At 41.4% G+C, this 72,089-nt stretch overlaps 1 long non-coding RNA gene across 1 annotated transcript; it reads left to right on the top strand.

The window, feature by feature from the left end:
• Window positions 1-32,299: 32,299 nt before the first annotated feature.
• Window positions 32,300-39,715, top strand: LOC138762764 (uncharacterized). Its single transcript, XR_011357126.1, has 3 exons — window positions 32,300-33,132; window positions 37,241-37,480; window positions 38,994-39,715. It is a non-coding gene; the product is annotated as an uncharacterized lncRNA (long non-coding RNA).
• Window positions 39,716-72,089: the final 32,374 nt, after the last annotated feature.

Raw genomic sequence — 72,089 nt, 5'->3', positions numbered from 1 at the left:
AGCCAGGCTGGCTGTAGCTGCAGTAACTCTGAGTGAGCTTCGGGAGGCCGGCGCAGGCTTATATCCCGGAGGGTGATTGACATCCGACCGGGTGGGGGTTGATCCCTTCAGGCTGACTGATTGACAGCCGGCCAGATGTTGTCCTGTCGCCTTACATGCCTGCAGGTACAGAGGTTGCCCCCTGCAGTAGGTCGGCGGTACACTCCTGCAGGTACAGGTGTGGCCCTCTGCTGTAGGCCAGTGGTGTACCACCACAAAAGCTATGGCAAAAGATGAGAGAAGTATGTGTAAGGGAACATTTTGGTCCAGTGATCATAGGTAACACACAGCAAATGAGGTACCTGAGGAGTGTACAAAATGCAAGAAGAAACTCTCAAGAAAGAAATCAGAAAGGCTAGAAGGAGACAATGTGAAGGAAAATCCTAAGGGTTTCTACAAGTATATTAAGAGAAAAGGATAGTAAGGGACAAAATTAGTCCCATTGAAGATCACAGTGGCCATCTATTTATGGAGACAAAAGAGATGGGGCAAATTTTAAATGTTTTTTTTGCATTAATATTTACTCAGGAAACTGGTACAGAGGCAAAATAAGTTAGAAGAACAAGCAGTGAGGTCATAAAACCGATACAGATTGAAGAGGAGGAGGTGCTTGCTATCTTATAGCAAATGAGGGTGGATAAATCCCCTGAATCTGACAAGATATTCTCTCAGACATTGTAATAATGCCATGGGCTTTGGCAGAAATATTTAAAATGTCCTTAACCATGGATGTGGTGATGGAGGATTGGAGTAGCTTATGTTGTTCCATTGTTTAACAAAGGCTCCAAAAGTAACCCTGCTCTTATAGACTGGGGTTCCTGACATCAGTAGAAGGTAAATAATTGGAAGGTGCTGGAAGAGATCAATATACTGTACAAGTATTTAAATAGCCAAGGACTGATTAGGGAGAGTCAACATGGCTTTGTGTGTGGTTGGTTGTGCTTAAACATTCGAGGAGGTTACCAGGAAAGTTGATCAAGGAAAGGCCATGGATGTTAGCTATAGGGACTTTAGTAAAGCCTTTGACAAGATACCCCGAATCATGGGTCCTCTACCGGCATCACCTACGGCTCCTAGAACGCTTCCACCAGCGTTGTCTCCGCTCCATCCTCAACATCCATTGGAGCGCTTTCATCCCTAACGTCGAAGTACTCGAGATGGCAGAGGTCGACAGCATCGAGTCCATGCTGCTGAAGATCCAGCTGTGCTGGATGGGTCACGTCTCCAGAATGGAGGACCATCGCCTTCCCAAGATCGTGTTATATGGCGAGATCTCCACTGGCCACCGTGACAGAGGTGCACCAAAGAAGAGGTACAAGGACTGCCTAAAGAAATCTCTTGGTGCCTGCCACATTGACCACCGCCAGTGGGCTGATATCACCTCAAACCGTGCATCTTGGCGCCTCACAGTTTGGCGGGCAGCAACCTCCTTTGAAGAAGACCGCAGAGCCCACCTCACTGACAAAAGGCAAAGGAGGAAAAACCCAACACCCAACCCCAACCAACCAATTTTCCCCTGCAGCCGCTGCAACCGTGTCTGCCTGTCCCGCATCGGACTTGTCAGCCACAAACGAGCCTGCAGCTGACGTGGACTTTTACCCCCTCCATAAATCTTCGTCCGCGAAGCCAAGCCAAAGAAAGAATATGGGAGGTTATTCAAGAAGAATCAGATGCTCGGTATTTTTGATGAGGGAGTGAACTGGATTTGACTTTGGTTAGATGGGAGAAGCCAGAGAGTGATGGTGGATAATTGCTTCTCATACTGGAGGCCTGTGACTAGAGGTACACCTCAGGGATTGGTGCTGAGACCATTGTTGTTTGTCATCTACATCAATTATCTGAATGATAATGTGGTAAATTGGATCAGCAAATTCACAGATGTCTCTAAGATTGATGATGTAGATAGGGAGGAAGGTTATTAAAGCTTGCAGAAGGATCTGGATCAGCTGGAAAAATGGGCTGTAAAATGGCAGATGAAATTTAAAGCAAACCAGTGTGAGGTGTTCCAATTTGGAAGGACAAACCAAAGTAGGGCAAGCATGTAAATGATAGGACACTGAGGAGTGTGGTAGAACAGAGGGATGTGGGAATACAGATACAAAGTTCCATGAAAGTGGCATCACAGGTAGATAGGGTTGAACACAAAGCTTTTGGTATTTATGTTCATAAATCAAAGTATTGAGTACAGGTGTTGAGATGCTATACTAAAATTATATAAGACATTGGTGAAGCAAAATTTGGTGTGTTATGTGCAGTTTTGGTCACCTAAATAGGATCTAACTCAAGATATCAATAAGCTTGAAAGAATGAAGAGAAGATTTACTAGGATGTTGCCCGGACTTCAGGAGCTGAATTACAGGGAAAGGTTAAACAGGTTAGGACTTGTTTTTTACCTGGAGGATAGAAGAATGAGGGGAGATTTAATAGAGTTATTTAAAATTATGAGGGCCTGAGACAAAGTAAATGTAGGTGGGCTTTTTTCTACTGAGGGTAGGTGAGATACAAACCAGAGGACATGGGTAAGAAAGAAAGGGGAAAAGTTTAGGGGGAACATGAGGGGGAACTTCACACACAGAGAGTAGTGGAAGTGTAGATTGGGCTGCCAGCTGAAGTGGTGAATGTGGGCTCAATTTTAACATTTAAGAATTTGGACAGGAACATGGGTGGGAGGGGTATGGAGGACAATGGACTGGGTGGAACTAGGCAGAATAACAGTTCAGCACAGACTAGTAGGGCCTCTGGGGCTGTTTTTTGCTGTAATATTCTATTGTTCTATGGCAACAGTTACTAAGAAGCCTACATAGCTTTGGCAGAATATTCCAAATCAATATGAATTCAACTACATCAGTCAACTTTCTGAACAGTTACTTTGTTATTCCACCATATATCCTAAAATAGTTCAAGATTTCACCGAGAAAGGAAATTGTGGGAATCTGGGAACACTTTAAGGCATTGAGCAGTGACAAAAAATAAATGAGTTGAAGCGGCTTGGAGTCCAATCAAATTATCAATTGTTTCTCAAGGGAGCAAAACTTGATCATTGTTTCCAGCACCAATTCATTAACTTTGACAGTGTTATAAATGGTTTAACATAGTTCGTAAGTGTTTCAGTTATTGAGGTACCAATGAACTTTTGATTCTGAAAAACCAATCTGAACAATGAATAACAATTTGCATAAATGGCCTGTTCAGAACTAACAGTAATTTTACTAGCCATGTATTCAGGAGCTTTTCAAAATAGTGTGATCTGGCATGGTTAAGTATAAATAGAAACAATATTTAAAAAAATAATTTGAAGTAAGATACAATAATATTTCATTGATCTTTCAAAGCAACATCACAATCACTGGTAAAAACAGATAATGTTTAACACAGTCATTCGTTCCTTTAAGAACAAGTCTAAGTATTTGGAGTACATTTCAAGCACTAATGTGACTGAAGTGTATGATATTAAAATGAACCATCAAAGAGTATAGTAAGGTACTAGTAGCAATTACCAGCACTGACCCAACTCATGAAATGCCTTAATAAGTTTCAAATAATCTCAGCCCTATTTTAAATTTGGGTGGCATAGTTGGCCTAGTGGGTTTAAAGCACCGGTGATCAGGACTGGACCTGGGTTTGAATCCTGCGCTGCCTGTATGTTCTCCCCGTGTTTGCGTGGGTTTTCTTCGGGGGCTCCAGTTTCCTCCCATCGTTCAAAAATGTACTGGAGTGTAGATTAATTGGGTGTAAAATGGGCAGCACAGACTCATAAGGCCATATTGGACTGTTACAGGTGCTGTATGTCTAATTTAATTTCAAAGAACACGTTGTGTGAATAGGCATGAAGTACTGGCCTATGAAATAATGTATAATTCTTGTCACAACTTTCCATTTATCTTGCTATTTTCATTGAAGTAATTATAGATAGAGCTGTGAAGTGCTAGATTGATAATTTGTAAGTTCAAATGAGCTCTCAGATCTCAGACCAAATTTGGAGTACTGTGTACAGTTTTGGATGCCAAGCAAGAAGGATATCTATCTTGAAGAAATGCAGAGAACCAGATCACCAGGATATTGCCAGGACTGGAGGGCTTGAATTGTCGAGAATGGATGGATAGGCTGGGTCCTTATTCCCTGCAATATAGGAGACTAAGTGGTGATTTTGTAGAGGAGCATGGCTGAAGTAAATGCTCATTGTCAATTTACGGAGGAAGATGATCAGAAAACTAGAGACCAGAGATTTAAGGTGAGAGGGGAAGTATTTAAGAGGTACCTGAGGGACAACCTTTTCACTCAGAGGGCTGACTATAAATTGAATGAGCTGCCAGAGGAATTTATGGAACCAGGTGCAATTACGATGCTCAATATGCATTTGGATAGATATATGGATTGGAAAAATTGAGAATGATATGGATCAAGTGCAGGCAGATGGGACCAACCCAGAATTCCAGCTTAATCGGCATTGATGGATGAGGTAAAAGAACCTGTTCTGTGATTTCTATCTCTATTTGCAGAGAAGACTAGTCTTTGAAATGGCTTATGCTTATGGGAATAAATGAACTGAATTGGAAATGTGACAGATGTATTTGTGTAGAAATTGAGTTATTAAAAACATCAAAATCAACTAGCCATAAGTCAGAATGAAGCCTTTGTCTGCGCGTTCCCATGTCCATAATCTTGATAGCAATTCCTTCATAAGAAATTATGGGTCTTAACTTTAATGACCCCTTCCTGAGTCTGTTGCCCTTTAGAAAGACAAAATGTTCTATAAATACTCAGCAGGTGTCAGACCTGCTTCAAAAGAACACTTAATAACATACTTGTAAAGAGCAACTAATAGCATGTTTTGTTGGGATTTGACGTAACCTGCTGAGTATTTCCAACATTTTCAATATATTCTAGATTTCAAGTATTTATCGTAATTTCCTATTTTTGACTTATGAGTTGCTGTATCGAGTTTATTGAAAGAAGGAATAAAAATCTTTCACAGACTTCACTTCAGACATAACATGCTTATGCAGGCCAAGTTTGGAATAGTGAAAAAAAGGCAACTGCTTCCCTCAGTGCTTCCAGCTTTTGGTTGTGGTTGACTGCATTGGTATGCTCTTCTGTGTCCCATCTCCATGGTATCCATTATTCCATCGTTACCCTATTCATAAAACAAGATGACCTCAGCTACTTATGGTAAATAGACCTTGAATTTTGTATTCTAGTGCTACCTCCTGCATCATTACCTGACTTCTACCATGACTGTTTCCTCATTGCCCTTCCCCACAAGGCTTGTGTCTGAATATATAATTTATAGAACCTTCAATAGATTTGAAATAAAAGAAAAAAGGAATTTAAACTCTCAAGTTCAGATGTTCACTTTGTTTTCATACAATTACTTTTATTGGCATTTTTAGGTACTGTGATTATCCCACTCTTTTGGAATGTGAGAAACAAAGTTTTGTGATCAAATGGGACTAATACTAATTATACATTAATGTTTTTGAATGTCGTGCCAAACCATAGAATGTTATACAGGTCGGCCCAACATCAAGGACTGAAATGCACATACTGTGCTGTAGTATTCTATGATATGGTTATACAGCAATTTCTTCTTCTGGCTATCCATCCCATGGGATGATGATGATGGTTCCTTGCAGTCAGTTTGTGGGGTTTGATATGAGGATAGCCCACTCCTTAGAAAGGAACAGCATGTGTGTGAATGGATTTAGGTGAGTAGAGTTTGCACAGGTCCAGACCCACCCCCTCAGCATCCCCTCCCGGATCCAGTGGCATGGCGTGGTCCAAGACGGCTAGGGAAAGTTCTGTTACAGTGAATGGCCAGACCAAGCTTCACAGCAAAGGATGCCCTTTCTGCATTTCATGGCACGTGTTTGCTAGATGATCATTATCCCTGCAAGAGCATTCATCCACCCTTTAACAGGTCTTGTTTTTAATCCTACAGGGGGGGGCTAGCCACCCTCCTCACCAGGCACTGTTATAAAAACAGTATAATGTTATAGAACTTTATTCTGATTACAGTTATATTTTCCCTCATTTCAGATAGCACAAAATTTTTATGCCAGGGTTTAAAACAAACGTAAAAGAGCATGAGAACTCCATAAATTACACTTCCAGATTCAAATTCAAGTTCATTATCTTCCTAGTGTGCAAGTAGCTTCTCAAATAACCTGTGAACATCATCAACTATTAGCTATTAGCCTTCAGTGGAAATACAACTGCATTTCAGTGGCAAAGTAGATTTCATTTTTCACCATATATTATTCTTGGCCATCTAATACATTAACTTCTCTCATTGTAAGTGAAATGATTTGAATAACAATAATGTGCCTGAGAAGAACAACCTCTGTCTCAATGAGGACAGGACAAAGGAGATGATTGTGGACTTTCAGAAGGATGAAGGTCAATCATTCTTCAATAAAAATCAATCATTCCATCATGGAGAGATTGGTGGGCACAAATTTCCTTGGTGTGCATATAAAGGATGTCCTATCCAGGACCCACATTAGGAACACGCAGCAGAGCAGGAGGGCAAAACTACTTGCCTCCATCTTGGCAACTTTTTACCGGAGCATAATTGAGAGTGTTCTGCCTTGTGTGTTATGGTAGTTACAAAGCATTAAACTGGAGGTCAATACATAGGATAATTAAAACAGCCATGAAGATTATTGGGGACTCCCTTTCCTCTATTAATGACATGTATAGGGGATGTTGCTTTAAGTGGTTATAGAAGTTTTTCCAAACAGGACTCAGTTTCTTTGACCCATTATCATCAAGAAGGAGTTGCAGAAGCATTAAAGTCAGGACTGGGAAATAGCTCTTCCTGCAGGCTGTGAGATTGACAATCAAGGTCTATTTGCCATAAGTATCCTGTAACCGAGTAAATCATCCCAAAACATTTATTTATATTCATATTAAATTATATATTTATGTATAAGTGTGATTATTATGTACTGTGTTTTGTATCTATTATGTGCATGCATTGTGATCTGGAAAAATGGTGTTTCATCAGGTTCTGTCAGCCAGATAATAATAAACTTGAATTTGAGACAACCATCAACATGGGGAATGAAACTTGGGACTGTGCCTGAATTGCAATGTAGGATTGAGTTCATTGGTATGCTGGCCAGATGAGTTGGTCAGAGGGGCTACCTGAACTATCCGTTTCCTTCCTCGTTTCCTTCTCCTCTGTTTCCTTCTGTCCCCCAAAGCTTGCCATGTTGCTATTTGATGCATGGCTGGTGACAAAGGATGAATCCTGAAGATGGCGAGATTCTTTTATTGTTTACCAAACTACCATGAAGTTTGAAACCCAGATTGTGTCTTCAACAGGGCTCCCTCACAGGGGTCTAGGCACTGAAGTTCATGGTTCAGTATGGCATTGATTTTCTTTATGACATTTTTATGTAGTTTCAAGCCCTCTATTGAATGCCTCCTGCCTTTACGTGATGACTTCGGCACTGGAGTCTTGAGCAATATTGTCAGTGTAGAGCAGCCATTTGCTCTCAGGCATGAGATCATTCCTAAGCAGATGAAGCCAAGCCCGTGTCATACTTTGACAACATTAAATAACTCAAAATGTACCAAACCTTTAGAGATTAATCACAATATAAATTAGAAATCAACCAGCACCTGACCTGGATGATTCCTTCTAATTCCACATGTGTTAGATCTAATCTGTTGCTGCTCTGATCAGTTGTGTGAAGTGAATGCAGAAATAGCTGATGAAATTATGCAGTACAGTACTGGTGTCAAATCTGTATTAGACACTAACTGCCCAATTTTCCAGATCCATGTCCTTTGGCAGGTATAAGGTACACATACACTAGCTACCTTACAATTTACAAAACAAGTACACATTTCCTCTTCTGACAGACACCATGAAGTAAGTAAAGCACATAATTACATGCCCACACAACACTTTGCCTCATGCCTAGAATATCCTTCACACCCACTGTTTCCAAGGCAGGTGATCAATCCTGGTTCACACAAGTAGGTAGCATCAGTTGAAATTAGAGGTGAAGTTTGCAAAGACAGCTAGAACAGATTCACAGAATTGTTCTGGGATAAGGACTTTCACATGCAAGAATACACTAGAGAAGCAGGGATTATTTGCTGAATCTTGGAAGGTTGAGAGATATAAATGAGTGTGAAGGTCATGGCATGGTTTGTGTGATTTGCTCCCATTTATAGCCGATCAAATGCATAGATATAAACTGGGTAAAATATGCAAGGGTTTGTGAGGAAAAATATTTCAAAATAAATTGATTGTGATTTGGAGCTGCTCCCCTAAAAGGATAATTGAACAAGAATCAATTAGAAAATAAAAGAAGGAAAGAGTGGAGGAATAGGGCCAAATAGAATGTTTATGATTCTTTGGATCAAGGTGCCTATATTATGAAGTACCATTGCAGAATATCATTCATGCTAAATATGAAAGTGAAGATGCTTCAGACAGTTATCTTTAGCTAATGAATTGGCTGAAAAGGCTGCATTATTGGACATTGTCATGAATATCAATGGACATTTAAGCAATTGATATAAGGAAGGTGAGGCAGATATCCCATTAAAATCTCAGCAGACTGAAAAGGGAGGAATGGGACAGACTATGCTCCAAGATCTGGCATAGTCTCAATGGGCCATGGCGATGATCTGTGTCATAGCATCTGAAGCATGTGACATCAATGTGAGTGCATTGGATAACACCAAAGCATTGGTATCTAGTTTGTAATGTACTCAAAAATTATATGAAGTACTTCCTGTGAATAATTATGCATAAATGTTTCTTAATTAATACTGTATATACTCGTGTAATAGTCGATCCCATATAATAGTCAACCCCCCCTTATGGCCCCCAAATGACATATTTTCCGTATATATCCTGTATAAAATTTAAAACCCCTTTCTTATTTTTGACCCTGACCACCCGTCCATGCAAGCATCCAATGCCTGAACACAAACCCTTGCCTTGGCCACCAATCCATCTGAACTCCCGATGCCTCAACTTCAGATCCTCCCTCCGGTTGCCCACCCATCTGAGCTCCTGATATCCTGACCGCCCACCCACCCGAGCTCCCAACATCCCAACCATAGACCCTCACACTGGCCGCATTTTCATCTGAGCTTTTGACACCTTGAACAATGCAGGTACTTAACAAGATCAAAAGTGCTATCCCTGTAAAAATTGACCCCCCCTCCCAAATTTGAACTGGAAAATTTGTCCACAAAACTCGACTATTACACAAGTTTATATGGTACATTAAAGCCTCTTGATGGTTTTCTTTATGTTGTACTTTAAAAGTAAGAGATTTTTGATCAATTTTTAAAAGTTGTTAATTATGTAATTAGTTTATACAACTATTATGGTACAAAGGAAAGACATTCAACCCAAAGACACATGAACCAGAAACAGAAATACGCTATTTTGTCCTTGTGCCTGTTCAATCAGTGAAATCATTGCTGATCTCACAGCCATTTTTCTTCACTGAATCAATATCCTATGAATCCCTGATCATCCAAATGTTTGTCAGTTGCATCTTGGGTAGATGCATGTTTGGCCTGGAAGTCAGCCTGAAGAAAACTGAGGTCCTCCATCAGCCAGCTCCCCACCATGACTACCAGCCCCCCCACATCTCCATCGGGCACACAAAACTCAAAACGGTCAACCAGTTTACCTATCTCGGCTGCACCATTTCATCAGATGCAAGGATCGACAATGAGATAGACAACAGACTCGCCAAGGCAAATAACGCCTTTGGAAGACTACACAAAAGAGTCTGGAAAAACAACCAACTGAAAAACCTCACAAAGATAAGCGTATACAGAGCCGTTGTCATACCCACATTCCTGTTCGGCTCCGAATCATGGGTCCTCTACCGGCATCACCTACGGCTCCTAGAACGCTTCCACCAGCGTTGTCTCCGCTCCATCCTCAACATCCACTGGAGCGCTTTCATCCCTAACGTCGAAGTACTCGAGATGGCAGAGGTCGACAGCATCGAGTCCACGCTGCTGAAGATCCAGCTGCGCTGGATGGGTCTCATCTCCAGAATGGAGGACCATCGCCTTCCCAAGATCGTGTTATATGGCGAGCTCTCCACTGGCCACCGTGACAGAGGTGCACCAAAGAAAAGGTACAAGGACTGCCTAAAGAAATCTCTTGGTGCCTGCCACATTGACCACCGCCAGTGGGCTGATATCGCCTCAAACCGTGCATCTTGGCGCCTCACAGTTTGGCGGGCAGCAACCTCCTTTGAAGAAGACCGCAGAGCCCACCTCACTGACAAAAGGCAAAGGAGGAAAAACCCGACACCCAACCCCAACCAACCAATTTTCCCCTGCAGCCGCTGCAACCGTGTCTGCCTGTCCCGCATCGGACTTGTCAGCCACAAACGAGCCTGCAGCTGACGTGGACTTTTACCCCCTCCATAAATCTTCGTCCGCGAAGCCAAGCCAAAGAAGAGCTCTGCATCCCTGTGGGAGAGAATTCCAAAAGTTCATCACCCCATGTGTGCAGAAGTTTCTGACATCTCTGTTCTGAATGGCCAACCTCTTAGTTTAAACCTGTGCCATCTCTCTGCAAGAACAATTTAAGGCTAAAGATATGTCCTAGTTCCCTGGACTTTCTCTAAGGCCTTGCAATGTTTTTCCTAATTTTTATCGCCTGTGATTGCCATTTGAAAAGTGTTTCTTTTTTAAATTCTGAATAATCAACTTTGTTAATTGGCATCACTTCACTTTTATTAGTGTCAATCTTGTACCCTGATATCTCTCCATATTCTTTCAGTTTCATATGTAGTTTTTTTATTGATTTATCTGATTCTGTTAAATATACTATGATGTCATCTGCAAATAGGATTTTATATTCTTTCTCTTTTATTTTTATTCCCCTTATCAACTTGGCTAGTGGTTCAACAACCAAAGTGAATAGTGAAGGGAATAATGGACATCCCTATCTTGTTGATCTGCTTATTTCAAAGTGATCTGATACATATTTATTTATTACTACCTTTGCTAATGGTCCATTATATAATGTTCTAATGCAATTAATAAATTTTTCCGGTAGTTTAAATTTCTGTAACACTTTAAACAAACAGTTCCACTCTTCCCTATCGAAGGCTTTCTCTGCATCTAGCATAACTGGTGGCATTTTATTTATTTGTGCTGCATGAATTAAATTAATAAGTTTACAAACATTATCAACTGCCCGTCTTTTAAAAAAAATCCAGTTTGGTCTTGCCTTACTAGTTTTGGTACACACTCATCCAGTCTATTTGCTAATAATTTTGCTATTAATTTATAATCTATATTCAATAATGATATCAGTCTGTATGAAGATGGCAATAGTGGGTCTTTTCCCTCTTTTGGGATTACTGTAATTATTGCTGTTTTACATGATTCTGGTAAGTTTTGGATTTCTTCTACTTGATTTATTATTTCTAGGTGGGGAGGGATTAATAGATCATTAAAAACTTTATAAAACTCTTTAGGGAATCCATCTTCACCTGGTGTTTTATTGTTTGGTAGTTTTATTAATATATCTTGTATTTCTTCAGTCTTAAAATGTTCTGTCAAGTTATTTTGTTCTATTTGTAGATGTGGTAGTGAAATATTAGATAAAAATTCATCAATTTTGTCATTTTTTTCCTTTATTTTCAGTTTGGTATAATTGTTTATAGAATCTTATAAAATTTTCATTAATCTCCAATGTATTATACGTGATCTGGTTATCATCTTTTCTTGTCGCTAGAATGGTTCTTTTAGCTTGTTCTGTTTTAATTTGCCAGGCCAATATTTTGTGTGTTTTCTCTCCCAGTTCATAATATTTTTGATTTGTTTTCATTATATTTTTCTCTACTTTATACATTTGTAATGCTTCATATTTTATTTTTTTCTCTGCCAGTTCTCTCTTTTTCTCTGTATCTTCTCTTTCCGCTATTTTCTTTTCTATGATTGTTATCTCTTATTCTAATTGTTATACTTCCCGATTATATTCCTTTTTAATTTTAGTTATTTATAGCTAATTATTTGTCCTCTAATAAAGACCTTCATTGCATCCCATAAAATGAATTTATTTTTTACTGATTCCATATTTATCTCAAAGTATATTTTAATTTGTTGTTCAATAAAGTCTTTGAAATCTTGTATTTTTAACAGTGTATGATTTAGTCTCCATCTATATGTCTTTGGTGGGGCATCCTCTAATTCAATTTTTAATAACAGCGGAGAGTGATCTGATAATAATCTTGCTTTATATTCCATTTTTTTAAACTCTTCTTTGGATCTGTGCTGGTAACAAAAACATGTCTAATCTTGAATAGGTCTTATGTCTATTTGAGTAGTGTGAATATTCTCTCTCTTTTTGGTGTTGCCTCCTCCATGTATCAATTAGTTTCATATCCTCCATTGCTTTTTTCTTTTTTAAGTAATGTCGGTAACCTCTTTCCTTTTAATCAGATTGTGTATTCCATTAATATTTACAATCATGAAATTTAATTTTCAATTTGCTCTCATCTCCTCAACTCTTCCATCTCTTTTTTTTATTAAAAAAATATATTTTTGCACATTTCAATACACAATGACATGGTTAAAAAACAAATTATCCTATAAACCCCTACTAAAATTAACACATAAAATATTCCTATCCAAAATAATGAAAGTCCCCCTGTATTGGTTTGTCTTTGGCTCCTTGCCAGACAACCACAATTCCCTTATCTATTTGGGTTGCGGTAATAACCGCAAGCACAGTTGATGATTCTTTTTGTTGTATATTCCTTTATCATACCTGGTATTTCATTGGTTATTTCATATCTGTGTCTTCAAGTTCTGGATCTTCCTGCCAATGAGAGCAATTTCCCTTTTTACTATTTTCGAGACTCATCATAATTTTGGAGATCTCTGTCAAATTGCCTCTGAACTTTCTCTTTTTTAAGAAAAAGATATCCCAGCTTTTTTTGTCTACCTCAGGGAATTAGATAAACCATTTTAACATCTGAAAGTGGTACCTCTTAACTACTTGATCTTTTTTGGCACACTCTCTATGGTATAACATTTTTCTATTGTAGTATCCGGCACATACAGCATTTGGTAGATGTTGGATAAGCGAGTTTTCGGTTGCTTGAGACTGCATGTTGCATGAATGGAGAACTAATGGTAAGTGTGCCAATTTTAAACTTCTGTAGTTTTTACATATTTATTTTTTGCAATTTTTTTTCCCAGTTGCTTGAGATTGCCAATTGCTTGAATTTTGGATAACAGGGATTTTTATTATACTTAACGCTGCTGAAGATCCAACTGCGCTGGGTAGGCCACATCTCCAGAATGGAGGACCATCGCCTTCCCAAGATCGTGTTATATGGTGAGCTCTCCACTGGCCACCGTGACAGAGGTGCACCAAAGAAGAGGTATAAGGACTGCCTAAAGAAATCTCTTGGTGCCTGCCACATTGACCACCGCCAGTGGGCTGATATCGCCTCAAACCGTGCATCTTGGCACCTCACAGTTCGGCAGGCAGCAACCTCCTTTGAAGAAGACCGCAGAGCCCACCTCACTGACAAAAGACAAAGGAGGAAAAAGCCAACACCCAACCCCAACCAATCAATTTTCCCTTGCAACCACTGCAACCGTGTTTGCCTGTCCCGCATCGGACTTGTCAGCCACAAACGAGCCTGCAGCTGACGTGGACTTTACCCCTCCATAAATCTTCGTCCACGAAGCCAAGCCAAAGAAAGAAGAAGAATGACCAAAGTTCGGTGCAATATTTCACCTGCCACCAAATAAATATTTTGTAAAAGTTCAGCATAATCTCCCTGGGTCATTGAATTAAGGGGTGCTTTCAGAGGAATAAACAAAATCATGAGAGGATTAAGTCAGAGTATTTTGCCAAAGTAAGGGAATTGGTAATCAGATGACCTAGATTTGAAACAAATGTGCTAACAGGCCTGTTATTGACTGCTTCACAATCCCACATAATTGCCCTCACTTCAATTTTTGCAAGAAGGGCCAAGATGCTGTCTCTCCCATTAACACTCCATGGTTGTCTGATATGATGGCATGTCTGACTTTGGGAAAAATTAATCTTAACTTTGTTTCTTTATGGGGTTCTTTTCTTAATTATTTTCAAAATTTATAAGATCAACTATCTTCTGGTTTTTCATCCCAAATTTTACTTTCCTTTTTTATTACTAGTAATGGACTGTTTGTGTTAAACCAGAAGCCTCAAAGGGAGATAATTAGTATTTTTATTTCTTTTTTCAGCGTAACATAGGTGTTTATACTATTTGTATTGTTATATAAGATTTGTTAATACATTATTTTATTGTCATGTACCAATGTAATATTTATTTGATAGAACCATTCAAAATATTGTTAAAGAAGATGACATAGATTTAAGGTGAATGGGAAGATTTAATAGGAACCTGAGGGATAACATTTTATACAGAGGATGCTGAGTGTAATGAATAGGTTTCCAGAGGAGGTGCTGGAGGTGCAGCTATTATTACAACCTTCTGGAAAAAAACTGGATGGATATACTGTCGATAGATTTAAAGGGATATGGGCCAAATGCAGACTGGTGGGATTAGTGTGGGTGGGACATTTTAATTTGGCTTGGGCAAGCTGTGCCAAAGCGCCTGTTTCTCCAATGACTAATAAAGTCCATAATCCTTCACCTTTCCCTATTTTAAATTGCTTTCTTGATATCCCTGTGGTGCACTATCGAACAGAACCAAACGCACATAATATAAAGTCTGTTCTATAGGCTTTATTCAACATAAACTTCCACAGGGCTGGCTGTGAGGATGCTGTGCAAACTGGTCTCAAGGGGCTGGATCTAGCTTATATCCTGGAGGGTGATTGGCAGCCGACCAGGTGGGGCTTGGTCCATTCAGGTCAGGTGATTGACAGCCAGCCAGGTGTTGCCTTGTCCTCCAGTGCTCTTCTGCAGGGACATAGGTTGCCCCCTGCAGTAGGCTAGTGGCGTATCACCACAATCCCATCACCTCCAATATTTGCATACATATACATTGTTCAGATTCACAATGGAATAATGACTTTAACATCATATTGCTTTCCTTTATTCTTCACTCCAAAGTGAATTGCTTCACCCTTATGTGCTTTAACTTTAAGATGCCGTGGTATGCTGATTTTTCCAACTGATTGTGAAGTTAATAAATCTCACTGTTCATAACAAATTTTATGTCAGCTGCAAATTTTGAAAAGCCGTCCTTTGTATCAACATCCAGATCACTAACATATCAAAAAGAGAAGTGACGCCTCATCAACCCTCCGGAAACACTGGAAGATCTTCCTCTTATCCAAAGAGCAACTTTCAGTTGTTTCCTCTTCTTTGGTCAATCTTAAGTTTCATACTTTTATTAACCCTTTAATTTCATGGGCTTCAGTTATGCCAATGAACCCTTTATTTATTAACCTATTTTATCAAAGTCCTTGTGCATAGCGTCAGCATTGCCTCATTCAGATATGTCTGCCCAACATCCCTTTACTCTGATTCATTTTCCCCATATTTATTTTGACATGTTTTAGTTCACACACAAACTAAAATTGAATTATTCTGAAAATTCCTATATAACATGCATTTTAATTCCAAATTTATGCTTTTTTTCTAAACTGAAGAAGTTTAACTGTGCTAATACATTCCCCATTACACATTTTATAAAAACCTTTCCATCCCTCTAAAATGCCAGGAAACCTTTCCAGTCATCGAAGCTGGTGATACCGAAATGGAACATGTCCTGAGGGCCTGGAAAATCTGATTCTAGTCCGAAAAGCTGGATATGCACTAAGCAAGGTTTTTCTGACTATTTTTGTTCTTCCTTCTGTTATTTATTTTTGGCGATGTGGAAGTATTATTTGACTTTAGCTTAGATGCGATTTTTTTTGTTACCACCTAATTTCTGATGTCCAAATGTTAAATCTTTTATTTCACCAAAGAACAATTATAGTTAAGCTTTAAATTCAAGTTTAATTTTATTTGTCACAAAATACCTAATGCATTGAGAAGGGTTCTTCTGTGTACAGACCATCAGGTTATCTCTAACAGCATGTAGGGAGCACAATTTATAGAGTATAGAATTACAAAGAAAAGAAAGATTATAATAGCACCAAGCAAAGGGGAACGTGATATCATTGTTATGGGGTTCATTCAGAACTCTGATGGTTGCAGGAGGGAACCTGTCCTTAACCATGTTGGTGCATGTTCTCACCCTCTTAAAACTTCTTCCCAATGGGAGAATGGAAAAAAGGGAGAGTCCAACAGGTGATAGTTCTTTCAGCATGCTGGCTACCTTTCCTAGGCATCAAGAGATTAGATGAAGTCCTTGAGGGGGAGGGAAATTTTAGTTATTTTCTGATCTATATTCACTGCTTTCTGTAGTTTATTTTTCCAATCATGAGCTGAGCAGATCCCATCCTTGACTGTTTCACAGGGAAGGGGGCCCCTAATAGTTCTAAGGTAGAGAATGGCTGATTAAGAGTCAAAAACAATTCATTTAAACCTTTCTACCCCCAAATCTTGGAACATAAATCAGTTGTTAATCACAAATAGATTAAACATTTGACTGATGGGTAGCTCCACATAATGTGTACTTTGATTTCCATAAGTATTAAATAATAACAACTCTTGACATTGCATTAATATATTTGGCAAGGTTGTGGGTGCCAGCAATATAATATCCTCTGTCCCTGATGTCAATTCTGTGTATCAGTAAGTGATTGTTTCATTTTGATTAAATTTCTAATTGAATATTGTTAAAGATGTGAATTTGCCAGAAAAATCATTTTTAACTCTGAACGAAGTTTGGGATGCAGCTGTAATGAGTGTATGTGCAACAAAAGAATCATGAAAGTAGAATAGGTTGAGAGGGAACACTTTGTACTTTACATATTTTAGATTATAAATAAAGTGGCTTGTGTTTTTGATTGGCAGTTGCCCCAGTTTTTTCCATATTTTTTACCAATTTAGTCAATTTTTATATCCAGACTTAGCTCATGTTGCCATTTGCTTTCCTCCACAGATAAAATGATCATCCCTATTGCTCCTGATGTTCAGCAATCACCTTCCCAATCACTGAGAAGGGTTACTGTACTCTATCATCTGCCTCTTTCTGGCTCAAAGTTCCAACTGTCAGTTATTTGCCATTTTCTGCTGTTATTAATATTTGAAAGGATTGGAGTTATTATCTATTAGATATATGCTGTTTGGAAATGGTGCCTTTTGACCCAGATAATACTAATGATCTCCTGAAACATGGGGAAGAATTATGAAACTAGTTAATGCTTCTTCACTTTGTGCACATCATTCTTTAATACAGTTTAAAATAGTTCATAGAGCTTATATGTCGAAAGATAAACTCGCTCGCATCTTTCCTAATACGAGTTCTACTTGTGATAGATGCAGTACTGATGTGGCTTCATTAATTCATATATTTTGGTGATGTCCCGAGTTAGAAAAAATTACAGCCTAACCCCTTTACTTCTTCTGGAATTGCAGATGGAGATTGTTTACCTTCTTCTGCATATCGAGTTATAGCTTTTTCTACACGATTAGCTGGAAGAGCCATTTTACTTAAATGGAAAGACTGATTATCCTACATTATTTCAATAGCTTTCTCATGTTATGTCTTTTTTTTAAATCTAGAAAAAAAATCAGAATACGTACTTTAGATACAACTACTAAATTTGAAGAAACATGAAAACCATTTATTGTTTACTTTCATGGGATATAACTGGTGTTATTCTACGAGTTAACTCTTCCTTTCCAGACGTAATAGAATTCTTGCCATTTTTGTTATCTGCAGGTGATGATCAGAGCTGTTTTAAACTTTTTGACAGATCCTTGGCAGGTCACTCAGTTTTTTTTTGTTGTTGTTTTTTTTTAATTATTTTTTTTCTTAGTAGATTAGTTGTTTTTTTATATATAATATTATAAATATTTCTTTATCTCTGTTTCCTTTGTTAGGAGAATTATTTCTAATACATTACATTTTCACTCTTTGGAATGTATATATGATACTTATACTATGTAGACTTGGACATATTTTAATTGTGTTATTTCTATTATGCTGTGTATTTTATGAAAGGTTAAAAAGATCGAAAAAGAAAGAATATACTTAAATGGTAACATCCCTTTAAATTTTACATGAACTTCAGTTGGCATTATTTGGTAACAATTTTGTGACCCAAGTAAAAAGACTTCCAAAATATCTGTTAAAATAAGGACAGTAAGATTAGGGATAGCCAGATGTAGGTAATTAAGGAAATAAAGGATGGCATCTAATTAAAAGCAAATTCATACAAATTAGCCAAGATACTGGGAAACTAGAAAATTGGGAAAATCTCAAAAAGCAACAACAAAAAGACAGAGAACAGCAATAAAGAAATGAAAGATAGATGATGAAAAGAAACAAAGGCCCCTTAGAAGATGAGAAGGGGGAAATAATAATGCATAATTCAGGAATGGCTGAGGGCCTTGAATAAATATTTGTGTAGTGAAAGACACAGGTAACTTGCCAAAAAATTATTTTAAGAAGGCAATAAGATGTGAAGACCTCAAAACTATCACTGCCACTAAAGAAGCAGTACTGGGAAAGCTAGTCGGGCCAAGGATACAGGTAGTCTCCGACTTACAACCATAATAGGGATTGAAAAATCAGTCATATCTTGGAAAGTCAGAATTGTGCCCAGATGCATGGAGTACCAAAGTCTTAAAGCAAACTTTTTAATTAAATCTTTTTTTCATTGTACATTTAACGATAACAACCTAAAGTTTCCTGAATTTGTCGATCAACCTTGGCAAATCTTTCAACATGCTGGTCCATGCTTACCTTGTGTTCAGTTGGCACATGCGCAAGAATGAAGCACCCTGACGATATTGAAATCGCAGCTTTAACTCTCGTGCATGTGACAACCAAACTCCAATACACGAACCCAGTGAGCACGTGCATTCACACAGGAAAAGAAAAAAAAAGATGGCTGCATCTAGCTGCAGGACCACGGAACACTAACTAACAAGGTAAGCAGGCACATTTTGGCTCTTACGTGCCCTGGAACCCTGTTATAGTTTGTGAAATACAACATAACCCACGTCAATTTTATAATATATATATATATATATATCAAAAATTTGGTTGTATATGCGGGTGGTCATAAGTCGCATAGGTTGAAAGTCATGGACTTTGGCTTGGCTTCGCGGACGAAGATTTATGGAGGGGGTAAAAGTCCACGTCAGCTGCAGGCTCGTTTGTGGCTAACAAGTCCAATGCGGGACAGGCAGACACGGTTGCAGCGGCTGCAGGGGAAAATTGGTTGGTTGGGGTTGGGTGTTGGGTTTTTCCTCCTTTGCCTTTTGTCAGTGAGGTGGGCTCTGTGGTCTTCTTCAAAGGAGGTTGCTGCCCGCCAAACTGTGAGGCGCCAAGATGCACGGTTTGAGGTGATATCAGCCCACTGGCGGTGGTCAATGTGGCAGGCACCAAGAGATTTCTTTAGGTGCACCTCTGTCACGGTGGCCAGTGGAGAGCTCGCCATATAACACGATCTTGGGAAGGCGATGGTCCTCCATTCTGGAGACGTGACCCACCCAGCGCAGCTGGATCTTCAGCAGCGTGGACTCGATGCTGTCGACCTCTGCCATTTCGAGTACTTCGACGTTAGGGATGAAAGCGCTCCAATGGATGTTGAGGATGGAGTGGAGACAACGCTGGTGGAAGCTTTCTAGGAGCCGTAGGTGATGCCGGTAGAGGACCCATGATTCGGAGCCGAACAGGAGTGTGGGTATGACAACGGCTCTGTATACGCTTATCTTTGTGAGGTTTTTCAGTTGGTTGTTTTTCCAGACTCTTTTGTGTAGTCTTCCAAAGGCGCTATTTGCCTTGGCGAGTCTGTTGTCTATCTCATTGTCGATCCTTGCATCTGATGAAATGGTGCAGCCGAGATAGGTAAACTGGTTGACCGTTTTGAGTTTTGTGTGCCCGATGGAGATGTGGGGGGGCTGGTAGTCATGGTGGGGAGCTGGCTGATGGAGGACCTCAGTTTTCTTCAGGCTGACTTCCAGGCCAAACATTTTGGCAGTTTCCGCAAAGCAGGACGTCAAGCGCTGAAGAGCTGGCTCTGAATGGGCAACTAAAGCGGCATCGTCTGCAAAGAGTAGTTCACGGACAAGTTTCTCTTGTGTCTTGGTGTGAGCTTGCAGGTGCCTCAGATTGAAGAGACTGCCATCCGTGCGGTACCGGATGTAAACAGCGTCTTCATTGTTGGGGTCTTTCATGGCTTGGTTCAGCATCATGCTGAAGAAGATTGAAAAGAGGGTTGGTGCGAGAACACAGCCTTGCTTCACGCCATTGTTAATGGAGAAGGGTTCAGAGAGCTCATTGCTGTATCTGACCCGACCTTGTTGGTTTTCGTGCAGTTGGATAATCATGTTGAGGAACTTTGGGGGACATCCGATGCACTCTAAATTATGTAACTTACACAGATACATTTGTGGTAATATGCCACAATTCTTTGAACTCTGAGCAGATCCCAGCAGATTGGAAGACAGCAAATGCAACTTGAGGCAAAAAGCAGGTAACTCTAGGCCAGTTACTACCTGTAGTTGGGTAAATATTTGAAGCTACTAAGGAAGAAATCATAAGGATCTGGATAGGAATTGTTCCCAGGCAGGCACAGGAAGGGCAAGTCATGTTTACCTAAGTTATTATAGTTGTTTGAGTGAAGTGGATGTTGGGGGATGTTGTATAGTTGATTTCCAGAAGGTGTTCAACTAGGTTCGGCACAAAAAAAAAGCTCTGAATAAGATAACAATGCACTGAATAGGGGGTAAAGTTGAGGCATGGATAGAGGATTGGTTAATCAACAGAGAACAGATTAATGGGTGTTTTTCAAGTTGGCAATTAGTGGTCATTGAAGTTCTGGATGGATCAGTGCTAAATCCATAACTGTTCATGATACACATAAACGTTTGAGGGGTGGGGACCAAGGGTAATGTACCTAAGTTTGCTGATGACTAAATTGAGTGGAAAACCAAATTGTGTGTGGGACACAGAGTCTTCAGAGAGATATAGATAGGTTAAGTGAGTGATCAAAGCTGGCAGATAGAGTAAATGTGAGGTAATCCACTTTGGAAGGAGAAATAGCAGATAGAACTAAATGGTGAAAAATTGTAGCATGCTGTTGTGCATAGTGACCTGGGAGTGCTTGTACATGAATCGCAAAAGGTTAGTTTGTAGGTGCAGCGGTCAATCAAGAAGGCAAATGGGATGTTGGTATACATTGCAAGAGGGATTGAATGACAGTGAGTTTATTATCATATGTATTATATAATGTATATGTGTACCAACATTCTTACTTGCTGCAGCTGAACATGTATTGTTTTGTAAAAAGTGCAAAAACAATTACAATAGTACACATCTGAATTGAAAACAAACAATAAATTTTTAAAAAGTAGATCGTAAATGTTTCCAATATTAGCAATAACGCAGAAAGTCCTTTTGTGGTTTTTGGAGCAGTCCCTCTTAGTGCAACAAGAAGTTCAAGAACCTGATTGCTGTTGGGAAAAAAAACTGTTCTTGAATCCAGAAGTGCCGGTCATCTGTATCTTCCTGTAGCCTCAGGAAGAGATTTTGACAAGGTTGATGGCTGCCTTCTTGAGGTGGTACCTCACATAGATGGGTGTGATGGGCTTAATATGTTTGTTTCCTTCTGAAACCTTTTGTGTTCTTGGGCAGTGGAATTCCCAAACCAGACTGTCATGCAATCTGCCAGTGGACTTTCCACGGTGCACCTGTAGATGTTTGATTAAGTATTCGACAGCATGCCAAATCTCCTCAGAAAGTGGAGCATTGGTATGTGTTCATCAGGGCTCCCAGAAGGATGGAAGGAAATATGGAATCCCAGGAACATGAAGTTTCAAATCCTCTCCACCTCCATCCCATCAATGGGGACAGGTCCATGATCCTTCGGTCTCTCCTTCCTAAAATCAACAATAGCTCCTTGGCCTTAGTGATATTGTGAGGAAGATTGTTCTTCTGGCACCACCAAACCAGGTTCTTGATCTTCATCCTGTATTCTGACTCATCATTTCCAGTAATTTGGCCAACAACAGTGGAGTCATCAATGAACTTGCAGATCGAGTTGGAGCTGAACTTGGATACACAATCATCAGTGAACAGGGAACAGAGTAGGGGATTAAGCATGCAGCTTTCAGGTACCCCTGTGTTGACGGTCAGCATGGAGGAATTTATGTTGCCGATTTGCACTGATTGGGCTCTATCAAAGAGGATGTCAAGGATCCAGAACAAATTTTTTAGCTTAGTCTTGTTTAGTTTATATGATGGTGTTGAACACCAAGCTCTAGTTAATGTAGGTGTTCCTATGATCTAGATGTTCTAATGCAGAATAGAGGGCCATTGAGATGACATCTGCTGTTGACTTATTGTTGTGGCGATAGGTGAACTGAAGTGGGTCCAAGTCCTTCCTGAGATAGGAGTTGATTAGCTCCATTATCAACCTCTCAAAGCATGCCATAAAATAATGTAATGAAAGAACCAGAAAGTCCTGCAGCATCTGTACGGAGTATTGTTGAGGCCTCATTTGTGCGCAACTCTGATCTCCATATTTGAGAAAGAATTTACTAGTTTCGGAGACAGTGCAGAGGAGGTTCATTGGATTGACACTGAAAATGAGGGATTTAGCTTATGAGAAGAGATTAATTATTTGGGACTAAACTCATTGGAGATCAGAAGGATGAGGGGGAATCTTATAGAAATTAGATAAGATTCAAGTAGGGAATTTATTTCCACTGGCAGTTTTGACTAAAATTCATAGCCTCAAGATTATAACATTTAAGACAGAGATAAGGAGGAAATGCTACTCCCAGAGAATAGTAAATCTGCAGAATTCTCAACTTAATGAAGCGGTAGAGGAAACCTCATTAAATGCATTTAAAACATGGATAGATAGAGTTTTGAATAGTAGGGGAATTAAGGGAAATGGGAACAGAAGAATAATTGGCCCTGAGTCTATGGACAGATCTTATTGAAAGGTAGCTCAGGCTCACCAGGTCTAGGTTCTCATAAATTCTTATGTTATCAATCCAGTGAAAAATTTACTATTTAGAGTGAATAATAAATGCTCTAATTCCCATTGACTTCATGTATGCAATGCTGTGGAAGATTTTTCAGTAGTTTTGTTGCACTCAAATATTTGTTCTGGAAATGCACATCTTTAGAGAAAAATGATTTTCCATTTGATATATGGAATTTTTTTTGTGTGTTAGCAAAAGCACAAATTAAAAATGTTGCCTCATACTAAAGGTGAAATCAAGATGCTGTAAATACTGAACATGTTTGGTAAAATCTGTGGTGACTGAAATAATAGAAAGTTCATCTGGTATTTAAATGGTCATTCCCATTACTATTCTAATTTGCACTCTTCATTTTAACCCTTTGTCCACTGATGATGCAAGACTGTATATCACATCATGAAACAATACTGGTGTCTTTAGTCTTGTGAGTTGGTTTTTCTGATCCGAGAACTATCCATGTGCTCATTGTACTTATATTTAGGGATCCGGTCTTTGGACGCTTTGACCTTCTGTACAGCTCTCAATACACAAAACTGGTTTTGGTAGCCATTGACATGGAGAACTCAGCATATGGCTACCATATGGAAAATAAACCATGTATGAGCTTGTACTATTTCTTTGGCTTGGCTTCGCGGACGAAGATTTATGGAGGGGGTAATATTTCAACAAGTTTCAATTATGTGCTTTTTGTCAGTCAAAGGTAACCTGTATCATCATCCATACACTCTACAGATGATTGTTGAATGTTTCATCACTGGTGAAGGGATGTGTTCTGATTCCCCTTGGGAAAGAGTTTAATCAACTATGGCAGTAATAGGTAGGCAGTATCATTAATCAGGAAACACACAAGGAAAAATATGGAAATAATGAAATCACTTACATTTTGCAAAGTAGGATGGAAATAAATTATGCATTGGGATTCAAAACTTGCCAGGTTATTTGAATGTTGCATAATTTGTGGCTCCATTTAAAATTTTGGATACAGAAAGCAGCCATTTTATGGAGGATGAAAACATCAACTGAGTAATGCCAGCTAAACTGGACCCTTAGATGTACATTTTTTTTTTGCTTAAGCAAGCTCATTTATTGAAACTCATTCAGATCAGTGGATATCTCAAATTGCTCATGAGAAAGTTGTGGTGAGGTACCTTCTTGAACTGCTGCTGTCCTTCTGGACCAGATATTCACACAGGGTTGTAGGTTAAGAAGTTATGGTGTTTAGACCCAGAAAGATGAAGGAATGACAATGTATAACTAAATTAGCAGAAACCTGCTGATGGTGATGCTTCTAAAGGGTTGCTGTTCTTGTTCTACTTGATTGGAGAGGCCAGTATTCCGTAGTCTTGCCAGGTAACTACAATGTATTTTGTGGAAGGTATAAATGCATTGAAGGGCACTGGTGATGGAAAGAGTGAATATATGATGCCCTGGGCACTGAAGACCTCCTCATCATATCGGAGGTTTGGATCTGTGCTTGTGTTCTTGATGGTTTGAACTGAACTGGAGCCTAGTGCGGCTGAAGAGGTTGTAGGGGTATTAGAGGCAAATCTACGAACACTCAGTGACTCTGGCAGACTCTCTTTTGCTTCTCATCATCTGACTGTAAGGGGCAGCGGCCAATGCTTATGACAAATCTTTGTTTGCTTATGGCAGACTAGAGACAGTTTTGTTTAATATTACATTTCTGTTTCATTTCATGATGTTAATTGGGATCAGACTTGATCTGATCTGATCTGAAATGAAGAGTTGAGCTTCATGAGTGTTTCAGGGGCTGCATTCATCCCAGCAAATAGGAAGTGTTCCCATCATCTCCTTGATTCTGTGTCTTGTGTCAGTGGAAAGCTTTTGGGGTGTTAGTAGATGAGTCATTGGTTTCAGGGTATCCAGTTTCCACAAGGTACCAAATTTCCTGGCTGTTGATGATATAAGTGACTCAGTGGTGGCTTGAAATGTCAAGGGTAGTAATTACACTAAAGGCCATTGCATTGCAGATTATGGTACCAATGTAACATCATTTTTGGCTGTAAATGATTGCACACACTTTAGAACCATAGAATATTACAACACAGAAACAGACCCTTCAACCTTTCTTGCCTGTACTGATCCATTTCTCTGCCAGGTCCCACTGACCTGCATCCAGCCCATAGCCCTTCATATCTCTCCCACCCATGTACCTGTCCAAATTCTTCTTAAATGTTAAAATTCAAACTGCATTCGCCACTTCAGCTAGCAGCTCATTCCACACTCCCACTACTATCTGTGTGAAGAAGTTTCCCCTTAGGCTTTCCTTAAACTTTTCTCTTTTCACCATTAACCCATGTCTTCTGGTTTGTATCTCACCTACCCTCATTGTAAAAAAGCCAACCTACATTTAGAGTGTCCATACCCCTCATAATTTAAAATACCCCTATCAAATCTCCCCTCGTTCTTCTACGCCACAGGGAAAAAAGTCCAAACCTCTTTAACCTTTCCCTACATCTCAGTTCCTGAAGTCTAGGCAACATCTTAATAAATCTTCTCCATACTTTTTCAATTTTATTGATATCTTTCCTGTAGTTAGGGACAAGAACTGCACAAAATATTCCAAATTTGGCCTCACCAATGTGTTACACATTTTTATCATAAAATTCCAACTCCTGTACTTTGATTCATGAAGGTCAATATGCCAAAAGCTCTCTTTCCAACCATATCTACCTTTGACTCCACTTTCAGGGAATTATGTACCTGTATTCCCAGATCCCTCTGTTCTACTGCATTGCTCAATCCCTACCTTATTCACTTTAAGATAGCAAGCACCTCCTGCTCTTTAATTTGTAAAGGTTTCATGACCTCATTGCTTGTTTTCCTTACTTTCTTAGTCTTTATGCCAGTCTCCTGAGTATATACTGATGCAAAAAACTCATTTAAGATCTCTCCCATTGCTTTTGGCGCTGATCTTCAAGGGGACTAATTTTGCCCCTTAATATCATTTTGTCTTTTTTAAAAAATATTTTATTTTTGTTTTTTTCACATAAATATACATAGAAAATCTCTCCTATATATAACTCATTTTTACAAAAAAAAACAAACACAAGAAAACAACTCTTCCCCCTACCCTCCCTTTCAAAGTATAAATCCACACACTGTCAGGGCTCACATTTATGTTAATCATCAAAAATTCTATATGGGGAAGTCACTTCCATTTATATTTTAGCAGCACTTATTTTTATCCTTTTTATTATTGTATTTATAATTATAGTTAGGCCCCTATAATGTTACAGTTAGGCTGTCATTATCTTACTAAATATGTCATATTTGTTCTTTAAGTTTTATGTAATTTTTTTCCATAGGCATGCAACTATTCATCTCAGCAGTCCATTGTGCTATATGTAGAGGGGAGTCAGATTTCCAAGTGATCGCTATATATCTTAACCACTGCTAAGGGTATTTTAACAAATGAAATTTGAAATTTATTTAGTTAATTACTTATTTCAATGAAGTTGCCCAAAGGTTGCAGGGGTGGGTCACCAGTGAAGGCCACCCCTGCTACCTTTGTTAATATTTCAGTAATATCCTGACAGAAAGATTTCACCTTCACACACGACCACGTAGCATGTAAAAACTTCCCTATTTCTGTCCCACATTTAAAACACATCTCCAATAATTCAGATTGTGATTTATGCAACTTTTGTGGTGTGAGATATAATTGGTGTTGAACAATATATTGCACTAATCCATATCTTGCATTTATTATTGATGTCATGCTATCCAATCACCAATCAGACCAACATCTTTCCATTATTGCAACACCTAGATCTGACTCCCATCTCTCTCTTTATCTCTGTTAACCTGATTTCGCACTTTCATTGTGAAGAACATAGAATAGCTTAGTTATAACTTTAGGTATATTCCCCAGCCAAATTGTTCATTCCATTTCACTGATTTCAAATGGGGCCAAACATGGCCCCATCTTTTCCTTAGGAATGAACTTAGCTAGAGAAAACAAAAGAAAGTCCCATTAGCTACTCTATATATATTTCCTAATTGTTCAAAAGACATAAGAGATCCGTCCACATAACAATCATCAATATTTTTTTTTACAAAACACATATAATGTCTCTGCTCGAACCTCAAAAGCATGTGATAAAAGCCTGCGGAATCTTTTGAGGAAGAAGAATGCTTCCCTTTTGTTCCAATTTTTATAAATACTCCTCTCTGGGTGCCATTCTTACCCTTAGCATGGAGACTCCACCCTTGCTATTACTTTCTCCAAGTTTTCTCTCTTTTCTGAGCTTTCCATGAATATTTTAATAAAATTTACATTTCAACAATAAATACAATACAGTTTTTTTTAAACAACTTTTACAGTCCCATTGTAAACATTCTTCACATTCTTCCTCTTTTCCTTTTCATAAACCTCGCAGAAAGTCTTTCACCTTATTCTTAGTTTTTAAAAATCATCGATTACCTTCTGCTACTTCGACCCTCAGAGTCATGGGGTATGTCATTGAATACTTTAAGTGTTTGGAACACAGTTGTCTTTTTATATCATCAAACTTTTTCCTTTGCTTAATCAAAGGACAACTAAAATCTTGGAAAAATAGGACTTTTCATGATCAATCTTGGACAGATCATTATTTTGCTTGAAGTATTCATATACTGCTCCCAGAATTGACTCCCATTCCTGATTACTCAAAAGTCTTACCAAGACTGGTTGTGGTTGCTGATCACTGGCTCTCTTGGTCACTTCCTTGTCTGAAAATAAAGTATCCTAATCTATACATTCTAGATCCTTTCTCATTTCCTTAAAATTGGCCTTTCTCCAATTTAGAATCTCAAACCGAGGCACACATGTATCATAATTAATTTGAAACTAATGACATTATGATCACTGGACCCAAAATGCTCCCCAATACATACCTCTCATGTCTTGTTCCCTAATAGGCGTTCCAGTATTGCACTCTCTCTAATTGGTACTTCTATTTATTGATTTAGAAAACTTTCCCGAACACATTTGACAAGCTCCAAGACATCTAGCCCTTTTTCAGTTTGGGAGTCCCAGTCAATATGTGGAAAATTGAAACTTTCTACTATCACAAACTTGTTTCCTACAGCTCACTGCTATTTCTCTACAGATTTGCTCCTCAAATTCTCTGACTATAGAGCAGTCTACAATACAATCTTTGATTGTGTCTTTTTTCTACTAACTCTACTATCACTAAGTCTGGAGATGTCATTTGCCTGTTGAATTGGCTACCATTCCTCTTGAGTGGGTGCGCCAGGTCTGCAGAGTAATGATTCAATCCCAATAACACTGGACAAAAAAGATTTTGCTTCTTGAGCATTTAGGGGTGTATTTTATGGATGTTGAGTTGCTGATCACAAAATATCACCTTATCACATACAATTTTTAAATATAACCTATTTTTGTGATTTCCTTTTGTGAAATATAAAGTGTTCACAATCACTACTCTGGAGACAAAGTCTTGGAGAACAGGTTCAGCTTTATTTTGAGTCTGCAGAGTTGGGTGTCCCTGGTCTGGAGACACACTGAAGGTTCAGAATCATCACTCTTTTGTACAGTCCTGTGCTCAACATCACCCCACCTTCATTTACCTTCTTCCAATCAGAATCCCAATACATTACAACATTCTCCTTCTCCCTTCCATCAATCCAAGTATCACTCAGTTCCTCCCTCTTCATACATCGCATGTTATGTTAATTAGTTCATTCCCTCCTTAGGGGCGTCTAAGTTAATATTCATGTCTCTATTAAACAAGCGCAGTATTAGCTATAGACTACCTTAGGTCACTGTACCTGCCTGAACCAGATCCTTGCATCCTTGGGGCTCTTGATAAGAAGAGGCCCACTAGTTAGTACTGTCTGTTTTCAATCTCTCATCTACATTCTTTGTATTTCACCACATTTCACAGAATGGTGCAAGTTTAATCACTTTCAATTTTTTCACAATTCCTCCTTTTTTTTCTCTTTACCATGTATTTCTGATTAAACTGCATTATTGTTCACCTTTTATTTCCTCAAATTGTTGTAACATGAGTTGAATTTGTCATTGTTCATCTGCCATGGGGTTTTTTAATACCATCTGCTTCGCTCCAGTAGCTGAGCAAATTAATCGAGTGATAATACATCGTAGGATGGCTAATCCAATAAATAAGCCCACTAAAATCATTAAACTATATATAGCAAGGTCCATTTGTTCTTCTTCAGGGAAGGAAAAGATAGGCAACTTCTTCAGCCCTTTTCTGAGAGGTATCAGAGTCGTCATGTGCACTGATCAGGCTCATCAGGCCAGTTCATCAGCCATCAGATTTCCTCGCGTTTCTGGTGAGTTCCCCTTCTGATGTCCTGGTACATGTACTATGGCAATTCTTTCTGGTTTGATTAATGCTTCTAAAGTATTTTCAATTAGTTGCTCATGAGCTCGTTCTTTTCCTCTTGCTGCTATCATCCCCCATTCTTTCCAAATTTTCCCAAATGTGCGTACCACTCCAAACGCATATTTTGAATCTGTATATATGATACCTTCCTGCCCTTCCAACAGTTCCAGGGCTCTCATTAGGGCATCCAACTCACAGGACTGAGTGGACCAGCTGCTGGGCAGACACCCAGTTTCCACCTTGGTTCCGGTAACTCCATCAACGATAAGTATATCCACTGTTTCTCTTTCCATTTATACAGCTTGACGATCCATCTATGAACCACCGTTGTCCTTCCAAGAGGGGCTCCTCTTCTAAGTCATATCAACTTTTTGTTTGTAGCTCGACCACCTCGCTACATTCATGCCCTGTGTCCTCTGGTTCTTTATCTTCTCCTGACGAGTACAGGAACCGTGAAGGGTTCAGACTTTTATCTGTACAAATAGTTAAGTCATCTTTTTCCATTAAGATTGCCTCATACTTTAAAATTCTTGAGTCTGTTAACCATCTGGCAGACTACTGAGTTAAAATGGTTCTGACAGTGTGGGGAGTGAATACAACCAGACTCCATCCAAAGGTAAATTTTCAGCTTTCTTCGACTAATACTGCCATGGCTGCTACTGCTTGAATGAATTCTGGCCGCCCTCATGATACTGGGTCCAACATTTTTGAGAAGAATGCCACAGGTTGCCTTTGGCCTCCTCTTTTCTGAGCTAGCACTCCCAAAGCTATCCCTATATCCACATTTACAAACAAGTGCAAAGGCTGATTAATATCAGGCAAAGCCAGGACCAGAGCATTAATCAAATCTTTCTTCAAGCGATTAAATTCCTGCTGTTCCTCTAGGTTCCACTCCACATTTTCTTTTTCACTTCCCAGTTTTTCATCTAAGAATCGGACGTTCTGTGCATATTTATCTATCCACAGTTGGCAATACGCGATTAATCTGAGGAACTTCCTTATCTCTTTCTGATTTTTAGGTATAGGCAGACCGATGATAAAATCAATTCGTTCAGGTCCGATTCTCTTTTTCCCTTGGCTAATCAAGTGTCCCAAATATTTAGCAACTCAATAGTGGATTCATGAACTTCATTTTCCTTTGTTCCTGAAATCAACAGATCGTCTGCATACTGTATTAACTGTGTTCCCGGAGTGCTTGGGTGTTCTTCTAATACTTGCTCTAAAACTTGTCCAAATAGATTGGGAGATTCTGTAAACCCTTGGGGGAGGACTGTCATCGATACTGCTGTTTTCTTCCCGAGTGAGGGTCCTCCCACTCGAATGCAAACAAGTCCCAACTATTCTCATCCAAGGGGAAACTCCAAAAAGCATCTTTCAAATCTACAACACTAAACCACTTGTGTTCCAGGGGAATTCGATTCAACATGTTACAGGGGTCTGGGACTACTGGATGTCGCGTCTGAACAATCTTATTTAATTCTCGTAGATCCTGGACCAAACGGAAAGTCCCATCCGTTTTCCTTACAGGGAGGACAGGGGTGTTATAAGGGGACATATAACTTTCTAGCATTCCATCTCACAGCAAATTTTCAATAACCGGCTGAAGGCCGCTTCGTCCTTCTACCGAAAGGGTTTCACCCGTACTGGCTGGAAGCACTCCTTTAGGGTTATTTTGAGTAAGGTTATTTGCAATCCTCCCCTGTTTCCCTCTTCGGCCCAGACACAGTCCCCAATGTCCTGGATATCCTCTTCCCTCAACGGGTACAATCTTACAATTATACGTCCTTCCACCGGAGCAGTACCGACTCCTAATCTAATTTGCAGATCTCATCCCATCAGATTCACCCCTTCTTGAGGAACCAGAATCAGGACTTCAATTGCCTCCCTGTCTTGATACTTCACACAGACCCCCTTGATCAGATACCTTTAATTGTGGACTAGTGAATCTAACGTCCTCCGGTATAACATTTAATGATGGTCTAGTGGCCTCTGTGTCCACCAGAAAAATGGCATCCTCTTTGTTGGATCCCACCTGGAAGAAACCCCTGATACCTTTAATCCTCCCCAAAAGTCATCAGAGGGATCGCATCCCTTTCCCTCTTTAATTTGGGACATTCCTATTTGAAATGTCCCACTTTCCCATAATAGTAACCCCCTGCCTGCTGGGGTTACCCAAAACTCAAGTACATCAACATAATAACAACCGGAACATTTCCATCGCTCAATTTCTCTATCAGAGGCATCCCTCTGGTGGTGTCTAATCTCCTGGATGGAAGGTATAAAGCTCATTGAGGAGGACTCATGTTGAACTAAATCTTTGGGGTCCCAATCTTGATAACTCTTTAGATACTTTATCTGCTGCCACATTAAGTTAAGAAATCACAACTTTGTCATGGGTATGTGCTCAACTTTAAATTGCAAACCAATTGGTATCTTATGTGGCCCCTTTAAGAATATTCCTGTCTGTCTTTGTTCTCTGCTCTGTAGTATCCTGCACAAACTGGCTACATTATCTCTTCTGGGCTTCCTGCCAATTTGCCTAGCTGGTATCTTATGTTTTTTTGCTGAGTTCTCTCTGTCCTCATTGAGAACAGCTTAATGTTTAAACTGTGCAAATGCAGACAAACTTGTTTTAACAAAAGCTTCTAGAATTTTCCACAGACTTTAAATGTTAACTTCTTTGTTACAGTGGCCGGATGATTTATCATGGTTCAGGATTCGAGCACTAACAGTATCCAAAAATACTTTGGGTATTGCTGGCTAGGAGTCTAGATACAGGCAGATGGTATGCTAGTGGTGGTTTTTAGGGGGTCCCCGAGGAGTACTCGGTGTCACTCATCTCTCCCTCTTCCATCAACCTTCCATTTGACTATGTAGTCTTTGTTTATCTTCCTGTGCAGGAGGCTTCTCCTGCCTACCCTTTGCTTTTTTTCCTTTCCTGATTTTTCTATGTGGACATTCCTTCTGGAGGACATCCATAGGTTTACTGTTACCCCCTTCTGCCATTTTTACAGCATTAGTTTGGCAACCTGCAAGCCTATCTCTTTTCTTTCTTGTGCTAACAGACACCACTTTCCAATAAGCTCTTTAATGAATTCATCATCCCAAATACCCCCCAACAGCCAACCTTCTCTCCCTAGTCTTTTATTTAATGTCTCAGAAACTTTTCAAATTATATTTTCAACCTTCAGATAGTTGTATCTACACAATTCCCCATTATACCTCAGGTTCCCAAAACCTGAGCTCCCCGAGCACACACATATACACAAACACACTAACGGTCCCTGACCGGACTAGTTCCCTGAACTCTTAACTGAGCTCCCTGAGCTCTTATTCAACCACTGTCCTGGACTGCCGAGTTCCCTGAAATTTCCCCGGAGACATTCCTTGGTCTCTGACCTGACCCCTTTACAGGTCTGTTTCTCTTTTTCTCATGTTTTTCCTGCCTGTCTGAGTTCTTCTGTCCTGCCTTCTCCAGCTCCGGGGCACAGGCTTTTACCCCTCCATCGAACTCTCTCACCTGTTGGTGTTCCTCGGGAAGGATATCACCAGCATCTTGGTGATTCTCCCCTCCCCTCTGACTGTCATACGGCGGGGGCAGGTGCTTCAAAGGATCCCAGGGAGGTATGTCTTCTTCCTCATTTTTTCACAGCAACCTTAAACAATTTGGTCACTCGGATCCAACACGCTGCATAATCTGACTCCTCCTGGTCTGGAGGGCTTCTTTCATTTACGAGTAAATTTAATTTCTGACATATCCAATCTTCGTCTGACCACAGTCAGGGCCACCTAACGGAAGATCCCAGAATCGGAGTCTGAGGTCATTTGTAATAACAAAACTTTATCATAATTTCCTTTGTCTTTCCCTGGGTCCTTCCCTGATCCCAGTTTCCTAACATCCACCCCAACAGACTATCAGGCGGAATGTCAATCCCGGGACCCCCACTGGAGTCCCTTCTTCTCGCGGGTTCTCTTATTACCCATATCGCTGTCAGATCACTCACTCCTGACAGAATCCCGGTCGCCCAAGTAGTACTTAATAGTCAATTTTTCTTACCCGGGTCTCGTGCATGAGAGTTCCCCTGACCGAACCACTCCTCCTACCGGAGTCCATTCATTCTGTTCCACTCCCTCTACTGGAGCTTCCCGAGGTCCTGTTCTCCAGAGTCTCCTGTCCGGATATCACTCGCTCAAACTGCTGACAGCAAGCAAGGAAATCAGAGACCACTGAATTCAGTGAGGTACACCTTCTCGTTCTTTGATAGTCAGTCGCCAAGCGGTGGGAGTTGAGAATCCCGGACAAGTCCGGGAAATATAAAGTGAAATATAAAGTGTTCACAATCATTACTCTGGAGACAAAGTCTTGGAGAACAGGTTCAGCTTTATTTTGAGTCTGCAGAGTTGGGTGTCCCTGGTCTGGAGACACACTGAAGGTTCAGAATCATCACTCTTTTGTACAGTCCTGTGCTCAACATCACCCCACCTTCATTTACCTTCTTCCAATCAGAATCCCAATACATTACAACATTCTCCTTCTCCCTTCCATCAATCCAGATATCACTCAGTTCCTCCCTCTTCATACATCGCATGTTATGTTAATTAGTTCATTCCCTCCTTAGGGGCGTCTAAGTTAATATTCATGTCTCTATTAAACAAGCGCAGTACTAGCTATAGACTACCTTAGGTCACTGTACCTGCCTGAACCAGATCCTTGCATCCTTGAGGCTCCTGATAAGAAGAGGCCTACTAGCTAGTATTGCCTGTTTTCAAACTCTCATCTACATTCTTTGCATTCCATCCCTTTTCACAGAATGGTGTGAGTTTAATCCCTTTCAACCATTTTTCACATTTTTATTTTAAGTCTTCTTCAAACCAGGATGGAAAAGGAGTAGCAGGGCAACTGGAATCCATCAATGCTGACCAACCACTCTTGGACACTGATACAAGAGGCATCAGATGCCAAGTATAAATGAAGTTCAGCAGCAAAACTCTTTTAGGTCAGTTGATCTAACTCAGTGTCAGCATCTCATGCAATTAAATATGTTAAATCAATAAAAGTTAACTTAATATTTCTCCAACTTCCTACATGACACAGAAAATCAGAAATGATTTTTGTGTTAATCTTAAAATGCCCAATATTTTTTTCAGGAAACAAACCTTTTGAAAAAAAAATTGTTGTCCAATGTATATTTAAATTTAGACGCACAACACAGTAATAGGCCCTTCCGGCCCATGAGCCCATGGTGCCCAATTACACCCAATTTACCAACAACCCCTGATACATTTTGAATGTAGGGAGAAAATTGAAGTCCCCGGGAAAATCTATGCAGACATGAGGAGAACGTACAAACTCCTTACTGATAGCATGGGATTCAAACAGTGTAACAGGTCATTGGTCAGAAATATTAATTTTGTTCGTTGCTGCGCAAATGTTGCCAGACTTGTTGCCTAATATGTTAAAATAATTTTTTTTGCATTTTATATTCAGCGTAAGAGTAATTTGTTTTTGATTTAATTGATTGGTTGTGGGATTCCTTTGCAGTAGCTGTAATTTGCTGCTTTCCCTGCTTAGAGGATTGCAATGTTAGAACATATAACAGTACAGCACAGGGATAGGCCCTTTGGCCCATGCTCTCTTTAGCTAAATTTGTTTTAATTTTGTCATTGTATATTCTTGTATGAGAGAACATGAAGTGTCTCCAATTGAGCAAAATGTATTTAAGTTTGATATATTCTATTTTCATACTGTTAAATGTGCTGAATTTTTAAAAGTTACAGTAGCTTCTTTCTGTAGTATCAGCAAATTTGGTTGGTGATAAAGGAAGTTCTTTTTAATATGCTAAAAGGTAGTGAAAACTTTAGGTTTATACTCTAATCACCCAAGTTCACCAAACACACAGAAAGGAAAAAGCAATCTCCACAGAATTATAAACTGCACAGATAAAATAAAAACAGTACTGTTGACCATATACGGTTAAGACCAAGTCAAAATATTTTTTTCGTTTGTCCAGCCATATTTCATAAGACAGTTGAGTCATTTATAATGTACATTTTCCCATGAATCCAGATAGACTTGTCAAACATCTCCAGCGGCTGCTAAAAATGTGTTGCAAAAGTATTTTAGCATTTACAGGGGAGTGAAATATTATCAATCACTGCTTTCAAAAGCATTGAATTATTTCCAAAAGGCTCCCAGGGTACAGCTGGGCTGTGATTTGAAATATATTCTCAGCTTCCTTCATTGATTTATGTTGCAAATTCCAGCCTACCAATGTATATGAGTCGCATCGTCATGAGTGTTACTGTTTCGGTATTGAAATGTGCAACATTTTATTATTTTTAATTTTTTTTAGGAGCTATAACATACTAGCTTAGATTTTCTTGAGAAATACTGTGAGTTCCATGCAGAGCTGCTAACATTTCCCTTCATCAATGAATGGGAAGAAACTCAGAGCCCCAAATTTCCTGATTGGTTCTTGCCAGTGTTTGCCCAACTGCATCCCAACAATGGATCCGGAGGGAAAACTCCAAAGTCTGGTTATTCACCATCTGGTAAAAGTAGAAAACCTATCTCCTGAGCCTAGTTAGACCTTGCATATGCTCGGTGACTCCACTCAGGTCATGGAGAGAACAAACCATGTCAGAAAGATAATTTTCCAAGTTGTGGTTTGTTTACAATAGTTCATTATATTTGATAGGTTTGACAACTGATTAACCTCAAACATTAGAGCAAAGAACTACTCTTTTTGTCTAAAATGTTGGGCCAACCTATATAAATCTACTCCATTACAATCAAACCCTTCCCTATCACACACTCATAACCTTTTTTTTCTTACATCCATGTGCCTATCTAAGAGATTTTTAAATGTCCCTATTATACCAGCCTCCACCATCCCAGGCAATGCATTACAGGCATCCACATTCTCTGTGTTCAAAAACATACACCTTCCCTCAACTGTCCCCTACTCATATTAAACAGGTGTCCTCTGATACTTGTTATTTTCACCTTGGGAAAAAGGTACTGACTGTTCTCCATAGCTATGCCTTTAGGAATCTTGTATATTTCCATTGTCTCCTCTAATCCTTCATCATTCCAAAGAGAAAAGACTTTGACTAGGTCAACCTTGCTTCAATAGACATGTTCTCCATTCCAGGCAGCATTCTGATAAATCTCCTCTGAAGCTTCAAAATCCTTTCAATAATGAGGCAACCAGAATTGCACACAAAACTCCAAATGTAGTCTCACCACAGTTCTGTGGAGCTCCCACAGAACTCAATCCCTCTACTAATGAAGGCCAATACACCTTAAGCCTTCTTAGCCTCCTTTATCAGCTTGTGCAGCAACCTTAAGGGATCTAACCTCTACTCTGTTAAGAACCTTATCATTGAGCATACCACCCTCAAATTTGACCTTCGAACGTGCATCGCTTCATACTAGCCCAGATTGAACTCTATCTGTCATCTCTCCACCCATCTTTGCATCCTGTTTATATCCTACAACAATCTTCAACACAACTGTGGTGGTACGTTATTACACCACTAGGTCACCAGGTGGCTCACCTGGTGACCTTGCATATATAAACCGGTGGAGACACATCCCCGCTCATTCTGGCCTAGGTTTGCACGGAGGCAAGACCTCAAGACTTAGCTGTATATATTAGCCTTTTAAAACTAGTGTTTTACCTGCACTCTGCTTCGTGTGATTTGATGCTTGTTGCCATCAATTTAATAGGCTAATATATATCCAGAATGGATGCCCCACCAGCCCTCAGCCCTCAGCCGAGCCCCGACTCAGGGACTCAGGAACAGAGATGGGCCCCGCGCACGTGCAGCCAGAAACGGATCGGACTGAGAGCTGCAAGATCGGGATCGAAAGAGAGAGAGAGAGAGAGAGAGAGAGAGAGAGAGAGAGAGAGCGACCCACCCAGTGACCGTGGTCGTCTATGGAAGAGGCAGAAGCATCCCAGAGCAGGTAATGAGCGGCCAAGAGGCCTACCTGTTAACTTACAGGCGGTATTCCCATACCTAGACAATGTTACGATTTGTGGCCACTTGCAAGCTGACCATGACACTAACCTTTAATGTTTTGTTCAAGCAGCAAAGGACCGCAATCTAACGTATAATAAGGATAAATGAGTCTTCAGCACTAGGAAGCACTAGGAAGCTGGCTATTCTGGGCTACGTGGTGTAGAACGGGGAAATCAGTCCAGGATCCTGCTCGCATGCGCCCACTCCTAGACCTCCCAATTCCAGATTCACAGAAGACATTAAAGTGATGTTTGGGGCTTTTTGCATATTACACACAGTGGGTCCCCAACTACGCCGACAGGGCCCGCCCACTTATAAAAGCATCAACTTTTCCTCTCAGCACAGCAGCTATCAAAGCCTTTAAGAAGATTAGAGATCCGATTGTGAAAGGAACCCTGAGACCAATAGATGAGACGATCCCTTTTCAGGTAGAGACCGATGCCTCGGATGTGGTGTTGGGTACCACCCTGAACCAGGAGGAGTGACCAGTGGTCTTTTTCTTGCAGACCCTTCAGGGGTCCGAGGTAAGACACTCAGCAGTGGAAAAGGAGGCCCAAGACTTCGTGGAAGCAGTGAGGCACTGGAGACACTTTCTGGCGTGTAAACGCTTCATCCTTGTCACGGATCAACAATCCGTGGCATTCATGTTTGATAACCAGAACGGGGGAAGATAAAAAATGATAAGATCTTGCACTGGAGGATAGAATTGTCTATGTGTAGCTATGACATTCTATACCACCCAGGGAGGCACAACAAGCCCCCAGATGCACTGTCCAGAGGCACCTGTGCAGCCCTTAACCATATGTCCCAGCTGCAGAGCTTGCACAATGAGCTGGACCACCTGGGAGTTGCTAGGTTTTTCCACTTCATAAGGCCACAAAACCTCCCATTCTCAGTAGAGGAGGTACTGATGGTGAGCAGGGGCTGCCCCATTTGTGCGGAGTGCAAACCGTAATTCCACCGACCAGATAAAGCTACACTAATAAAAGCTACCAGGCCTTTCGAGCATCTCAGCCTCGACTTTTAAGGCCCGCTCCCTTCCTACAATAGGAACGTTTATTTCTTCAATGCCATTGTCGAATACTCATGCTTCCTCTTTGCTATCCCATGTACCGATGTCTCTGCAGCCATGGTAATAAAGTGCTTGGAGTCCATCTTCAGCTTGTGCGTGTACCCCAGCTATGTACACACGGACAGAGGTGCTGCCTTTATGAGCACCGAGGTCCAGCAGTACCTGAGAGATAGGGGCATTGTGACCAGTCGCACTACAAACTATATCCCCAGGGGAGCGGACAGGTAGAAAGGGAGAAAGCAACCAGCTGGAAAACGGTTCTGCTGACCCAAAAAATAAAGAACTACCAGTGGCAAGGTGGCAAGATGTGTTTCCGGAGGCCCTGCACTCCATACACTCACTAACATGACACACCATGACCATATGTTTTCTTTCTCGAGGAAAGCTGCGACAGGCAAGGTGCTGCCTAGATGGCTGATGACACCGGGACCAGCGCTCCTCCGGAAGCACTGCAGACACCACAGGACGGACCCTCTGGAGGAGCCCGTGGAAGTGAGATATGCAAACCCTCACTATGCATACGTCATGTTCGGGGATGGATGGGAAGACTCGGTGGCCACCAGGGACCTCACACTGGCAGGAAGAGTGGGCAGCGCAGTTGAGCTGCAGACCTCTATGGACCGGCAGGACAGGACAGCAGATGATGCAGGAGAGTCACAGGCCCTGGCGGACCGCACCACGGGTGATGCGGGAGGGTTGCAGTCCCCTACGGAGCAGCACGACGAGTGATGGACGAGCACACCTCCAATGACCAACACATGGGTGGAAAGCCCTTCACCCCCACCCCCAGGACCCCCAGGCTCCGGTATCCCCCGCCTCCCCTGCTCACCTGCCCCGGCACCCCAAAGGTCCAGAAGGAAGAGGAAACTTCATCAGATATTGGACATGAACTCGTGGAAGGAGATAGGGGTTCCCAATTTTTTATGGGGGGGTGAATGTGGTGGTATGTTATTACAACACGAGGTGTATGTTATTACACCTCTAGGTCACCAGGTGGCTAATTTGTTGGTGTTGCAATCATTTCTAATTTTTCAAACCTGAATTTTTAGCAATTTATGTATTAACTGTTTTGTGATTTTTTTTTGTCCATTTCATATTCGAGGGCCTCATTACCCAAATTTCAATGCTTCCCAAAAACTTAATCATTATTAATGAGTGATTGTGCTTTATATATCAATACTGTTGATTTTGTTTTAATTGCAACAAGCAAAACACATGAAATGATTCTTCATTTAATTCTATCAATTTTTAATATACTGTTTTATCGATCTAGATTTTATGATCACATTGCTTTAGAAAATTGGAAATACCTGTAAAAAATTTCAAAGGTTTATTATTACCAATTCCCTTTAAATAAAGCAACAGAAGATTAATCAGTGCAAAATGTTTTTTTTTCTAAAGGTTTATAAAATATAGATATATTTCAATTAACATTTTCTTATTTCAAAAAATTAAAATGTATTCTTTTTTATATACAAGCAATTAGTTAGCATTAAAAAAATGACAAATATCCTTTTTTTGAATATTTTATGTAATTCTTTTCCATACATGCAGTGATCAACATTCATATAATCATACAATTTGCAAAAAAAAAAGATAATTACATACATGATGGTATCCACCTCTAGCCCAACAGCCCCCCACTCAGAACAGTTAATATATAAGATATAATATAGTTTATATAAACATAGAAAAAGAAGAAAATAAATTTTAAGGATTGCACAAAGAGATATCATCTAAAATACATATATATGAATTCTTCATTACAATTCAAAGGAGAGTCTCACAGGTCTAGAGGCATAGAGAGAACATTATTACAAATTAAATCCTATTATTTGATCATGTGGGCACCACAATTGCAAAAACCTATCATATTTATTTCTCAAGCTATGTGTATGTGTAATTTTTTCCAAATAAAAATATCACCCTTAAAGTGCTTTGGGATCGAGCCTTGTACCCAATAATCAATTTCCAGTGAATTTCCTATCGTATTTTACATCTACTTCCACACATTTGGTGTAATTTTAAATTGATTTAATTTGGTCCAGCACAATCTTCTCATTTCAACTGTAATGGATTTGTGAATATTAATCTTTAGTTTAATGTTAAGAGAGAAATATATATACATATATATGTATATACGCACACACACACACGCATACACACACACACATGCACACGCACACACATTTATGTATGTAGCAGTTCACTGGAGGCTTAATCGAACTGGCTCGGGAGGTTCCAAGAAACACCATGACATAATTTGGAACATGTGGGGTTTTTAAAAGCTGCCAGCGACTGTTTGAGTAAATTACTTTTACTGAACTTCGACTCGACTAAATCTGATCATTTTCTCGTTCATTTTGCACTGTGACACAGTTGCTACATTGGTGACCCTGATGGGCCCTAACGGATTTTGGACCCAACATGAACAATGCAGAGGTTTCACTCAGACAGCCTGTCTTTTGGACCACTCAACCTGAAGTTTGGTTGGGGCAGGCTGAGGCCCAGTTCCACATTCACAAGATAGAAGTGGACACCACTAAATACTATCATGTGGTAAGTGCCCTCAACCAGGACATGGCCAGTCAAGTAGGGGATTTCCTTCGGGACCCACCAGCTCTCATCAAGTATGAAGCTCTAAAAGCCCTCCTTCTCCGGATTTACCGTCTCTCATGACACAAACGAACTACAGGGCTCCTCCATATTGATGGCCCAGGGGACTGCGCCCCATCAGAGTTAATGATCGACATGTTGGCACTGGCAGACACCATAGGCCTTGCTTGCTCTTCGAGCAGCTGTTTTTAGAGCATATGCCAGAAGACATCCGCCTCATGTTGGCTGATAATGACTTTGATAACCATCAAACAGTGGCTGCCTGTGCAGACATTCTGTGGCGTGCGAAACAGCAAAGCACGAAGCCCACAGAAATTAGTGCTGCATCACACCCAAAGGCCCAGTCTTCAAGAGTACCAGCGACAAGGGCACACAGTCCCCTGGACAAGCATGACTCCATGACAATGGCTACGTCTGGGACGAACTCTCCCAGTGCAAATTTCTAGTTGATACAGGTGTGGAGGTTAGTGTCTTTCCTTCTTCAGGCTTTGACACCCATACCAGGAGCACAGGTCCAGCGCTCACTGTGGTGAATAACATTTTGATTCGTACATTCAGCACACAGACTCTACCCCTGAAATTCAGTGACAATAAGTTCTCATGAAAGTTCATTCTTGCTGCTGTGTCTCAGCCGTTGCTGGTACCAACTTCCTCAGAGCCAACTCACAGACTTAAAAGTTCACCAGTTGGTGAACACCACAACATTCCAAACTTTCCACCTTGGAAAAGTCAACCTACCCACCCCGCACCTAGATGCCGAGGTGTACTCGAACAACAAATTCGCCAAACTTCTTGTAGTTTCCGGATATTATCACTGCAAAGTTCTCCACTGCCACACCCAAACATGGCACGCACACCACTTTCCCACCCAAAAACCTCCTGTGCATGCCCAAGCCTGCGGCCTGCCGCCCAATAAGTTGCGGCTTGCAAAACAAGAGGTCCACATAATGGAGGAACTTGGAATCATACGCAGGTCTGATAACCCGTGGGCTTCCACACTACATATGGTGCCCAAAGCCTTGGGAGGCTGGAGTCCTTGTGGAGATTACAGGTGTCTCAACTACGCTACCACTACAAAACACTACACTCTCCCATATACAGGACTTTACTGCTAATCTTCATTGGGTCAGGATATTTTCTAAAATCGATGGTGTGTGGGTACCACCAAATACCTGTAAACTTAAAGGATGTTTCCAAGACCGGCATCATAACACCATTCAGCCTCTGAATTTTTGAGAATGCCTTTTGGGCTTAAAAATGCTGCGCAAACATTCCAGTGACTAATTGACCTAGTGGGGCATGGCATGGACTTCCTATTCATATAATTGGATGACATACTCATTGCCAGCCGGTCCCAGAAAGAGCCCCTGCAGCATCTTTGTTTACTCTGCCACCACCTAGAAGAGTTTGGGCTAATTATGAATCCTGCCAAGTGCAATTTTGGGCAGTCCTCAGTCGAGATCTTGGGACATCAGATCAGTACCCTGGTGTCATTCCATTGCCTAGCAAGGTGGAAGCCATCCTCAAATTTGCGAGGCCCGATACGATCAAAGAACTCCAGGAATTTGTGGGGATGGCGAATTTCTATCGTCGCTTTCTACCCTCTGCAGCTCATATTATGAAACCCCTCTTCGACCTCATGTCCAATGATGCCAAAGAACTCAAGTGGACAAAGGAGACGATGGTAGCATTCCAGCAGACCAAAGATGCCCTAGCGAAAGCAACATTGCAGGTCCATCCACAAATGGATACACCAACCGTCTTGATGATAGATGCATCCATCGTGGCAGGAGGCAGGGTCTTAGAACAGTACACCAATTGACAATGGAAGCCTCAAGCATTTTATGATAGGCACCCCTGCCCTCCGGAAACAAAATACAGCACATTTGATAGGGAACTGTTGGTGCTGTACCGAGTGGTCAGACACTTCCGCTATTTTTTGGAAGGCAGGGACTTCATGGTTTTTATTTACCACAAACTGCTAATGTTCACCTTCATGAAGGCATCAGATCCCTGGTCAACCCGCCAGCAATGCCACCTATCAACCAGGATTTAACATATCTCTGGTAAGAGTAATGTGGTGGCTGATGCCATGTCCTGCTTCTTCATTCAAGCAGTGGGTGCCCTCTCTCCAGGTGTTGACTACATAGTGCTCACCAAAGCTCAGTGCCCAGATGATGAACTCCCGGTTTATAGAACTGCTGTCACAAGGCTTCAATTCAGGGATATAGGCCTTGGGCCTCAAGTTACCACTCTCCTGTGTGATGTTTCCACAGGTCAGCCTTGCCCAATTATCCCTTCTGTGTGGAAACGTTGCATTTTCAATGCCATTGGTGGACTGTTCCACCTCCTCCATTCGAACAATAGCCCACCTGATAGCAGACAAGTTTGTATGGCATGGACTCAAAAAGCAAGTCACATACTGGGCAAAAAGTGCACGGACTGCTAATCTGCAAAAGTGCAAAGGCACGTGAAGGTGCCACTTCAGCCTTTCCAGCCACCACAGCGCAGTTTTGACCACATGCATCTCAACATTGTCAGCCTGTTTCCGGAGTCACAAGGGTCTAGGTGCTTGTTAATGGTGGCTGGAGGTGGTTCCTATGATAGACTCATCAACCAATTCATGCGCCAGAGCTTTTATTTCTACCTGGGTATCTCAGCTCGGCCTACACATATACGTCACCTCTGACAGAGGCCCACAGTTTACCTCCATACTCTGGTACATTTTGTTGCGACTGCTGGGAATGCAGTTCCACCACACAACAGCCTACCACCTGCAGTCAAATGGCCTAGTTGTGCAGTTCTATAGGCATTGATGGCCCACCTCCAGGGTCCTGATTGGGTGGACAAGCTGCCCTGGATCCTCTTGGGAATAAGAATGGCACCCAAGGTGGATCTCAACGCCTCATCAGCAGAGTTGATTTATGGAGCCCCCCTCATTGTACTTGGGGAGTTCGTGCCTGCAGCACGCAGACAGGAGGTGCCACTGACTGAAGTCTTAGGCAGACTGTGGGAGTGGCTTGGAAAATTGACCCCAGTTCCCACATCAAGGCATGAAACAATGACACCCTTCATCCCAAAGGATTGTGAGTATATGTTTGTGTGTGGAGGTGCACATGGGCCACCCTTACTGAGGCCATATTAGGGCCCCTTCAGAGTACTACAAATCAGTCTTACAACTTGTAATCTAGACATTGGGGGGCATCCAGAGACATTTACGACTGATTGACTAAAGCCTGCTTATCTCAACCTTGATTGGCGCTTGCCACAACCCCTGATGGAACGGCATGGACTGTCACCCAATGTGATGATGTCACTTGGAATGCATGGGGCTTTGAAAAGCTGCAGGAAACTAGTTAAGTAAATAACTTTTACTGAAGTCAACTCGACTTTGTCTGATCATTTTCTCTGGATCTCATAGAGATCACATCACATTTATAGATACACCATTGGGGAGGGAGTGTAGGGGAGGGAGGGAGGGAAGGGGAGGAAGGGGGAAGAGAGAGTGAGAAAGAGAGAGAGGGAGCGAGCAAGTGATCGATCATTTCAGAGTCTCCAAGCCTGAAAGAACAAGACCATAATAGAACTGGAAGTGGGTCTTAATTGATTGAAGGATAATGGATATGTATACACAACATACTGCTGGCAGCTGGTCAATTAAGCAAGTTCTTCCTTGAGTGACATGCTCAGACTTTCCAGAGTCATAACCACTTATGCCTCTTGGACAGAGATGATGTCAGATGTTTTTGTGGATGTAAAGTGTTGTATTTTGGAGAAATGAAACTGAAGCAGTGATGATGTCATGTTACATTATTTCAGAGAAATATATAACAGAAGGCAGAGAGACATTTTGGATAAAAAAGAGATTGACTATCCTGTGAAAAGTACAGGGGTTCAACAATAGTCTCTGGAGAGAGAGAGGGAGATGCTGTTCCATATTGTATTATCCTTATCATAGGAGATACTCAAAATAAGTGGCTTTAAAGTAAATAAGAACACTCTCTCTTGATTAAGAAATAAATCATCGCGAAGATCACAGTTCCGTAATCCTAATATGATGGGGGGAAATTTGTGAAAACACTTGCATGAATAATTTCTCTCTGAAAGACAACTCATCAAAAGACTCGTGAGTTTAAAGAGATCTGAAGGCCTGATGTTTAAAAGTGCATCATAATTGCTTCTGAACTGTGATTTTTAAATCCTCAAGCAACACAAGATGTTTGATGCTAAAGTTTAAAATTGACTTTTCAGACTCAAATTCAAACTGTAATTGCACATAGTGGTGAATTAAGTTAGAGTTAAGTTTAGAGATAAGTAAGAAATGTTATGTTATTAATAGTTTGATAAAAACTGTCATTTTGAATTTATCATTGCTGGTGAATTTTCCATTTGTTAGTACTGGTGCACTAGTGACTGTTTCTTGAAAAATACCAAGTCAAATGTTGATTGAAAATACAAAAAAAACCTCTTCCCCAGTAATAAGCATCAGGAGGAATTACTATAGTAACCATTGATGTTAAATGTGGAATGAAAAACAAGAGGGTTTGACGGTAAGCAATTTTCTTATGAGGCTGAATATTAAAATTCAGCTTAAATAGGACTTCATAGTAATTTGTGATTAATACTGAATTTATTTTAAAAAACTGTATTTGAACCAGTAATTTTTAAATTAATGTGATTTTAACTGTTTAGACAGTTAACAAAGCCACCTGGTATAAATTCAAATGCTAAATGTGAACTAGAGATAACAGAATTAATAAAAAAATTCAAATTATACTTTCTGTCTAAAATTAATAGTGAACACGATTTATCCACATTGTTGACTCATTGCCACATCCTATAGTTAGTGTTCTGGTTTTATAGATTTCTTACCCATTTAAACTTCAGACATATGGTGTAAACTAAATTTTGAAAACTCTAAACTGTGACATTATTTCAGTTAAACCTGTCTAATACTTCAACGTTAACATTTTGTTGGACCTTAGATTTATGCTTACGCTAATAACTTCAGCATGTAATGTTAAAAACATCAGCCCTTAATACACAGTGATTGACTTTTGCTCCAGGTTCTGCTGTTAAAATCTTTCTTGTTGTTCAATCTTCATTCATGCTCAACAGTCATTTGTCTAACTGAGAATAAGTGCCAAAATATTTATAGGAAAACACAACGTTCCCCTGAACAACTTTTAGCGTATTACTCAAATGGAAGCAACTCTCTAAATTGCATGAATGTACCAAAAATGTCAATATTACATCAACTTGGGTCTTGACATCTCAATGCCTCTGGATTACTGTTGATTTCAGTATGCATTGTATTTAAAGGTAAAATGACAAAGTTTTTTACTTTCTGGTTGCCTGGTCCTATCAAATGATATTCCTACATTTGTTACATGGTTTAGTCTTATTGTAATTTATCTGGCTTAATTCATTTATGTGGCATAGTCAATTAATTTCAATTAGTTTACTATTATAGTTTTTCTTTGTAGTACCTGTTTTGGCTGCAGCCAGTCAGAATTTTGGAGCATATGCACATTGTACAATGTGTATGATCATAAACACTTCATTATTATAAATTCACCTCTCACGGATTCAACACAAAATGGCTTGGAAAAGTTTAATTGCTCAGTTAAAAACACTCTACTGGAGAAACTCAACAGGTCAAGATGAATCAGCAGGAGTCTTTCACTGAGGCCACCTGACCCACTGAGTTCCTCCAGCAGAGTGTGTTTAGCGTTGGATTCCAACATCTGCAATCTTCTGTGTGCCTCCAGTTTGAATCTTTTAGTACTTTGATTTCATGGATTAATTTTATTTTTTTATTGTCAATGCCTTGTCAAAATTACAAATCATTTAAAAATAATTCTCAAAACAAGATTAGATTTGGAGAAAGGCATACAAACTTATGAAAGTGACATGAATGACCTAGTCACTCTAGCTCATCCATAGTTGTCCTGTACATCAAACCCTATCTGGAGATGTCTAATTCCCTATGAGAGATTACACCACAGAAAAGAACCTTGAAGTGGAATATTATCTTTCTCCTTGAGAATGTCAAAATTAATGCAAGATATTACACTATTCCCATTGACCAACCTGGAAAAAGAGATGCTTATAACAAGCAGAAATAAATTGATTCTCTTCTGAAGTAAATCTCGATTCATTTTAATTCAGATCTGCTGTGACGTGGAAAAGAAGCAGGTAATATCCAGCCTGTTTCTCCTTCTTTAGAACATGAACACAATTCTTATTTTCATAACCTGAACAGTTTGACTAATTTGTTTAGTGTATTATGACAGAATATAGATATGTTTTTGAGAGAAAAATTGCAGCAGGTTTTTAGTGTGGGTCACATACAAACACTTTAAAACAGATCCTATTTAAAATACTGGAGCTCTGCTCATGCTAGACATGTCGGTGCCAACAACTTTTGCAAAAGCTTTGGAGAGTGCTCAAGAGACTTCACTAATCAATTGTTGATGACAAAAAGGCAACAGGTAAAATAACTTGTCAGAGCTGCAGATTCTTGCTGTTCTAAGAGGGTCATTGGTTTTGCAAACAGAGAAAGTCAAACAGGCTTTTTCTCTGTGAGAGAGAGGAGAGAGAGATCAGTTCTACAGTTTTACAGTCAGCAGCAGCAGCTGGGACTGGAACAGGACAAGCTGGGAAGCTTGTGGAAAACCCCATTTGGAAGACAGGTTGTGAGTTCTTAGTTCAGCCTGGTCAAAGCCATTGTGGTTCATACAAGAGGAGAGGAGTGGCTGTCTAATGTTTCACTTGAAATAAGAGAAACAAAAAGAAAATCTGTGGTGACATGAAAGAAAGAGGTTATCATCTGGAGAACCCTGAGGGGTCAAGTTTCTCACCAAGACATTGAAGTGGCTGATTAAAAAAGGAATCAGTTGTGGGTGCCCAGTGTACAACAAATCTCTCTGAAAACCGACAAGAACCTTCCTGAGTGGTAACCATTTACCTTTCAGGCACCAAAGCCTGGTGAACTTTATAAATGTTAAATTCTGTGCACAGTTTAAGAATTGCCTGCAACCAGTGAACTTGGAGGAATGAGAAGTGAGATTGGACTGTGAATCAAAGAACTTTTATGAACTTGCACATATATTACATATACATCATTCCTGTTATGAGTTGATCAGAACTGAACATAATATTCCAAATGTGGTCTAACCAGAGTTTTATGGAGCAGCAAAATTACTTCATGACTCTTGAACTCAATCCCTGACTAACGAAGCCCAGCATATCACAAACCTTTTTTTTCAAAATTTTATTTATAGTTTTACAGGCTCGTACTTTACTGATATTTATAGGGGATCAATCCTCCTCTTTTACAGATTGTTCTTTATTGAGTCCTCTCTTTTTTCCCTATCCTTCACCCTCCCTCCCTCCCACTCCAACATCAACAAAGACAAATATATCAATTACTAAGAATGACAAAACAAATATGTGGAAAAAGGGTTGGTGGGGGGGTGGGGGGGGAAACCAACAGCCAGGCCTCCAAATTATCTCTTCTTCATTCTCAGCATTTCAGGACTTGAGTGAGCCACATTGTCCACTATTTCCTTTTGAGAAAGGCCTTGGGAAGGTTAATCACACTTGCGCTTCAATGTGTTGCAAGTATGGCTGCCACACCTTAATGAATGTGTTGTATCTCCCTCTTAAATTATAAGGGAACACAGCTCCGCATCTCCATGTTCCATCGTGCTGTGTTTCGCTGAGATTCAGATATCCAGGTAACCATTATGCATTTCTAACTCACCACCAAAGCAACCTTTACAAATTGAATTTGGTGTTTGGACAATCTTGGACTCACATCTATAATATCCCACAACAGGAACAGTGCCGGATCCTGTGGATATTCCACCCCTGTAATTTTTTTTTCCAAATTGTCCCCTAATTCTACCCAAAAGGGTCTCACTTTGGCACAAAGCCAGGTTGAGTGCACAAAGGTTCCTGTCTCTATGCTGCATCTAAAACATAATTCTGAGATTTCTGGTTTTATCTTATGTCATTTTTGCAGCATAAGATACAGCTGGTGCAAGAAATTGTACTGCACCAGCCTACATCTGGCATTAATGACTGCCCTCATGCTGTCCCGACAGAAGTCAGACCTGCAACGTTCATGAATTGTTGTTCCTAAATCTGACTCCCATCTTTGCCTCAATTTATGAAGACCCGGTTGCAGGCCCTCATTTTGGAACAGGAGATACATAGCAGAGATGAATTTACGTGTTTCGAATTAGAGCCTCCATGTCACTACACAACAGCAGGACCATAGATGAGCCTAATTTATTCCTCGAAAAGGATCTTAATTGAAGATAACAGAAGGTCTTATTTGATAAATTAGGTTTTTTTAATTGCTCGAATGACATGAGCTGCCCCTTCTCTAACAGCCCTTTTCTGATTCTTTTCTGGCACCAGCTGTCCAGGATCTTGTTACCCATGGTCATAATTTATTCTGGGTTAGGGGTGTTTTGGGAGTCAACCCTACTTATTTTTAATAGCTTTTTTCAAAAAAAAATACATAGCAACAATTTAAATATACAATATATTAAACTTATTATCACAAACACAGCAAACTAAAACAAAAGTCCCTCCCTCCCTTCCTCCCCCCTTCCATACATACAGATCCATTCACTGTCAGAGCTTACATATATTTTGAGTATATAGAGTACAGTTGGGGAAAATATGTTTTTGTATATATATAATAGTTACTTTTATACCTTTTTTTTTCCTTTTTATTGCAGTATCTGGATCCCAATGTGGTCCAGGTATGACTACCAGATCTTCACAAAAATATTATATTTATTCTTTATGTGATTTTTTTTCCCATAGGTGTACAGCTGTTCATTTCCGCAGTTCATCGTGCTATAAGTTTTGTTAGTGGCATTATTTCACTCTTAACATAATGATTTTATATCCCAAGATTTTACCATAGTCCTCTAGTACAGTCTGTGACCTGCTCAATGACCCTACCGGTTCTGTCAAATATATCAACACATTGGCTGCAAATACATTAATTTTGTATTCTTCCTGGCCCAGTCTAAATCTGTTGATGCCTGGATCCTGGCAAATTGCATTCAATAACCAATACAAATAGAGCTGGAGATAGTGGACAACCCTGTCTACTAGACCTGGGCAGTGGGAAGGCTGGAGATATTTGCCCGTCAGTGACAATTTTGGCCCTGGATTTAATATCTTGACCCAAATTATGAAAGATTGTCTCAACCCACATTTTACAGCATTTTCACCAAGAAATCCCACTCCAGTCTATCAAAAGCTTTTTCCATATCCAGTGCCAGAGCTATACTTGGGTCCGCCCTTGACTGTGCCAAGAGTATTATATTAACTAGCCTACTTATGTTGTCTGCCAATTGCCTTTTCGGCATGAATCCCACCTGATCTGGATTTATTACCTTTGGTAATTATCATGCCAGTCTGATTGCTATTTTATAATCCATGTTCAAAAATGAGATTGGTCTATATGAAGTCAGCTTTAGTGGATCTTTATCCTTTTTATGAATCACTGTGATAATTGCCATTGAAAAAGACTCTAGGAGAGTATGACTCCCAGCTGCCCATTCCACCACATCCATGAACAGTGGTATCAATAGGTCCTTGTAAAACTCTGGATGGAAACCATCCTCCCCCGGAGACAAGTTAGTTTGCAGTGAGCTCAATACTTTTACTATTTCTTCCGAAGAGAAGGGAGTATCTGATCCTTCCTGCTCCTCAGGCTCTAAATTTGACAATTCCAAATTTGACAGGAATTCCTTCATTTTATCAAAATCACCCATTGATTCAGATTTATACAATTGCATATAAAACTGCCTAAATACTTAATTTATTTCTTTTGGTTTGTAAGAAATTCTGTCTGCCTTTTTTTTTATTGTACTGTCCTTGCAGTTTCCTCTGCCATCAACTACCAGGACAATACCTTATGTGTACTTTCCCCCATCTCGTACTACTTTTGTTTAGATTGTGGCAGTGTGAGAAGTGTAAGAAGCACAGCGACCACATTGAGGGTTGTTATTGAGTGTTTTATTTTAATCTGGCACATGCCCCTTTAAGGGCAGGGTTGGTTCAGTCACCACGTTTGTGATGATGTCACCATACTGCCTGGGGCATGCGCCACGCAGAAGGTTTGACTGAGGAAGAAACGCCCGACGGCGCCATCTTCACAGGGCTGCTCTGCCATGTGGTGTTACAAGCAGGGCCAGTTCACCCTGGGTGAGTGCGCCACCACACAACCCACCCCCCCCAGAACTGGCTACATGTCCCGCCACTTGGGCAGGCGGCCCCTCCGCTTGGGCCTAGCCATCTGCACCAGCTGTGATAAGTCCAGGTGGGCCACCTTCAGGCGGCCCACCATAAATAGTTCCTCCCTCCCCTCAACGACCAGGGTGAAGTTTCCGCCGGACTGATGCAAGACCTTTTACGGCCCCTCGGACAGGCACTGCAGCGGTACCCCCTGCGGTCCCCTCTGCACAAAAATGAATTGGGCAGAGTTGAGCTCTTTAGGGGGGTGGACTGGCTGGGTGCCATGGTGGGATGGAGATGAGGGGGAGAGGTCCACCAGCAAGTTTGCATCTGTGGTCGTAGTGTCAGGTTCAGGGCCAAAGAACTCACCAGGCAGCAAAAGCAGTGCGTTATATACCATCTCCGCCGATGAGGCTTATAGGTCCTCCTTGGGTGCTGTCCTGATCCTGAGGAGGACCCAGGGTAGTTTGTCTGTCCAGTCGGGGCCGGTGAGTCTAGCCATGAGAGATGCCTTCAGGTGCCTGTGGAACCTTTCCACCAGCCCGTTGGACTGCGGGTGGTATGCTGTGGTGTGGTGGAGTTTGACCCCCAGGAATTTCGCCATCTGCATCCACAGGCGGACATGAACTGTGTCACTGGTGATGCGTGCCAGGGCTCCGAATCGGGTGATCCACTGGCTGACCAGAGCCCTGGTGCACGTCTCTGCAGAGGCCTCTTTGATTGGGATAGCCTTGGGCTATCTTGTGGTGTGGTCCACCACTGTAAGAAGGTACTGCGCCTCCCTGGATACCAGCAAGGGTCCAACAACATTGATGTGGATGTGCTGGAACCTGCGAGCCGCCGATTTGAGGTGTTGGATGGGGGCCTGCATGAGTCAATGGACTTTGGAGGTCTGGCACCAGGTGGAGTTCCTGGCCAGCTCCGCCACATCTTTCTTTAGTCCGTGCCATATGAACCACTCTGCGACCATACGCACGGTTATCTTCACCATCAGGTGAGCGAGGTCATGGATCATGCTGAAGATTCTCGCTCTCCAATGCGGTGGGATTACCGGATGAGGCGTACCTGACGGAACATCGCAGAGCAGCTTGTCTGGGCTGTTGGGCACTTAGATGTCTTTGAGTTCGAGGCCCAAGATGGCGATCTGCAGGGTTTGTGTCTCTGCATTGTTTCTCTGGGCCTTAGCTAGTTGAACTTAGTCCAGGCCAGGGGCTAGTGTGTTGATGGCTGGGCGTGTGAGTGCGACCGCCATCACATTGTCCTTGCCGGTCCTGTGCCGAATGTCGGTAGTGAACTCTAACACGTACAAGAGGTGGCGCTGTTGTCTGGCGGACCAAGGGTCATTGGCCATCGCCAGTGCCTAGATGAGGGGGCTTGTGATCTGTGAAAACTGTGAATGGCCTACCCTCCAGAAAGTAGCGGAAATGGCAGATGGCCAGGTACAGTGCCAAGAGTGCCCGGTTGAAGGCGCTGTATTTGAGTTCCAGCTGGCACAGCTGTTTGTTGAAAAAGGCCAGCGGGCACCATTGTCCTTTGAGCCACTGTTCCAGGACTCTCCCCCCCCCCACTTCTGTAGCTGAGGCATCCACGGAGAGTGCCATGTGCGCTTCCAGTTGTGGATGTACCAGCAGCGTTGCACTGGCCAGAGTCTCATTTGTTGCCAGGAATGCATTGTCAGCCTCTTCCGGGCTTTCTTTGGTGGCCATGAGCATGAACAATGGGTGCATGGTGTGAGTGCCCCAGAGATGAACCGATGGTAAAAGTTCACCATCTCATGAATTCCTGCAGGTCTTTCAGGATGGAGGGTTTGGGGAAGTGTTGGATGGCCACCACCTTCTCCGGCACCGGGGAAGCCCCAGCTGCCAAAATTGTGTGCCCCAAGAACTGAAGGGACTCTCTGCCAAACTGGCATTTGTCCATGTTGATTGTGAGGCCAAAATCCGCCATCCGGGCAAAAAGGGTGCAGAGGTGGGCTTTGTGCTCTTCGCAGTTGGTGTCGGACAATCAGTATATCATCCAAGTAGATGAACACAAAGTCTAAATCCTTTCCCACCATGTCCATGAGGCACTGGAATGTTTGAGCCACGTTCTTTAGACAGAAGGACATGCAGAGGAACTTGAAGAGGCCAAAGTGGGTGATGATGGCCATCTTACGCAGGTCATCTGGATGCACCGGGATCTGATGGTATCCTTGCATGAAGTCCACTTTGGAGAAAACCTGTGCGCCGTGCAGGTTGGCGGAGAGGTCCTGTATGTGGGGCACCGGGTACCTGCCAGGAATGGTTGCATCGTTCAACTGATGGTAATCCCCGCAGGGTCTCCAGCCCCCAGATGATTTCGGGACCATGTGGAGTGGTGATGCCTAGGTGCTATCCGAGTGCCAAACTATTCCCAGCTCCTGAAGCCTGGAGAACTCCTCTTTTGCCTGCTGGAGTTTTTCGGGTGGCAGACATCTGGGCCTAGCATGCAGCAGGGGGCCTTGTGTGGAGATGTGGTGGAAGACCCCATGCTGGGGAAGGGCAGTGTTGAAGCATGGCTCCAAATTGGCGGAGAACTCGTGGAGGATGTTGGAGAACTCGTTCCTAGTGGTAGCTACGGCGGTGATTTCATGCAAGCAGGCATCTGCTGTGTCCAACTGTAAGGAGTGGAATGTGTGGCTATTGAGCATCCTCTTGCCTTTCATGTCGACCAGGAGACTGAGCACTCAGGAAGTCAGCCCACCAAGGCCAGGATGAACCTCCAGTGGAATTTCTCCCTCCCGATCTGGATCTGTGTCCTGCAGGTGTCATAGGTCCTGATAATGGAGCCATTGGCTGCCCGCAGGGTTGGACCACGAGATTGGGTGTGAGTTTCTAAGGCCGTGGGGGGAGGACGCTCAACTCAGCCCGTGTCCACCAGGAAGCGGTAGCCGGTGGTTCTGTCTATAACATGAAGGAGGTTATTCATGTGGCCAGCCATCGCAGCCATCAACGGCGGCTGGCCTGGTCATTTCCCTGAAACCCGCATGGTTGCCAGCACTTACGGGCTTGCGCTCCCCAGCGCTTACGGTAGAAACACCAGGTCGACTGGCTCTCCCCTGGCTTGATCTTGGGGTTGGCTTGCGGGCAGCTGGGTACCGGTCATGTTACCTGGTTGAGGGATCCCTCTTCGTTCACCAGAGGGAATCCGCGTGGGCCGCTGCTTTTTGCGGGTCTGAGAAGCCCTCATCCATAAGGTGCAGTCGGATGTCCTCTTACATATGCTCCAGGAATATCTGGTGAAAGCGAAAACATGGCTTGTGGTTTTCCGCCAGGGCCAGCATCTCATCCATCAGCGTCAAGGGACTACGGTCCCCAAGCCCATCCATGTGTAGCAGCCAGGAAGCCCGTTATTGGGGAGTGAGCCTGAAAGTTCCCAGCAGCAGGCCCTTGAGAATGGTGTACTTGCCCACAGCCAGGGGGGGTGATGGATGAGGTCATCCACCCTCGCTGCTGTGTCTTGGTCCAGCATGCTCACAACGTGATAAAACATCGTGGCACCTGCGGAGATGTTGCAAAGCTGGAATTGCGCTTCCGCTTGCCCGAACCATGTTATCGGGTGGTGGGTCCAAAATGGGGAAGCTTGATGGAGACAGCATTAACCTCTGCAAAATCAATGTTACTTGAGTCCAGAAAAACATCTGGGCTCGTCGGGGTCACCACTGTGGCGGTGTGAGCAGCACAGCCACCACGTTGAGGGTCATTAATAACTGTTTTATTTGAATCTGGCACGTGCCTCTTTAAGGACAGCGTTAGTTCGGTCACCACATGCTTGATGACATCACCACGTTGCCTGGGGCATGCGCCACGCAGTAGGTTTGACTGAGGAAGAAACCCCCAACAGTGCCATCTTCCCAGGGCTGCCCCGCCACGTGGCGTTACAAGCGGGGCTGGTTCACCTTGAGCGAGTGCGCTGCCACAAGATCTTAATATCGCTATTTCCATCCTATATGTTTGCATTGTGTTGTACTTGAGCTTTTTTTTAAATTAACATTCTATATTTTTCCTTGGAGCCTGATTTTTGGTAGTTCTTTTCATACTGAGTTATTCATTGATCTCCCTCAAATATTCTTTTTTAATGCTTTGAGTGTATCCAATTATTTGTCCTCTCAGATAGGCTTTTAACGCATCACATATTGGCAGTAGAGGTACAGTTTGTCTCACAAAATATTTCTACATTATTTGAGCTCTCATATAACTACAAAATTCTGTTTTTTTTTAAAGAGCAACAGGTTAAGGTGCTACCTGTATCCCATAGCTTGTTTATCTGTCATGACCATAGTTAGGGTCAAAGGCAAATGATCTGATAATAGCCTTGCTGTGTACTCAATTTCTACAATTCTGCCCTCCAACTGAGATGAGGCTAGAAACAATTCAATTCTGGTGTAAGAGTCATGTTGTTTCGAGGAGAAGTAATCCCTCTCCCTCAGCTGCCATTGCCTCCAAGCATCCACCAGATTTAACTCATTCATGAGGGCTGGAGTTGTTTTTTCTACTCTTGACATTTCTTAGCTGATTTATACATTACCAGATCCAGGCAAAAATTAAAATCCACTCCAATTAAGACATTTTCCGTGCCCTTCTGCTAATGGCAGAAAGACATTTTGTATAAATTTTTCATCATCAAAATCAATGTTCCGAATATATTTTATGAATCTTCGTGATGGGTCTATGACTGTATCTTCCACCTTTACTGGAATCTTTGTCCCTAATTAAATGGCTACTAGACTTGGAGTTAAAAGAGGATGCTATCACATGTCCCACCCAATCCCTTTATAATTTTTGGTGTTCCTTACTCATAATATGGGTCTCCAGTAAAATGACCACATCCACCTGCAATTTTTACGTGTGCCAAGACTCTCTTCCTCTTCACTGTCCATTTAAGCCATTGACATTAAAGTTTAAAAATTTAACTTTCACCCATTGCCCATTGCTCTTTCCCCAGATTCCTTCCCTTTTCCTCTCTCTTGAGACATTTACCGTTCACCCAGTTCGTGATGCTCATCCTTTTGGTTCTGCCGGCCAAGCTCAATATAAAATCTGGGTAATTAAAACAAAAAGTAAAAAACAAACAAGTAAAATATAACCTTAGCATCTTTTTTCCCCAAAACCTATTCTTCCCTTCCTCCTTAGCAACAACATTTGGCACCACTTCCCTTCTCACCCTGGAGCGAGCTTATTGCACCCGTTTTCTCACCTCACTGCCTTCTCGGTCGCTCTGGAGCTCACAACAAACATTTTTTCTCTTTAAAATTTAACATTTTTTGATAACAAATTGTAGTACTTGTTTTTATTCCATTTACATTATTTACACCAATTTTTTACAAGGCCTTTTGCCTATAATCCCCTCTTTTACCATTTTTCTTTAGAGGTTTTTTGGAGCGGCAGCCAGGGTGTTTACATATTTTATGACCTCTTTGGCCTCCGTAAAAAAAAACCTTCAATTTCTGGATAAAAATACTTTCAGGGTCGCTTGGTACAATATAGTAGATCCAATTCCTTTATTTCATAAGACTTTTTTTTAATTGAGTCTCCTTGCGTTTTTTGTTATATCTGGATACAAGAGGATTTTACCCCCTTCATATTCTGCAGGGCCACCCCTCTCTCTTGCCCCCAAAGCAGCCGCTTATAGGATTTTTTCTTGGTCCTGGTATTTCGTGAGTCTAATCAGGTCAGAGCGAGGTCTCTGTCCCTGACCTAGCTTTGGGAGGGAGATCGATGAGCCTTTTTTATCTGAAGTGCCCCCCATTCCCACCACTATTCTTTCTTTTCCCTATATCTCCAGGATCCATTCCATGAAGAATGCTATTGGATCCATCTCTTCTACCTCCTCTTTTACCCGTATAATTTTTATATTACAGGTATTTCTTTTCCTTAGATTTTCAAGTGTGCCTAATTTTTACCATATTTTTTTCATTCTCCATTACCCAGGCATCCCTATCACTTTCCATATTGTCTTCCACCCTTTCTTCTACTAGAGTCACCCTCACTGATAATTCTCCCAAATCTTTCCTGACTTCTCCCAATTTCATTGACAAGTCTTTTAAAACTTTCTTTATTCTACTTTCTGAAGCTTCCACTACAGTCTCGATCATTTCTTTAATGTTCTTCATAAAAGGCTCCAATCCCTCTCTGTCCTTTATTTCTTCTCCTCTTTCTCTGTGGTGTTAGGCCTTCCCCTTCCTGTGCTGCTGCCTCCTGAAGCCCCCATGCTGGGTCGGAGCTGTCCTCACTGCCACTGCAATGCTGCCACTGTGAATGGGAATCTCCCCATTCTATCAATAAGGTTCACTTTTATGGTGCTACCTAGAGCTTTTCTATGTTCCCTCTGGGTTTTTTTGGCATTGGGTAGCTATCGCTTGTGCCTCCCTTCGCCCTTCCATTGCTCCTGGTGCTGACGCTGTTTTCGGCCTTTTTTTCTCTCCGCATGCAGGGTTCACCTTGCATCATTTTCTTTGCAGCAGTGCCTGCACTCTTCTCCAGGCCTGTCAGCACACTTAACCTGGCACCTTTGGGATATCGGGCAGGCATCCTTGGTGGCCCGTCTGCCTGCGTTGGTTTGGGACTCCATCCTTCTCTTCTCCGCTCCCGAGTACCTTGGGTTGGTTCCACCATTTTCACAGTGTTGAGGCAAGTGCTCTTGATTATCATGGGGTAATGGAGTTGGGATTTCTTATTATCCTTCTTCCCCATTACTTTAATGTTCATTATATTCTTCTTAAGCTTTTTTTTAACTTTTAAAATCTGATTTGTCCATTTTTTTCTCAGATTCACCCCCCCCCCCCGCCCCCCATCAGAAGCCTTCTTAACTACCCTATCAACCTGCATGGCAATCTTGAGAGATCTATGGATTTGCACCCAAAGTCCCTCTGTTTTTCCATTCTGTTAAGAATCTTGCCATAAACCATGTACTCTGCCATCAAGTTTGACCTTCCAAAATGTATCACTTCACACTTATCTGGATTGAACTCCATTTGCCACTTTTCTACCCAAATCTGCATCCTGAATATATCCTGTGACAATCTACATGATCAACAACACCTCTAACCTTCATGTCATCTGCAAAATTCTTGACTTATCCCTTTACATCCTCAACCAAGTAATTTATTTTAAAAATTCACAAAGAACAGATTCCTGAGGGACTCCACCAGCCACTGACCTCCAGACAGAATGTGTTCCATCTATTTCTGCACTTTGCTCTCTGCAGGCAAGCCGATTCTGGACCCCATGCCTCATGATTTTTTTGAATGAGTCTACCATGGGGGACATTGTCAAATGCCTCACTAAAATCCATATACACCACAGCTACTGCCCGATCTTCATTAATGTCTTTTGTTACTTCCTCCAAAAATTCAATTAGGCCTGTGAGGCACAACCTACCCCTCACAAATCCCTGAGAAGACTATATTTTTTCTAATTGCTTATAAACCCTGTCACTAAGAAACTGATGTAAGAGTCATTGGTGTACAATTCCCAGGATTCTCCCTGTTTTTTTTAAACAAGGGGACCACATTTGCCATTCTCCAATATAGCCATCTGGAATTCTCCTATGGCTAGGGAGGTCACAAAGATCATTGCCAATGTCCCAGCAATCTCTTCCCTCACTTCCTCTAGTAACTGGTAGTATATCTTGTCTGGTCCAAGGAACTTATCAATCCAAATGTTTTTATGAAGTTTCGGCACTTCCTCTTTCTTAACCTCAATGTGCTCCAATACATAGGTTTGTTCCATACTGACCTCACATTGATCATTTTCCTTTTCTCTGGTGAACATTGAAGTAATGTATTCATTTAGGACGCCTTCTTTATCCTTAAGTGCCCCTACTTTAACTCTCATCATCCTTCTGTTCCTCACGTATGGATAGAACATATTAAGATTTTCCTTAATCGTACTTGCTAAGGCATTCTTGGGCCCCCTTCTAGCTTTCCTAAGTCCTTTCTTAAGCTCCTTCCTTATAATTCTCCTTCCTGAACTTTGCTTCCTAAACCTTCCTTCTTCCTATTAACTAGCTGTCTCCTCTCTTTTATCAACCATGGTTCCCTTATTCTCCCATCTTTTCCCTGTCTCAGTGGGACAAAACTATCCAAAACTGCACACAAATGGTCGGCAAACATTGATCACATTATTTTTGTGCTTTTCCCCAAGAATATCTTAAATTTAAATTTTAAATTTAGACATACAGCACAGTAACAGGCCCTTTCAGCCCACGAACCTGTGCCACCCAATTACGCCCTTTGACCTATAAACCCCTGGTACATTTTTTTAAACGTGGGAGGAAACCCACAAAGACATGGGGAGAACATTATTCTTACAGACAGTGTGGTATTTGACCCCTCCCTCCCCCCCCATCCCAACTGTCCCAATTGCTGGCTCTGTAACAACTTTGTGCTAACCGCTATGTTAACCATGCCACCAATCTACTCCTATCCTTGTCCATAGCTATGCAAAAGGTTAGGGAGTTGTGGTCATTGTCACCAAAATGCTCCCTCACTGAGAGGTTTGTCACTTGACCAGGTTCATTACCCAGTACTAGATCCAGTATGCCCTCTCCTCTAGTCAGCTTGTACTCACAACATGACATCTAGCTGCTCACCCTCCCACTCAAGAATGCTGTGGACTCAATCTGAGACGTCCCTGACCCTGACGTCAACGTATTATTCAGGAGCCTTAATCTTGTTGACTGATCCTTGTATCTGTACCCCTAACTACTGAATTCACAATCACTCAGCTTTTCTCTTCTCCCCCTTTCCTTCTGAGCTGAAGGACCATACTGTGTGAAAGACCTGACCAGTACGATGTCCCTGGAAGATCGAACCCCCACCCACCAACCGTATCCAAATCTATATACTTATTGTTGAGGGGAATGGCCACAGGTGTGCTCTGCATTGTCTCCCAATTCCCTTTCCCTCTCCTAACTCTTACTGCAGAATGATGGTCATAATTAACAATTAGATTTAAGACAATATGTAGCTATGAGCTGCCAAAACCTTTCACCTAAATAAGGCAATATGTTAGAGTGTAAAAAAGTTGTTTGTTAAATCGTTGAAAGTATTAACCATTGACTTTCAGTTAAACATTAACTCTGAACATTATATGAATATTTACATTTACATATTTCCCATTTTAAAATAATAACCCTGAGTATGTATCTGCCTAATGGCTACATGTTAGAAATTTTAGAAATGTCTGAGAAATTCTAATTTTATATAATAATCCTGGGGATTGTAGATTATTTTAATGGGCAGTACTAGTGGCCAGTGATTCTGGTGATGTCAGGCAATGGAAGACAGATTGTGAGGTTGGAGATTCATGTAAGCTTCTCTTTGTGGCCAAAAAATCATTCTCTCTTAGCTATCACACACCACTCATCCCATCCCCAGAATACTGCAGTTCCTGGATCCAGAATGATTTCTCCTGTTTTGAACAACTCCAATCCAAAATTCAAATCTCATTGACCATTTCATCCTCCTCTAACTCCAACCCTGGTCATATATTTTGCTCCCTAGGTCCTCTTCATTCCTGACCTGACAGTTCCAATTCCACTCACAACAATGCCCATATGAGCAATATCATGGAAGATGCACTAATAGGAATAATAAATTAGTCATATTTGGTTCAGTTCCAATCATTGATCTCCAGGGACAGAACATCCACGGGCCAAAGTCTTTCCAGAAGTTCTATAAAACTTTGGCAAAATTATAAACATGTCATTTCACTCAGGGTTTTTTAATAGTTTTCTCTACAAACTTGCAATAAACAACTGGTAAACCTCAATGGGCATTCACCCCTTCAACCATTTTCATAGAAAATAGTAAATTAAAATATCTTCCAGACTGGGGCAACAATAATGTAGATGTTACAATTTTACAAGAAATCTGCTAAGAATCCAGCCCAATCAAGACAACATATAAATTAGTTTAGACTTCCAGCTTGGATTTTGCATAGAACATAGAATATTACAACACAGTACAGGTCTTTCGGCCCCCGATGTTGTGCTGACCTATCTATTTGGACCAAAAATAGTACTCAACCTTTCCTCCCTGTAAGCCTTTATTTTTTTTCATCCATGTGCCTGTCTCTTAAATGCTCCTAATATAATGGCTTCCAACACAAGGCATTCCAGGTACCCACAACTCTCTGTATAAAAAAAACTTACCCCTGATGTCTCCCCTAAATTTTCCTCCTTTCACTTTGTACAGATGTCCCCTGGTGTTTGCTATTCCTGCTCTGGGAACAAAAGCACTAGCTGTCCACCTTATCTATGCCCCTCAGAATCTTATAGACCTCTATTAAGTCTCCTTTCTTCCATCTTTGTTTCAAGAAGAAAAGTCCCAGCTCTGCTAACATCCTGGTAAATCTCCTCTGCACCCTCTCCATATCTTCCACATTCATCTTCTAATGAGTTGGCCATAGCTGATCACAATATTGCAAGTGAGGTCTCACCAGAGATTTGGAGAGTTGTACCATGACCTCTCAACTCTTGAACTATTAATGAAGCCCAACATCCCATAGGCCTTCTTAACTATCCTATCAATCTGCATGGCAACCTTGAGAGATGTATGGATTGCGTCGCAAGGTCCCTCTGTTTCTCCACACTGTTAAGTATCCAATAATTAACTCTGTACCCAGCCTTCTGGTTTGACCTTCCAAACTCCATCACTTCACACTTTATCCAGATTGAACTTCATCTGCCACTTTTTTGCCCACTCTGCATCCTGGGACAATCTACAACAGCTTTTAGCACTATCCACAACTCCTCCAACCTTCATATCATCTGCAAACTTACTGACCCATCCTTCAGCTTCTCCATGTAGGTCATTAATAAAAATCATAAGGAGCAGGGGTCCCAGAACAGATATCAATTAATCACTAATCTCCAGGGAGAATACTTTCCCTCTGCTACTCTCAGCTTTCTACATGTAAGCCAATTTTTAATCCACATAACCAATGAGGTAATTGGACCCCATGCGCCATGATTTTCTGAATGAGCTTCTCATGGGGGACCTTGTCAAATGCCTTTATGAATTCAATATAGACCACATAATTGGCCCTGCTTTCATCAATTTCTTTTGTTACTTCTCAAAAATGCAATTAGGTTTGTGAAGCATGAACTTCCCTTCACAAACCTATGCTGACTATCCTTGAGTAGACTTACCAGTCTATAATTCCCAGAATTCTTCCTATTAACTTTTTTAAACAAGGGGAACCCATTTTCCATTCTCCAATCCTCCAACACCTTCCCTGTGGCCAAGGAGGTCTCAAAGATTATAGCCAATGGCCCATATATCTCTTCCCTTCCTTCCCACTGCAACCAGGGGTAGATCACGTCTGGCCCCGGTGACTTATCGATCTTAATGTTTTAAGAAGATTCTATTAAGATAATTTCCTCTTCTTTAAACTCAACTTTTCTTTAAACACAAGCCTTTTCTATCCCAACCTCACCCTGATCAATGTCCTTTTCTCTTTTGAATACCTTTTGCATGGTATTCATTTAGGACCTCCCCAACCTCCTTCGATTCCAGTCACATGTTACCTTCTTTATCCTTTATCAGCCCCACCTTCATTCTTGTCATCCTTCTGTTTTTTATATGTGCAGAGAATGGCTTATGGTTCTCCTTAATCACGTAATGTTTCATTTGTATGCAATTAATGTTTTCCAAAAACAGATGATTTTGCACATTTTATGCGAGAATCACCACTTCTTTTTTTCCTTTTCCTTTGCGGGAGGGGGTCTTTCTCTTTTTTTAATTTTTTCTCTTTTCATTTTTCTGTTTCCTATTTTTATTTTAAGGATTGGCGCGGTGTGTAATTTGGTATTTATAAACAATTGTGCAGAATTTGAAAATTGTGAAAATGCGTTGATTCTTCCTTCTTTGTATATCAACATGGAGTTTGGTTTTAGTGTTTTATTGCATATATCTGTGCTGTTTCTTTGATTTTGTAACTTCATGTTGATTGAAAATTTTTAAAATAAAAAAAGAGATCCCAATGATTCACAAATCTGAACCCCTGCCCCCAACTCATCAGCTATGCATTCATCTGCCACAAAACCCTAGTTCTACTTTCACTGGCAGCAATCCCAAGATTACCACCCTTAGAGTCCTGCTTTTCAGCTTGTGTCCTAACTCCCTATGTTCCCTCCTCAGGACCTCATCTGTACTCCTATCTATGCCATTGGTCCCCACACGGACCACGACATCTGGCTGTTGTCTCAATCAAAGAAGTCCCTGACCCTGGCATCTGGGAGGCACTATACCATCCGGGAGCATCGATCTCATTCACAGAACTTCCTAATCTGTTCTTTTAACTAACAAATCCCAAACACAATAGCTCTCCTCTTTTCCCCTTCCCTTCAGAGCCAAAGGGCCATACTCTATCCCAGAGATGTGTCCACCATGACTAATCCCTGGTAGATTGTTTCCCCCCCCCACCCCAATAGAATCCGAAATGGTATACTTATTGTTGAGTGGAACAGCCACAGGGGTGCTCTGTACTGTCTGCCTATTCCCCTTCACTCTTCTAGGTCACCCAGCTACCTGCCTCCTGAATTTTGGGGATGACTGTCTCCTATCACTGCCTTTTCCTCCTGAATGAAGTTCATTCAGCTCCTGCTCCAGTTCCTTAATTTGGTCTCCAAGGAGCCACAGCTGGATGCACCTCATGCAGGTTTAGGTATCAGGGACAATTGTGCTGTCCTAGATTTCCCACATGCTGCATTCAGAGCATTCCCCTTCCCTAGCTGTTGTTTCCATTACCTATTCTTGATAATATGTAAAGATCTCACCTTATGGGAAACAAGCTCATCCTCAGCCTCTGCTTGCCTAAGATCCTTCACCCAAAGCCTCAAAGTCCCACCCCTACACTGAGCCACTCACACACTGGCTACTCTACTTGACCTTCCCCTCTTTTTGTAACTGCCCCTTATCTATAGCACTCACTCCAACCAATCACCTTTCTGTTTTAACATTTAAACTCTCCTCTGCTCCCTTTTTTAAACTCATCACAAAGTCTGGTCCCAACACTCCCTGGTTGCCGAGTCATCGCTCTGTCTGTCTCCACAGTGGTGCTGTGTCTTTCTTGCTGTTTATTGTATGGGACGTCCATTTGGACTGCTCAAAAAAAAAACTTTTTCACTTCACCTTGGTTTCCTGCGACAATAAACTTGAACAGGTCTTGACAATAAACTTGAACTTCATCGATGGGAAGATCAGCAGAGTTCACATTTCAGGTTGAAAATCCTTTGTCAGATGACCAATTTTAACTTCACTTTCTCAACCATAGAAGAAAATTTATACTTGGTACATAAAGCTGAGAGTATAATGGAAACTTGTCACAGGATTTAAAAAACCATGATTAAACTACTAATTGAATATTATCATTGCTACATGTTGAATACTTCAGTTAAATATTTTGCAATGTACCTTTGAAGATGAAACTACATTCAACAAACATTGCTAAGATAATGAACCAATATATTTTAATTAAGCATAAAGAAAGTTATTAATGACTGCATTTCGCCTTTACATTTCTAATGTGTGTATGCACTCACACACACACACACACACACACACACACACACACACACACACACACACACACACACACACACACACACACACACACACACACACACACACACACACACAAACAGTATATAATTCTTTATTTTGAATATTTGAACAAGCAATATGGCGTACTTTTACATGACTCCATTACACAGATGATGGCAGCTTCTATCCTTGAAATAGGATCTCTGTTACAGTAAATTATTCATACAAAGACTTGAAGTGCTGTTGGCTGCCAAACCAGATTGATTCTTTGACTGTAACTCAAGATCTTTTCTTTACTTTCTCTGGAGAGAATTAAACTTCACTGGAGGTACACAAGACTGCAACAAACAAGACTAAAAAATTGAACTGGGTTTCTATTACAGGTTTTTGTTTTTGTGTTATTTTGCAGTTTACCCTTTCCTTCCCAAGATTTTCACCTGAAAACAAAGGTCTGAAAGAATTGATCTCCATTTTTTTTTGCACTGCTCGGCTTTGATTGGAGCTCTGAACTGAATAATTGAAAGTGTGATTTTAATCTCACCAAAGAATCATTTTGATTCTGTATGGCTTCATGTATTTGTATGCCCATTTAAAAATTGAAATTATATTAGAAAGAGAAAATTCTGAGATTGTAACTTTGGAAAATTTGGATTTCTAATGGTGGGAGATCTTGAAATCTTTCTTCAATAAGTTCTCATCTGCAGCTTATGAGATCAGGAGTATTGGTTAGGTTAGATCCTTTTCCTATATTTCTCCTTTTTCATTCGACAGCTCTCTTTTTTTAACTATGGTTGAGAGTGGGCCTTTCTTAATGTCATAATTATAACATGCGACAGAGTGCTGCTAAACCGAACACTTGCCTAGAGCTGCTCCACAGGACTGAAATTGACAGAAAACCAACAGATACTATTTATAATGATATCCAAAGACTGGAGATGCTGGAATCTTGAGCAAATGAGCTGCTGGAGGCACTCAGCAGGTCAGGCAGCATCCATGGATAGAAAAAGTCAGTCAGCATTTTGAGTCAGCACCCTTTATCAAGAGTGTTATTCTTCATGATACATTACATTGATGCCTAAATTCCAAGACTCTGAACTGTACCAAACAATATTTATTTGTAGAGATGAAATACTTGTCCTGCCTATATATGTCTTATGTCTGGTTGTGAGTCTGCATGTTTTGCAATGAGAATTGGAGAATGTAGTTTCGTTGGGTTGTACTTGTACAATCAAATGACAATAAATTTAACTGGACTTGAACACCGTCTTACCATAAACTCTACAAGCACTGCCAATGTGTGTCTGGGTATTTCAAAGTGAGCGCTTAAATGCTGATGTTTATCTACAGAGAATCCTGCTGCCTTTTCATGTTGAAATAAAATATTGGCTTGGTTGTTGTGAACAGACTTTGGCAGTTCTGTAGGAAAATGCAGGCTAATGGCTTGCAGGGGTCAATACATTCCTATTTTCTATGCTTGCAGAATGCAATGCAGAAAACAGGACTGTGTCAGAGTCTGACACATCTGATCTCCTAGTCTACAGTGCACTAAATCCAGGGTAAAAGTCCCAGTTGTGCCTAGGGGCATAATACAATGAACTCCACTTATTCAGTCATGATCTTTTAATGATACAAGCTTTCAATAGGCTTTCAGGGTCATTTGGGTTGGAGCCCACCACCTGAGGCCAGCTGTGGCTCATGGACTCATGGTAAGGCCAGGAGTTCAATTTAAACTGCAGGGCAGCCAAAAGGGATAGAGCAGGGAACACGTGAGAGGACCAGGCCAAGACTGACACCATCTGGCCTAATATATTTTGGAAGACCTAAGTGGTTGGTTGGCTATCTGCACACCACTACATTGTGCACTAATTGTTTTCCATTATGGTAAAGAGACAAAATAAGAAGAGCTGAAAATACACTTTGGTGACGTCAGGAAGCATCTTTGGACCAAGAATCAAAGTTTTTGTTTCAGCTCGATCAAATAAGTCATTGACATGAAATATCTCTCTCTACAGATGCAATGAACCTTCTGCATATTCTCTTATTTTCCATCTTTATTTCAGATTTCCAGCATCTGTTCTATTTTATTTTTTTGATTACCACTGCAACCCCTGCCACAGCTCATTATATTTTATAAATTGTACCCTTATCAATTCTTCCACTGACTAATTTATAATCTATGAATAATTTCCTTGCCAGAGATATACAGATTTACATTAAGCATAACCAGTACAATTTTGAGATGCACATCGTAAAGTCTCCAATTCAATCACTTCAATTTCCATTTTTACTTGGGTTTCCTCTAGCTATGAGCATTATTTTCCATTTCTATTTCACAGTCCCTTTCTGCCCATGCAGCAGCATGAAGTGGTCTGCTTTTTGACCTCTTCCATATTTTGTTGCCATATCCTTGGCCAGATGATAGTACTGGGTCCCCTGTCTGAGAATTTCTAGATCACTAGTGTACAAGATCTTCAGAATTCCAAGGGGATGTTTTATTTGCAATTTATCTTTCAATCTAAGCTACCCCAGGCTTTTTATTGTTTCCAGTTGTTTTATAAATATTAATTGGACAATAAAGCCATTTTCCTAAGCGCTCTTTGACCACTTCCTCATTTATTTTATTTATGATTTAAATTTTATTATTTAAATAAAAGTTTCCACAAACCCTCGAGTCAGTGTGAAAGTTACATAAATCATAAGTTACAAAACATAAACTTAGCCATAAAATAGAAACAATCATAGCAGCAAAAAATGTCAATGTAATAACCATAAGCATCTATTTAGACCTCTAATAACTGAAAAAAAATTGCCAATCATTAATATGCTTCACCACTATTTCTCCCCCAGGAAATCTAAATATTTGTCCCATTTTTGTGCATAGATGACCAACTTATTGGTCTGTTTGTAAGACATGCATTCAAACGCTGCCACTTTGACCATTTCTGAGGCCCACTCCTAAAAGGATAGCTCCCCCAAATTCTTCCTACCATTATACAGTTGCTTTTCCTTTTATCGGCGATCCTTGGTCCTGGACACTTCTCAGTATTTGGATTTATGGCATTAAAATGGTGGCGGTACAGCTTCGCACAAAATATAAATCTTTTTTATGGAGCGACGCCGCACTGAAGCCGGCTCAACAAGCAATGCCCGTCTTCGTTACCCATAATCCCCCATGCAGCTGGGACAGCTCTGGGAAACAGAGAATAATGAAGATGGCCACTGATACTGCATTAAAACAAAAAGAAGCTCACTCAGCCGTGCCCTTGTATGCCTCCTTCCAGCCCAGCTCAGTTGCCGTTGGGCTGCTTCCCATCATCTGGTCCATCTACACTGACTTGGCTATCAGGGGGCTTCACATCACTTGCTCCTCCCTTGGGCCTGGGTCTTGCTGCTGCTCAGACTCAGTGGTCCCCCCATCCCCCATCCCCCCCAGTGTCCCCTTGGCTTCTCTCCCTCCAGCATCACCTTCTTGGCACTAGTTTTCTTCTCTTCTCCTTCCTTTCAGGCCATGGAGCTCAGCACCTGGGTGCCTTTGACCTCTGGCCCTGGCAATTCGCTGGGATCCAAATCTATTTGCCCCCACTGGACCTCCATGCTCTTCAGGCCAAGTTCTCTCCTCTCTCCCTGCTCGCTTGTCCTAGTAGCGCTGCTTTCTTTCATCACTTGTTGCCCGAGCCATATTTTCTCCTCGATCTCTCTATAACACCTGAAAATATACTGTCCATGCAGTAAAAAAAATGTTCAGTTTTTGGAATTACAGATTCTCAGAATCACAGATAAAGGGATAAGGACCTGTACTAATCTGAATCCACTTTTGAGAATATTTATCCCCAAATAATCCAAGAGTGTCTCTCAAGACAAAGGGTCTAGGGCAAAAAGAAATTTGAATACCTGAAACTTCAATTGTGTACCATGCGATAAGATCAAAGCGCATGTACTAAGTCCTCTTTATCCGCCTCACAGTGCCAGCATTCAGGGGGATTTTTCAAACCTAATCTATATAACCTTGCTGGAGTCCAATAAAAATGATGCAGAATCTTAAACTGAATTAGGCACTCTTTCAGGTCTCAACATTATTTTGATATTTTTACAAATTTTTTTCCCATTCTTCCATTTCAAAAACCACCCTCTCTGGTCTATTTCCCAACAGAAGTTTATCCACAAGATTTGAATAATAAAATGAGGCTTCATGACCTTTACCAGTTGCAGCCGATACAGTAGATAGTATTATAGCAACCTCTGGGGGTTGTTGTGAAGAATCAAAAAATGTGTGGAGCACATGATAAATTTAAAGATATCTCCAAAATTGTGACCTAGAGGTAGCATACTGTTGGATTAATTGATTAAAAGATTTTGAAATGTCACCATTAAAATTTAATTATACCTTTCCCTTGCCATTCCTTCCAGAAAAAAAAGGACTTATCAACACACAATTTTGGATTCATCCAAATACTTAAGTCTTCATTTAAATATGAATTAAATCTAAATAATCTGGCGAATATAATTGGGTGAGATCTTGCCTCAGGAGGTAACAATGGGCAAACATTGTAATGGAGGGATAGGAGGAAGAACAGGACACTCAATATGATACCAACGAGGCGCTGTCTCCAGAGGGAGAGACCAATGTGCTAAATACTTAAGAGTAAGAGCATAATAATAGTGCATTAACTCTGCAAACCTAAGCCCCCCCACCCCCCCGCCTCCCCCTTTCAACTGGCAATTGTAATTTATCAATTTCAAGAGTGGGAGTTTACCATTTCAAATAAAAGCCATAATTATTTTATTAAATTGCTTAAAATATGTTACTGGGATTATATTATTATTTGTGTTGGACCCTGGTCGCATGGTGCCATGCCTTTTGGAAATTATAATGTCTTATTCTAGATTCTCAGGTTATAAGGTTAATTGGATTGTAGAGCTCGTCGAAAGAACCAAAGACTTGTTGATCCAAACCAAGGCTTTTATTAGCAAAAGACCGGAGCTCTTCACAGGTGGCCGACCAGTCCGGAATGATCCGACCTGGCTAGGGACACAACCCTTTAAGGCCCAAACAATAGGTGTGGCTTAGCTCTCAGCCAATCGCTGTAAGCACAGTCTAGATACAGTAACTATATACACTATGTACATTGGTGATAGATCTGTACTATCACATTCACCCCTTCTTGGAGAATTGACCCGGGAAAAAAAAAAAACAAAAACGAGGGAGAGAATGAAAAGGAAGGGGTAGGTCAAGGACTGTAGCGGTCAGGGGGTCTGACCATCCGGCGTGACCGCCGTGGTGCCGGGATTGGGGTCGCTGGAGTGGTGTCACCAGCGGGCTCATCGGGTGCGACTGCTCCGTCACTCAATTCCCCAGTCGTTTTGTCGGCAGGGTGGCCCGAGTCATTGGGGTGCTGTTGGTCCTTCTGTTGCGGCACGGGGCCTGGAGCATAAGGAGTTGGGGGGTTTGCTGGGTCTACCGCGTCCTGAGCTAGGTCCCGCACCGAAACAGTGTCCTCCCGCCCGTCTGGGAACTCCACGTATGCGTAATGTGGGTTCGCGTGGAGTAGAGTCACTCGGTCGACCAAGGGGTCGTTCTTTGAGTGCCGGACGTGGCGTCGCAAAAGGACGGGGCCAGGGACGGTGAGCCATGCCGGTACAGTGGTTCCCGATTCGGATTTCCTCGGGAAAAGGAACATCCTTTCGTGGGGGGTGGCATTTGTTGCAGTACATAGGAGGGAGCGGATGGAGTGTAAGGCACTAGTGAGAACCTCCTGCCAGTGAGAGGTGGGGAGACCTTTAGACCGGAGAGCCAGTGTAACCGCTCTCCATATGGTGGCATTCTCCCTCTCGACCTGGCCATTACCGCGTGGGTTATAGCTCGTGGTCCTGCTTGAAGCAATACCACACTCCAGAAGGTACTGTTGCAGCTCTGCACTCATGAATGAGGACCCCCTATCACTGTGGATGGAATTGGGGTACCCGAAGATGGTGAAAATACTGTGAAGGGCCTGTATCACTGAGGTGGCAGTGGTGTCTGGGCAGGCCACAGCGAATGGGAAGCGGGAGTATTCGTCGATGGCCGTAAGGATGTAGGTATTACGGTTGGTCGACGGTAGGGGTCCCTTAAAGTCTACGCTAAGACGCTCGAAGGGGCGGATGGCTTTGATGACGTGGGAGTTATCCGGACGGAAGAAGTGGGGCTTGCATTCGGCGCACACCGAACAGGCTCGGGTCATGGAGCGGATCTCCTCAACTGTGTAGGGTAAGTTGCGCGCCTTGACAAAGTGAGCAAACCTAGTGACCCCTGGATGACAGAGCGCCTCATGGAGTTTCCGTAGTCTGTCCATCTGTATGCTGGCGCACGTCCCCCTGGAGAGCGCGTCAGGCGGGTCGTTGAGCTTACCAGGCCGGTACAGGATGTCATAGTTAAAGGTGGAGAGTTCGATTCTCCATCTGGCGATTTTGTCGTTTTTTATCTTACCACGCTGGGTGTTGCTGAACATGAAGGAGACCGCGCGTTGATCAGTCAACAGTGTAAAGCGCCTCCCAGCGAGGTAATGTCTCCAACGACGTACCGCTTCAACTATGGCCTGGGCCTCCTTCTCGATCGAGGAGTGTCTACTCTCCGGACCCTGGAGGGTTCTGGAGAAGAAGGCTACAGGCCGACCGGCCTGGTTCAAGGTGGCTGCCAGGGCGAAGTCGGATGCATCGCTCTCGACTTGAAACGGGACAGACTCATCGATCGCGTGCAGCGTCGCAGCAGCGATGTCAGATTTGATTCGATCGAAAGCCGCTGTGGCTTCGGTCGAGAGGGGAAAAGAGGTGGTCTTGATAAGAGGACGTGCCTTGTCGGCGTAGTTTGGAACCCATTGGGCGTAATAAGAGAAAAGGCCCAGGCAGCGTTTGAGAGCTTTCTGGGTATGTGGGGGGGGGTAAGTCCATTAAGGGACGCATGCGGTCAGGATCTGGCATGACTATCCCGTTTTCCACCACACAACCTAGAATAGCGAGTCGTGTGGTCCGGAAAACACACTTGTCCAAATTGTA

This window comes from Narcine bancroftii, chromosome 5, assembly GCF_036971445.1.
Source record: "Narcine bancroftii isolate sNarBan1 chromosome 5, sNarBan1.hap1, whole genome shotgun sequence".
Classification (NCBI taxonomy): Eukaryota; Metazoa; Chordata; class Chondrichthyes; order Torpediniformes; family Narcinidae; genus Narcine; species Narcine bancroftii.
This window is presented reverse-complemented; position numbering and strand designations above follow the sequence as displayed.